The 70,216-nt window shown below is 47.5% G+C and overlaps 6 protein-coding genes across 6 annotated transcripts; 5 read left to right on the top strand and 1 right to left on the bottom strand.

Annotated features, from left to right (window-relative positions):
* The first annotated feature begins 31,792 nt into the window (after positions 1-31,792).
* On the top strand, positions 31,793-36,231 carry LOC128723465 (beta-1,4-glucuronyltransferase 1-like). The gene is made up of 8 exons (XM_053817210.1): positions 31,793-32,131; positions 34,349-34,677; positions 34,743-34,922; positions 35,002-35,164; positions 35,236-35,501; positions 35,574-35,749; positions 35,823-35,956; positions 36,034-36,231. The coding sequence occupies exons 1-8, from the start codon at positions 31,793-31,795 to the stop codon at positions 36,229-36,231; spliced, it is 1,785 nt and encodes a 594-aa protein (XP_053673185.1).
* A 3,601-nt stretch (positions 36,232-39,832) lies between these two features.
* Positions 39,833-41,958, top strand: LOC128727745 (beta-1,4-glucuronyltransferase 1-like). The gene is made up of 3 exons (XM_053821683.1): positions 39,833-40,062; positions 40,630-41,554; positions 41,620-41,958. Exons 1-3 carry the CDS (start codon positions 39,833-39,835, stop codon positions 41,812-41,814), a joined length of 1,350 nt encoding a protein of 449 aa, XP_053677658.1. The 3' UTR covers positions 41,815-41,958.
* A 108-nt stretch (positions 41,959-42,066) lies between these two features.
* Positions 42,067-43,769, bottom strand: LOC128725549 (protein obstructor-E). Its single transcript, XM_053819301.1, has 3 exons — positions 43,647-43,769; positions 42,748-42,824; positions 42,067-42,650 (listed from the first exon to the last, which is right to left on the bottom strand). Exons 1-3 carry the CDS (start codon positions 43,708-43,710, stop codon positions 42,135-42,137), a joined length of 657 nt encoding a protein of 218 aa, XP_053675276.1. The 5' UTR covers positions 43,711-43,769; the 3' UTR covers positions 42,067-42,134.
* A 1,150-nt stretch (positions 43,770-44,919) lies between these two features.
* LOC128725163 (zinc finger protein 26-like) lies at positions 44,920-47,211 on the top strand. The gene is made up of 2 exons (XM_053818886.1): positions 44,920-45,078; positions 45,153-47,211. The coding sequence occupies exons 1-2, from the start codon at positions 44,920-44,922 to the stop codon at positions 46,851-46,853; spliced, it is 1,860 nt and encodes a 619-aa protein (XP_053674861.1). The 3' UTR covers positions 46,854-47,211.
* A 689-nt stretch (positions 47,212-47,900) lies between these two features.
* LOC128726802 (1-acyl-sn-glycerol-3-phosphate acyltransferase beta-like) lies at positions 47,901-49,340 on the top strand. Its single transcript, XM_053820628.1, has 4 exons — positions 47,901-47,931; positions 47,988-48,192; positions 48,267-48,400; positions 48,784-49,340. The coding sequence occupies exons 1-4, from the start codon at positions 47,901-47,903 to the stop codon at positions 49,338-49,340; spliced, it is 927 nt and encodes a 308-aa protein (XP_053676603.1).
* A 2,169-nt stretch (positions 49,341-51,509) lies between these two features.
* Positions 51,510-68,929, top strand: LOC128727742 (uncharacterized). The gene is made up of 11 exons (XM_053821680.1): positions 51,510-51,947; positions 59,605-59,783; positions 59,849-59,982; positions 60,087-60,268; positions 60,360-60,663; positions 62,129-62,139; positions 67,220-67,398; positions 68,034-68,167; positions 68,241-68,422; positions 68,518-68,683; positions 68,769-68,929. Exons 1-11 carry the CDS (start codon positions 51,909-51,911, stop codon positions 68,927-68,929), a joined length of 1,671 nt encoding a protein of 556 aa, XP_053677655.1. The 5' UTR covers positions 51,510-51,908.
* The last annotated feature ends 1,287 nt before the right edge of the window (positions 68,930-70,216 follow it).

Genomic DNA, 70,216 nt, shown 5'->3' with positions numbered 1-70,216 from the left:
GGAAGACCCGATCCGCTCGCTTCGTTGGTCATGTCAGCTGAAAGTGATAGGGAAGTACATGCAGCTGGCAAAACGACCAAACAGGCCAGGGTTTTATGTTGTGGTCAGTTCCAAAAATACGCATCGAGCTAACGGACCTCGTGGACATGATTATGCTAATTTTGGCTGTAAACTGGTTCCATCACACGCACGCAACGTACGACCCGCATTGACGATGCGAAGGGATGAAGCATTGTAATCGAAACGGGTAAAACTTTGCAAAATCGATCGAATTTCTTTCAGGTGCTTTACCGACGTCTCCATGAGAGGGTGCATTCTACGCAAAAGCTCATTCTAGTGGTGTTGACGAGATATGTATGCACTTTTCCTCGATGATCGAGATGTTCCGACACCCGATCACGATAATGTGGCTCATAATTACGTGCACTTCATAAATCATCCTTCCGTCAATCATTCAATTTGCTGACCGACGGGCGGAAATGATGCTCGAGTGCGTGTTTCGCTGCACCGGAAGATGCACGTTAAAGCGCATATTCTGCATCAGGACGGGGTGGTTGATAGTAATGATTTATTGCGCGCAGTACTGGCTAGCATTGAGTTTCACTCAACTTTTTTTTTCCTCAACTCGTCACAACCGGTTAGACAACGCCGGTGGGTCGAGATCAGCCTTCTGCCGAGGAACGTGTGTTGGTGTCGTAACGGAAGTGCCCGGAATTCCGAACCGGATTCCATGCCCGATGGCGACTCCGAGTGGTTGAACGTGCATTTTTTTGTATTTAAATGTAAAAATTTAGGAAGACCCATGATTAATTACAATCTGTTTGTGGAGCGTACCTCATTTGATGGAGATGGAGCGATTGCATTCTTCCTTATCTGCTGCTCGTGTGCTGTACGTTCGCCATTTTCATCCTCCTTTGCCGTCGAAAGGGAAAGTAAAACGAACGATATGATGGAGAGTGTACCGCTCGCGCACATTATCATCCATCGTCGATCGGGCTCACCAGTCGTGCTGTGGTTTTCCGGGCCCGGAGCGGGTCTTTGCCGTTCGTTAGTCGGATAAATTTCATAATCGATGAGCGGCGCATGAAATGCCAAGCCACTAACGCAGCAGGTATGCAGCAGAAAGCCGTACAGAATATCGATCATATTTCATCGGTTCGATGAGGGCAACAAGCAGCGATTGTCGTCGTTAGCGCGATCCCTTTCCCGGACGGGTCTAATGGGCTTTTCCTTTCGCCCTGTTTTATTTCCATTTCCCGGCCGGCCCGTTCTCCGGGAAGACGGATGAAAACCCCATTGTAGTTTGGCGTTAGTCTAGCGGCATCTCGAACCGGCCGAGCAAATCGTGAGAATGAGGTGGGCGGTGAGATAAAGTTGCCTACTGTTACATAAATGCATAACGAGATAAAAGCAAAGATTAATAGATACACGCTGCACTCCACGCGAGGATGGATGTGCGAGCCGTTGCGAGGTGATTTGCATCGAGGCTAATGCGCGGTAGCACTTCGCTTAGGAGCTACATTTTAGAACGGCGCTCGCGTGCCCGCTATGGAAACGCAATTCGGAGCTTCCTCGCTTCCTCGCCGGTTATTGATTAAGCGGTAAAAGGGCTGGAGTGCCCCATCGGTCGGTGCCTTGGCAGCGTGGGTACGCCTTCCGTTCGATCGGACGATAAAACGGCCCGATTTGTCCGAGGAAATGAGGAAATGAGCGCTCCTTCCGGGGGTTGGGAAGCACCGTGAAGCAACTGATTGAAAGTAAAGTTTTCATTTCGTGGTTGGCGTTGTTCGCTTCCCTTGTTCTCTCTTTCTCTCTCTCTCTCTCGTCGGTTTCAAACTTGCCTGCTCCTGATTTCCCACCAGCGAAGGGCAAACGAGACCGGGACCGCCTCGGGAAACGAGCTCGCAACAATGTTGCAGTGCCGGTTGGAGAAGAAGTTCTAAGGAAATGGCGGAGTAGCCCCACGGCACACGTGTTTATTTAGCAGGTTTCCGGTTCAGCCATAGATCGGCTCGTCGAGGAGGGTCATGTCGTCATGTTTGCATGAGTTGTGTTTCAATCGGGCTTAGCAACACCTCGTCCTGGGCGACTAACTCGAAGTGGGTGACTTTTAATTGCTGGGAAAACAGGACGTTCGATTACGGCAAGGCGGAACGACAATCACACTCGCCCGGAGGTGATTTGTCATGTGCGTGTGTGTGTGTGGGCAATGCACCCTTAAGGTGGAAACACACGCGTACGCCCAATTGAAGGAAACTCGCTGCTAAATGGAGTGAACTTTATGGTCCTTTCCGGTCCATTGGACATAACATCAGTGCAGTTGAAACGGATCATAATCAACCAGCGAAAAGTGTGCATTTCTTTCCCATGGCGAAGGTTCACCGCCTCCAAGGACCGGTAATGTTTGGTGATAATTTTAGTATTTTTGGCACAAGATTTCCCACACGGCGTGCCACTTGGACCGTTACGATCGTGTTCAAAAGTGTTTTTTCCTACCTTCCATCTATCGCAAGGAATAGATTCCCATCTATTTCTCACGGCCCCCAACCGACGGAAAGGATCCGCAACGGTGAAAGGACGCGCGTTTGAGAACGGAAAAGGGCGAACGTTTGGCTAAATATTTATGACATGCAAATGAGGTGAAATATTTTCGGTGTCTGGCGTGTGTTTTTTTTCTTCGCCAACTTTTCGCCCCCTTCACTGGCCAAGATGCCTGGTGGCTTGGAATTGCTCCGTTCCTGATGTGGTTTTTATTTCCGCTGCGTCGTCTCGCAGCATTTCTCGCCCGCGCGTCTGGATGCGGAGAAAATGGCGAAATTTATTGTAACATTCCGCCAACAAAACTGGCCCTTCCCGTGGCAAAGCAGCACGCGGTCGAGGTTGGGCTGAAAAAGAAGCATAATTTACGGTTGTCGAAAGCACGGTGCAAGCCAGCGGGTGAGCCCTCTTGGCACAAGAGACGATCCGCGAGTGTATTATTATCGTTATTGTATGATTTGTGGTATTTGTTCAAGCCGGCAGGCCTCTCCATCGAGATAAACGATCGGCTGGACAGCGCAGATCACCTTTTTCCCTTCATTTATTTATCGTTTTCAAGCGGTGCACTTAGCGCCGAGGCGCATGAGCACCCGCTTGCCGCGACCAGAAGAAAGAGACCGTGCTTAAGAGGGCTAATCTTACGTCATTCGCTTGTTACAACCGCGGTTGAGGCCTCTTAATCTGTTTAGCTTCTTGAAGCTATCAATCATGACGATACGCTTGCTTCTCGCGCCTCGCGGGACTCCAAACGAGCGCCAAACAACCGGAGCATATAGCGATTGTACAACCGGTGGATAATTACGCCCAACAATGGGCATAACCGTAGGATACTTTGCATATTAATTGCCCGCCCCGGCGTGGGGTGTCCGAAATTATTTAAATCTTTGCCTCATCCTGCGCTGCGCTTAGTAAGGCACGACGGCGGCTGGCCGCTTTATGATCATGTTTGGCACTCACCCACAACATCGCCACACCACGAGAGAGTCATGATTCGCTTTGCTCGTGGTCCACTAAATAATGACTTCCTTCATTTCTTGACCGGGCACCCTCTTTTTTCTTTCCCGCCTGCTGACGCTGTGGTGGACATAATACTCGATTTGAATAGCTCGGTCTCGGGGCCTCCAGTTGGGGTCGGCGATTGGCGTAATTGTTATGGTATAATTGAATTGTGACTCCCTGCGGGTGTAATCGTCTGAGGGAGAGATGAACCGCATTTTTTTTCCGGCTCGCCAGTGTTTATCTGCGCGCATTCCACCGCGATCGTCCCGTGGCACGATGCGAACAGCCGAGGTTAGATTACTTAACCGCAAACTGGCGTTCGATATAACAAGCCCTCGCTTTTTTTTTGGTGAACAGGCGATCTTTCGCCCACTCCATGCCACTGTAACGGGGGTGGCGAATGTTTGCTTTCATTTCGACTGACAGCACTTTATTGGATCAACTTTTTTTTTGGGGGAATCGTCGATTATGCAACGAGCTGCTCCCGCTTGCTCCAGCTGCTAGGGGACGTGCATTCTGCTGCATTCGCGCTGTCAAATTTGTCTTGCAACCCTCGGGTTCGAGATCGAGTGGCTGTGAAAAATTAACCGATCCGCTTAACACTCCCAACCGCGCAAACCGATCCCGTGGTGGCATTTTTCGTGCAGAGCCCGGCGGATGGGTGGATTTTGTGCTCCTCTTTTTCATCATCCGTGCCGTTTTAGTCACTGCACTTCGCACGGTGAAAATCATGTTTCATCATAGAGAGCGAATGGCGGGCTTTGCCGGAGCTGGTTCGTGGTTTTACGGACGTGGAATCGAGCCGCTGAATCCGATTACTGCCGCTGGCAGTGATGGGGCATGATGTTGATGATGCCGTTTATGATGAAATGCAATTATTTATTCGATCTGGCTTCTGGTGCCGGCGCCCCAGCCGACGACGAGAGCTTAGAAAGCCGACTGAAGGTGACTTGGATAAGATTACAAGCGCCATTGTTCACGGGGCTCGTGCCGCCGCCGTTTCTAACGAGCGTAAAGTGATAACTTTTTGCCCAAGCACCACGAGAAGCCCCCTGTACGCGCGAGAGACCCCATCAAAGGGGGGGGATGATTTTCTAATGTAAGCTGATTAATTTGATTTGGGTTTTGTTTTATTTTTGCGCACGTCGAAGTGATTCGGCTTTCCCAGTGCCGTCAGTACCACCGAGCCCGTGGCGTGCGTTCGTTGCTCCATTTTGTGGGAGGTTTTTCTCGACGACCCACCCTCTAGCACTCTAGTGGTGGGCCGTAGAAAATGTAGCGCTATCGATTCTTGCTTCAGCCGCCGGGCCGCGTTGGCGTCGGTTTTCCACGACCACACACAGCCAAGGGTAGAATTTTGTGGAACTATTTTATGTGGCCTACGGGTTTTCCTTGCGCCCATGCTGGGCTCGCTCATAAGCGGCTCAAGTTCTGGTGTACGGGGGCGCGTGTGTGTGCTATATTGCTTTTTCATAACTTACCTTTTATTTCTCGCCACGTGCGCTCTCTTGCATGCGTCCATATGCATGGTGGGACGCATGCCGTGTGGGGAGGAAGGAAGTGGTGAAACTTTTTCTTAGCACCCCCACCACCGTGAGGTGACGTCGTCGGCCGAAGGAGCGAAATGCCAAAACGCGTCCGCTTCCTTCACCTTCTCATCGGCACGCAGCCAAACCAAACCGGCTACAAAATAATAATAAGGATATTAACGAGTAGGAAAAAAAAGCCTTCCCAGTAACACGGTCTGAGCGGGGGCGGGGAATCGCGGTGGGGTGAAGGAAACGCCGGAAAAATCCGGAACCTTTCCCGCGGCCACCCGATGCTCGGTGGCCACGGGAAATATGATTTATTACATTATTCAGGAGTTTATGTGTTCGCAGGACTTTTTAGCTGTGGTCTACAACTTGATCGGTTAGCGCTTGACGATAAGAGCAAGAGGTGAGGCCTGCACACCTTGATTCATTCTTCGCGTGCCCAACCGCCGTATGAATTTCGTCAGGAGGTATTTTCCGTCCCTTTTTTTGGGCCGCTCCTCTAGCTGGAGCGTTTAAACGGCAGGATTTGGTTGCTTTTTTTAAGAGTTTTAGACTCAACGGTGCACGGTGGACGCGCTGGAGGTGTGGGTGGGTATACCTAGATAAAGAAGGAAGTAACTTTCGGGGCGAAAAGTCAACCCTCGCACCCGGGTAAGGGTGTGGGTCGGAAAATGACTGGAAATGGGAAAATAGATTTCGCTCGAAAATTGGCTTTTCCTGTGTTTGATTCACGGAAACAGTAATGCACTCGGTGTCCACCCTCGTTTTCGTTACCTTGCTCAAAGGTTAAAACGAACAGCGAAAAAGGTACAAAATAGGAACGTGAAAAATCATCGTTGCGCTTGTTCTGGTGGAAAGTTTGCATGAGTGTGCAATAAGTAAAATTTAATCCTTATTCGACAGTTTCCCCTAGGGGACACCATGACATTTAGTCATGGTGGCACATAATTTTGTCGGTTGACCCGGTTTGGCAATCTTTTTTTTGTGTTATATAGTTACGAAAGTTAAAATTATAACATCTTGTTTTCTGAAGTGAACGGTTTTTAATGGCCGGTAAAACGACAATTAAGGCATGACTGATATCTCCTGTTGCGCTTATTTGGAGGGCTTATTGTCTAATCTTGCCATTTTGGAATGCTCCTATTTGGCTCGCGCATATTTGTCCGTCATAAATATGTATGGAAACGCATTCACGGCTCGGTTTGGGTGATTGGTACAATGCCACCGAGCCGAATTAGCAACTGCATTGTTTTGTTCCGTCGAAGGGTCGCACGGTCGAAGCTCAAGTATGCGCTCGCGATGATGACGATGATCATGCATACAGCTGAACGATGATAGAAGGGCCTGAGTATGATTAGCAATAACACCAACGTCATATTGTGCACGGCGTGTCGCAAATCAGCAGCTTCTCCACGACCACCGGGTGCAGCCCTTTTGCGGTGCAACAATTACCGAAGGGCTCGCTGACACTACCACTAAAGATGAAGGTGGCGAAAGATCGTACCTTGGGGAAGGTAGTTGAATTTATTATGATGTTGTTGTAGGTTACACCGATAGACGAAATCCACGAGGATGATAATCGTGAGTCGGACAGCTCGAGCGCATCATCCAGCTGAGCAAGATCGGTATGCCTAGTTCTCACCTGCCTGCGAGCGGAAAATCTCCAACCCCTTGTGGGCGGAGACTCGTGAAGGGAAGCTGCAAGGCGAACTATGCGGTTGGTACGGTTCGAGCATACCGTGGCCGACGCATTCTCATGCGCATTCCAGGAGCCATTCGCATAGCTTACGGAGCCCACGAGTGGAGCCATAATTAGCATACGGTGCTCAGAGGTGGTTTATGGGCATTAGCGCTGGCGTGTGCGAGCCGCCAAGATGCTGTGTAGGTTTTGGATAATGAGACGTTTTAAATTTATCACTGCGTCATGGTGGCTTCGTGCGAGCTTCATCGAGGGATCTATCGGGGGCGCATTACCTGCCGATGCATCATAATTGCGTCCTATGTAGCATTACTCGCCAAACCGCCGTTGCCATTTGATCGTTTCGGAAAATGTACCAACCTTACCGAAGGCACTGGAAAGTGCATGGAAATTGCGGTGACTCGGCGTGAAGTTACAGCGGAAGCTGAAGTTATGGAACATGGTTTAACTACATCACAGGCTCGCATTTCTGTGTAGGTGTTGAGTGATGATACTAGCTGCTGTAAACAGCTGGTAGTGCTGCTGTCATCAGCACCGTGTGATTGGTGATGACGATGGCGATGGAGACGATGATGTGCTACGAAATGCATCAACCCAAATTCGCCCTCGTCGGACGGACATAAAGGGCAGCATTCGATGCCGTACAATCTCTTGTGCGAGATGGTATAGAGCAAAAAAAAAGGGTGCTCTAATCAAGAGGCCTTCGAGTGGAAGCGATTTGGGGCATAAACTCTGAGAGCATGTAAAGAGGAGGGCAATGAAGCTTTTGAGGGCACGACAGATAGAGAGTGCATCATCATCAGGAATGTGTACTCTGTTTGTTGATCACCCATAGTAAGGGCGTTGCAGTTGCTGTTGATGTTGGGGTGCATTTCACAACACTTGTTTGTTGGCGTTAGTTACTTTAGATATAAACTGTTATGTGATGGAGTATCTAAAAATCAAATTTGGATAGAAAGGGGTGCGAGATCTAGCAGAATGTTTCCATCCACCTTTTCCATGCTTTGTTTTCATGCAAAAAAATGTATTTGTTTTTCTGCCTTTCATCTCCGGACGGACGTCATTCTTAAAGTGGCACAAAAGAGTCCGGCTCACAACTCTACAAACGGGTTTGGTTTGCGAACAGAACCACCGCAGATCATATTACCTACTTTCAAGCCTAAGGGAACTCCCCGGTGATTGTGGACACCACCCTACCTAGGCAATTTTAAATCTCTAATAACGCGCCGGTTTTACACTTTCTCCGTGGGGAAATTAAGATAGCAAGAGTGAATGGATTGTAGATTCCTCGGCCGTCGTGCCGGTCGTCTGACTCACCGATGCGTCAGCGGTGGTTGTGCTTGGTTTACGAAATGCAAGTCGCGCCGAGCTTATTTGCCGAAGAAATTGGCATTTGTTAGCGGTGCCCTACTCTCAAGCCTGTCTCCGGTGCAGTGATGAAGCCGTCCGGATTGATATTCTCATCGAAGTGACACGGTTTCCGCTGGGATTCGTTCCGTTCAAAATCCCGATGGTCGAACGGCGGTGATTATGATTGGCACGTTTCCGCATTCGATCGACTCTTCGTTCGGAATTCGTTCTGCATGATGTAATCTCGGATGCTTCGATAGTCCTTCGTCATGATTACATCCTCGTACCTCGTGATACTAGCAAGCAGGGGTAATTTTTTCCGTCATTTCCTGTACTAATATTTGATTTTCTACATTTTTTTTCTCGTTACAGGTAAGCCTGCAAGGTCTATTGCCACATCACTCTGTATGACGGCCTTATCGCTCTGCTGGAAGGTGAATCAATCATTTTATATAATTTTTAATTGAAACGTGAATCCCTCACAACTGATTGAACTCATCACACTGCTTCTCCTCTCGGGGTCGCTGGGGAATATAAATTCCATGGGCAAACTCGAACGGGGCTAGTAGAAGATGTATTATCATCCCCCACCAACCCAACGCCATTCCTTTCAACCCCCGTGGCGTACTTCGTATCTTTGGCGCCGAAGTGAACAAATGCGCTTCGTTCGGTGTTCCTATCTGTGAAGCTACGTGAAGCGGCGTGAAGAAGCGTCTGGCGAGTTCATGGTGGTGGGGTTGGCCGCGATTGGCACCTCGCGTGCTGACCTTGAACATTATTATATGTTGCCCGCTAGCAAGCGCGACTGCGATGCGTGGTTGCGATGGTTGATCACGTTTCGGATCTCGTTTCGTCCCGGCTATTCGGTGTGTGGCCTTGCCAGCAACGGTCGCCCTGATGGATAGGTCGGTACGACTCGAGGAGTATTTAGGAATTCGGCCCCAAACGTCTGAATAGCGATGGCAATAATTTAATAAATCGCTCGCGCATTTTAACCCCACATTATGCCCTACCGCATGGTAGGGCATTCCGAGCAATGGATGGGAAGCTTTTATACCCAACATTCATATTCATTTCCTCTCTGGTATCGACGACACACCGACGATGGCGTTCGAGAAGTTTCGTTGTTCGATATGCTGATTTTCGTAGAACTCATTTAGGTTTTTGCTATCCTTGTAACGAGTGGGGCTTTTTTTTGTACATCTGCTCTTCGCGCCGTCTGCTAGGAAACAAGAACTTTTCCTCATGCTACGGTTGGACGATTTTGCCGTTCCTCATGGCAACGATGTTGTGTCTGGATTTTCCCCGATTGAACCAATCACCGAACTGCGAGTCCTGGAAATCTATCGCTCAATTTAGACACGCTCAATCGTTTGCACATCGAAGTGGATGTGTTTCTTTTGCTGTCCGTTGTTGCCATCGCCAAAGCTAAGTAAAATAAATGGAACGTAAAACCGTTCAAAATGCACGGGGAGGAAGTTGAGAGTCGGAATCACCGCCCTAGAAGGAAAGAAGTTTACGCCCGAGGAATGGTAGATAAAAAAATGAGGAACACAAACTAAGCGCACTGGAAAAAAAAGGCAACATGAATTCCTCCGTTGCGGTATCAACCGTTGGATCGATATCCTCATCCAGCTCATCCAGCTCGTGGGTACGTGATTTTTGTTCCGTTTCTTGCTTTGTTTGAGTCCTGCTCCTTGGATTCCTGCCGCGATTGGACACGATGGGACGTTCGATCGTAAAGTGGAAATTTTCAATCAGTTTTCGCATCCTTTATCCGATTGCTTCGGACGTGTTTTCGCTGGCCAGGGTATTCGCGCTCTCTTCTATTGCTCGTTTTCTGCTACATTCAGCAACAGTTCCTCATTTATGGCTTGTTTTTTATTGATTCTCAAAGCTCGGAAACACTTTCGTTTGACCTCAAAGCAAACGCTCGGAAAGCGCTGCTGTACTCGAGTGTGCTACGTTGCATTTCGCTGCAATTCATCGCCAAATTTGGACGATCCATTGTGATGTCGCTGCATCCCCCGGAAAGTGGAATCTGAGTGGTATTGATTTAATTGCCTCGTAAACCCGGCCCCGCGATCCCGATCGCGCTAATGAACGGCTTGCGGCTCGAGTTTGCTTCGCATTCAAATCACCGATTGTCTGCTGATGCAAACCAACCAACAGCACACAGTGTATCAATGCCTCGGATCGGACGGGGTAGACGAGTGGGGCCTGTGGAAGGCAGGTTCCACCCCAAAACTGTGTCAAGTTCACGGAACGACGTGGGGTGCACTCATCGAGGAAGCGCTTTTGGCGTGAGACCATGGCGAGGATGCTACACAATCGCGACACCGTTTGCCACGAAGAGGTTAATATTCATGCAACAATTCGCACCAAACACAGCCACGATTCCGCCGCACAAGCACACCTAAACAATGCACCCACCACCCCGTCGATCGCTGCGAAACCACCTTGCTTTCGTCCGAAAACATCCGCGCGCAGAGGTGTATTGCGAATGCAGAAGGTTGCATTTTTAATTGCAATCAACTCAACCGAACGAAGGTGAAGCAGGTGAACGAGCGCGAACGAGAGGGCTCCACTACCTAGCTGTGTTTCGATGGAAATGGGTTACGAGGGAGGAAAACACATTGGAAAGCCTGCATGACGCAATGTGAACGGTGTCAGTTCGTTCGCTGTCTAGCGGCTAGCAATGGTGTTGTTCTAATTTTAATGCTGCCTCCTAAGGGCTTCTTAAGGCTTAAGAGAGGCACTATTGAGTAACCGATCGCCGCTTAGTTCCCGGAGCTGTTGTGGCCCTCTGGCCTCTGCCATTGTCAACTAATTAGAAATGTTTTGTTTCTGAATAACTGCAGCACAGGTGGCAAAAGTCGGATGGGAACGCGTCCTCTTTAGTTGCCTGTTTTTTTTTTTTGCTAACCTTTCGAGGTCCAAACGTGCTCTGCTGGCGATGTCCGTTTGATCCGATCGACCGGGGCTTTTCGTTGCGCTTCTCCGCTTTTCCGACGAACGATTGTCGAAGGGCAGGACAGCTTAATTTGCATTCCGAAGAAGGTGCATTGCGGAATTTTATGGTCAGGAATTTATTAGCCTGTTACGACTGCTAGCGGCATTACCCTGGGAGCTCAAGGTACATTTCCGAAGGCTGATCGAGCGATTGGTGTAGCGATTCGACACGCAGCACTATTAAAACGTCTCCTCTAGTTTCTATTCGGTGCCGAGCAGCGGATTTCACAATTCAAATTGCCGAAAGGGACAATTTGGGTTTGTGTAATTTGTACTGGGGCTTTTTTGTTCGCTTCACCAACATCTGTATTATGTTCGCTGAAGGTCAATAATGCTCATCATCACCAGATGTGACTTTCTTACGGTGTCTGAAACCGAACAAAAAAGGTCGACGCATAGGAAAATCACTTCATTCTCGTTACTGCAAATGGATGCCTCCATGTAACCGTAGTTAATAAATTTTGACTAATGGTAATTTAGTCGCAGTCGACAGACCGACGCTAATTAATGCCCCTAAATGTGCGCTCCATGGTGTTGATTGCGGGTCGGAGGGATGCATTCAGAACTGGACGCAGGAAAAGATCATGAAAAGGTAATGAAAGACAAAGCACGTACGCTGCTCTTTCTCTCTCTCTTTTTCTCCCCCCGCATATATGTGGACGTTGTGTTCTTCCTCGATGGCCTCAGACGGCTTAAATTTGCACATATATTTGAAGATATGGAAAATATGCTCATTTGCATAGCCATTATTTGAAGCAAAAGCCTACCGCATATCCATAGAATGCTCTCGCACCCCTGATGGCTGGCTTTAGTGGCCGATTCCATTGAAAGTTTATGAACAGTGTTCAAATATCCATTTATTTTACAAGGCTCCACTGCGTACCGCAAGGCGCTAGCAAGCGAGAAGGTGCTGGGATTTTGTTGGGCTTACGAAAATGCTGTAAGCCTTTTGGTGGAGCAGAGCTCATTCGCTTTCACGCCCCGGAAAACGCTAGCGTTGGCTTTTGTGCTACGATTTGAATAGTTTGCGTAAGTTTTGGGTCGTAGTCAAAGGAGCAACTTTCGCAGTTCCTCCTTCGGATCGAGCTTTATCGGCGTCGAGCACACCGGCTCAAGTGTCTGCGACTTGTCAGGATCAGGTCCATTTCCGTTTGCACTAAATGACGCTTGGCGATTGAAAGTTTGCCCTGCTAGAAAGAGATGGAGAGTTGTGGCAGCCAAGAGCAATATTAATTGTAAGTGATTCTAGTAAAAATCATGGGGATTAAGTTAACGATGGTGAGACCATCGTTTGAGCATCGTTGGAAGTTGCATTTATTTCACTCTCGGATGGATGTTAGAAGTTATCGGGCGAATGCGGCCTAGTTGAAGGGCACAAAATTTGTCATCTCACTCCCTTAACCGCCGACAAGTTACGAGTTCCTTACCGAGGGACCCTTGATCTTTCTGGACCAGCATCCCATCCCAGGGAGATGGTGCAGTATGTTATAGCGCTTGTTTTACGGCTCGTAAACAGGCGTTTCTAGCTCGCCATCGGTCGACCAGTCCTCGGTGCCAGTTGAGCAACGGAACCGGAACGAATTACGCCGTTCCAGCCGCTCCACCGAGGCTTGTTCTTGTGCGCCGGATTGAGAAATGTGTCGGAGTTCGCTGCATTATTTAACATAGGACACACCACAGCTCCAGACGTCCGGCCTTTTTGAACCTGGCATCCTGCACGCGCGCGCTTATGCACGGCCATGTGCTGTGCCGGGAATTACGACACCGTTTCAAGGGTCACTTGCAATCATCGTTTGAGGGAGTCGTTGAAGCACGATCACCGCAAAACTTTCTCTCCGCAATGGGGGACCTGGACGAGCGTCGTTGCATCGTCTGCATCGTCGTTCCCGTGACGAGATATGCCGCCCGATAGGTGATGGTTGAAAATCTCGGACTAGGAGGCTGTGCGGGAGTTCCCGACGACGAAGTTGAAAGATCGCAATCTAACGCGTCGCTTAACACAACCATCGTCATTAGTTACGGTTGGCCCTGGGAAGGAGCGTGAGCTATATCGGCTAGGGCTCCAAAACAGCTCACTCACCTATAGTTTGGAAGGCACATATCCCTTCCGTAGCCGGTTGGCTAGCTTGCGGAAAGACACTGCCGCCATTTCGTAACGATTTTAACGCTCACTTGCAGTCACGATGACATTTCCGTTGAGATGGGGGGTGAGATGATGAATATTTCTTTAGCGCCCTATCTATGTCGCCCGATTGAAGCCGTGATTTTGACTACAACGACCTTGATCTTTCGGTGCGGCTCGTAATTAATCAGGAAGCGTGTTCAAGCGCTTGTTTGCTGCTTCAAAACAGTTCAGGTGAACGGTTCTCACATAATTCTTCAAAATTGTCCACATGAATGTTGGTTCAGTTCGATTGTTTTGTTTAAGGAAGAACTAGTCGATTGTAACTCGTCGGTTCTCATAAGGCGATGTGTCGTCCTTGATCTATTAAACATCCGCTCTGTGCTTCCTGTGTTTCCACGACGCAAAGGAAATAAAAAATTTAGTCTACTCATAATGGTTTCATCGGGGTTTTTCTTAAAAACTACACTCTCAGTTGACAAATTTAGACGTGCGTAGATTCTTCCGTTACGTGCTTCTTTGGAAACGCGACGATAGCTTCGTGCAGTTTTAGTAGACCAGCGAAGGTATCGAAATTCCTTCTCTCAAAAAGTAAAGGGATAATTTACAAAGATAAACTCCTAAAAGCAGGAATGACCAAGCGATTCGTGTGCCATGATTTTTGGTCGCTGTAGGCTGGAAGTTACATGAATTGAGAAGATGACAAAACCGTCGGTGGTAAATTTTTTACACAAAGTTTCACCCAACCCAGTGAACCGGGCGTCCTCGAACGGGACGGGGCCGAATCTTCAGAAACCCGAAAAGGTTCATAAGGGTCTTATCACGTGGCGAACACTCAAGCAAAAAAGGGGTGGCAAGAACTGAAAATATAATGACGCCGCAAAAATTTCCTTAACCTCCCTTTCACCGATGATCCCAACGCGCGAGGGATGCTATTCTCGGACGCGGGAATAAAACTACCACAGAAGCTGCCGGGCACAAAACTCCGTCACAGCTTCCAGTCCCGGTGGCGTGTAAGATGGCGGCGTGTACACGGTCGAGTTGGGATGGCGCTTTCGTATAAATATTTCCCCTCGACTTTAGTCCCGACAAGTTCAGCGAAAATAAAAACAACCATCCAAACGATGTACTTAGATGTTAAGCTTTATCATTGTTAAACCATCTCTTAGAACGGTGGATCGTTATGCAACAGCCTCGCAGGAGGGTTTAGCTGCTGGTTCGTGCGTGGAAAACCTTCTTTGTTCCGCTTCGGGTAGCGTCCGATTAAAGCTACCCAGCAGCGAAATTTAATAACGTGATGCGCAATTGTCAAACCACTCGTGCACCAGAAGCAGGTCGAGGATTAATGTCCACTCGACTGTCGAGACCTCCGAGATGACATTCGACTCTTGGGCCTCTTCTCGGGGAATGCCATTTGCCAAATTATGCCAAGGGCTCTCGTGCTTCAGTGCTACCACTTTCCGTCCGCTTGTGTGTTTGATTTATTTTGCCCTTTTTTATTTTTGAATGAAACACTCCACATGGCCACACGGTGGTCGGCACATCACCAGTGGGCTGGATCAGGGTAATTAATATTGCCCCCTTTTGTGTTGACATGACCAGAAAAAAAGCTCCGACAATGTGTCTGAGTAGCTTTTGAATAACGGTAAAAGTGTGATGAATTCTTTGCATCTCATGATGGATGACCGCCCATCACCGGTCCGAGAAGCTCGCGCAAGAATTCGAAGGAGTGTTTGGGGGACTCCGAATGGGAAGGTCGAAAAAACGCTTCTACTCACGTGACAGGTTGATGGCCACGACCTCGTCTATGAGAAGCGTCTATCCATCGTCGATGAGGGTCCACATCTCCAAATAACTGCCCTCACGTGTTTCTCGAGAGCCTCCCGGTGGCAAATTAAAATACTTTCCCCGTAGGATTAAAACGAGCATGGGCTCTGGCTGGGTGAAGTCCGCCTTCTTCGGTTTCATTTGATGGCGTTTGACGGCGAAATGAGAAAAATAAAGCGACCCCCAGGAGGTGATGCCACACACTTCTCATCCTGGCACGGGTTGCCAGGAGTGAAAGCGGCGCGGCGCCAAATTAACCATTGTGTTCCGTTTGATTTTCCTGCCCTGATAATCGGGCTAACCTAGCCCAACAACAATAATGATGATGATGCGCCCCATTCGGGTCGTGCCGCCGGCCCCGTTAGGTATTTTCGCGGGAGTGAGCAAAAGGGCGCGCACCCAAAACTGCAAGCGGTTCTGCGAAAGCTTCCGAAATGGGGAAGGAAAAATGAAATGGATGCGAGTGTGGAGGAAGGAAAAAAAAAAGAAGCAAAAAAAGGTATCGAATCTTTTCCACCCTAGGCGCCAGCTGGTGGACGATGACCTAACTGACCGAGTTCGTAACGCAAACTCGCGCGTCGGTTGTGTCGGCGTTGGCATTAGAAAATTGCTCCACCCGAAAATGCGCTGTTTGCTTTGATGCTTACATTAATCGACCCCGCCAGCACGACAGCGTGTCGCCAGCCAGTTGGGGCCAGTTTGGGGTGGTTTTCAGGGGACGCTGTGTGGTGACTGTGTTTGCGAAGCCGATTTGGGAGATTTGGGCGGTAGGTTGCGTGACGAACCATCATTACCCACCGCGAAATAGGGCAATGTGCCGCACGGCTGCGGTCCGGTGGCAGGAAAGTAAAACAATCATTACACGGCACGACCATAGTTCGCCATTTCTTACACCATTCCGGCTGATGGTTCCTTCACCATCACCGTACGTCACTGCAACACCCGGTAATATCGATCGGTCGGATTGAACGGAGTGCAGTTGCTACCCGACCTGTCGCCTATGTGACTGACCTTCGAATTTTCCAAATGAACCTCGCGCACATTCAATGTTCCGGTGGTTGCTTAAACGTACTGCCGTGTGCTGACCTTTGGTAGGGTCCCGCGAGATCACGCTATCGCGCGTGTTTTCACTGGCCGGGAAATTCGACGCCAATGCTCCCGAACGCCGTTACTGCGGATGACGCTAATAGTTCCGTCCCTCAGGAGGTCCCAAGCTATCCCACCATGACTCAGGCATTTAGCGTTTCGCGTGCCAGACCACGTTCGTGTCAGCTTGCGCGGCTACCGATTGTTGCTACCGCCGCTAGCGTAATGTCAATTGATTGATGTCAGCTTGTCGCGATCCGCATCCGGGTCCGTGGGGCCACTTGAGAGCATAGATTGTTCCGTTCTTTGTTGGGGCGTAATTGTTGGGCTATTCTGGGAAATCGGAAGCACCGTTTGGAAGCGCACAATCAAGCCACTCTCGTCGGGAGGGTGGTTTATTTTCACGTTCATCGATCGATTGCGGTGAACCACCGTGTGACCGAAAATCCCCATCCAGTAGGGTGAACCAACGCTTGGTCCGGCCTGGCTTGATCGATAATTTGGTTACTTTGGTCCCGAATGGAAAGATGATTAGAATAATTGGGATTGTCCATTAAGGGGGCACAATGTGTGCAGCATGTCGTGCAGTTCCATTTCCGTCCCTGTACTGATGTTGTGCTATGGAGGTACTTGCCCGTCGGGTAACGAGAAGGAAATCCATTACAATAAAGGCAGGCCACTTTCGGTAATGGCGGATATGGAATGGGACGCCATTTTCCGGCGCTCGAAATTATTGATAGAATCCTTCAAAGCGATTGCACACTGTTGCATGATGGAATGTGTGGTCAGAGAGGGTTTTGCAGATGGGCATGTTCTCATGACGTGTGATTGCTCAATTTGGTACGGTTCTTAAGGATATTGTTTGTCGAAGGTTTGAGGCTTGTTATATTTGCCTCCGTTGACGTAAGGGTTTGATATATGTGCCAGGTCTTAACCAGGCTTCCTGCTTCCTGTTCACCTTGGCCTTTCTCAATGTCAGCCTCAACTTTGTCTGACTGCAGTAGGTGCAGTGACAACATCGCACACCACTCACGCCAATGGAGTTTGCTTAATCTCCCAACCTTTGGCGTGTTTTTGCCTCGTACGCCTCCTTCGGTTTGTTTGCTTTTGCTGCCACTAATTTTTTGGCCAGTGGGAACCAATTAAAGATACTGGCCTTCGATCGATCCGTTTCTCCATCCGATCGGGCGCGTGTGTGAAGGTTAATATCCGCTAAGCATCGTTAGCACTAATCTGCGGCAACGAGAAGCCTCTGGCTGTCTGCTTGAGGAGGTTATGTTTCCTTCCTCGATCGCTTACGGGCAATTTACGACCGGGGTGTACCTATGCCGAGGGCTCTTAATGAAGAGTCTCACCTGTACGGCTGCGTAACATAAACGCATCCTTGGTCAATACCCCGCTCGATGTCGTGGAATGAAGGGGCAAAAACAAAATAAATAAAAAAAGCATCCCTGTCGGAGCGAGGTAGGATGAAATCTGCCCTAGTAATTAATAGCTCCAGCAACGATCGGTTGGTGGTTGGCGATAAATCGTACAATCGAAGAGTTCAGAGCCGTTCTTGACCGTTCCCTTGCCCGTTGGTTGGTGACAGACGTGATGGTCATCGGAAAACGGGGATGCAGGTACGGAATACCGAGTCAGCCATAGATTCCTTCCCAATATCCAATATCCAATATCCGGCGATATCAGCACCCGGTGCCCTGAGGAGTCTAGATACCGAAGCAAATAGGATACCGTTTGCTCCGTATGTCCGGCGTTCTTCTGGAGCGTTGGTTTCGTTAGCTGCCTTTCTCGCCCAGAGTCATCGTCCTCGAAGCGAATGGTGTAAATGCATGCCGCGAGCCATGTTCCGATCGTTCCGTGGAACACCACACGCGGTCCATCGAAGGACGTTTCTCGGCCCAACTGCCGGAGCATGGTGGCAGTGATATTATTTTCTGTAACATTTTTTCCCCTCTCGTTCACATTCCTGAAGATGTATCGATTTCACCTGTACCGATGCCGAAGTAGCAACGATTACAAATCGTTCCCTGGTCGCCGTTTGTTGTGATAGTGGTTTTGCGGTGCCGAGTGGTTTTGCGGGCGGTTGGGTGGTGGGCGGAGTGAGGGAATGAGGGAGAATGTTTTTAATTCTTTGCGCTATTAATAGCCGTGCAATCTTGTGTCGTAATTCCACGTGTCTTTCGAGGAGCCAATTATAGCCAACACACGCAACGACACCCGACGCCCGAGGATTTCCAAGCGCTTAGAAAAGGGTGATTTCGAAGGAAAAGTTACCCCCGCGGTGTTGGTGGTGTGGTAGTTGCGGGGGTAAGTGTGTGGTAGAATTAATTATCAACGGACAGTTTTATGGCCAGGCGAACGAGCGGATGCAGCTGCGTCTTCCGCATGCTTCGCCGAGCATTTCCCGCTGTTTGATTCCTGCGTGTGTGCTGGTGTGCGAGAGAGTCTTCTTTCGTTCACCGCAAAGCCCCGAAGGCCGAAGATGATGAAGCGCATGTGAGAATGCCTAGAGATGGAGAACGAAGGGTTTCTCCGGGAAACATCATCCACATGGGCGAATCCATGATAAATTGTAGCCCCACACCGATCGGCGCTGTGTGTCCTTTTCTGTTTCCCCTGCGCGAATTGAATCTGATGTTTGCGATGGCACACGATACGGCAAACGGCAACGGAAAAAGAGGCATTGGCGCACACGGCGGTTATAAAGCATAAACATAAAACAATCCGAGAGGAATGATAAACGAACCCTGTGCAAGCGAACGTGTACGGGAATCGATCTTCATTTGATCTCGACCGTCTCGACCGTTTCATTGGGGGACGTGTTTTCCTTTTTCTTAGCTGATTCTCACCCGTTTGCAGCATCACGCGAAGAGTTGGATCTTATCTGCCCGCCGGTGGTGGGGTTATGGCGGCGCCACGCGGAGGATGCTTTAATCCCCATTTATAACACGGTTTAATTAGTGTCAAGTTTGGTGGTGCGCAATATTCTTACCACTGCGGCAGGACAAGAAGCAGTTTGTTATCTGACCGAAATCCATTAAGCTTCAAGATAACTTTTCAACCCGAAGGCTTGCACGGACGAATAGGGAGATACTTAGATCGAGCTTCGTTTTGAGATTTTTTTTAACGCACGCACACGTTAGAATGCGATGTGTGGACTTTGCGTACGATGCAACGAGCACAACGAACAGACCGAAAAGGGAAGACGCATGCTGCTGCTAATTACAACCAGGCGTAAATTGATACTGCCCAGCATTAATCATCCGCTATTAGTGGGTTAAGTATGGTGAAGAAATGCTTCATTACGAAGAAACGAAGCAGGGGTAGCAACGCTGTAGTGGTTCGCTTTTTTTTTCGCGCTCTTACCCTTTCATCGTTCATTGTTGCATGCTATGCTGGCGGAACAGATTCTTCGTAGAAACCGACCATGTCATTGCGGGTTTTTGCAACATATGCAGCGTGTCATTGCGGTGTCATTATGTTTTGTGGCAGTAAATGAGACGCTTTTGTGGGACAATGACGATCGTTTTTTATCATTCTCATCGCTTACGATCGCCTACGATAGTTGTCGATACAGCGGTGTTGAAATCATGTTTAGCATTAATTTCTAATTTACTTAATGGATGTTGTCGTTACTTGAAAAAAAAAGCGCTTCGGTAGAAGATTGAATCGGTCTATCTTAGAATAAATGTTTTTATTTTAACACTCCGTTGAGCAAATGTTAGCTCTCAACGCGATATGGAGGAATGCGCAGTCAAGCGCGCGTGAGCATGTGATATTTGTTGTTTTCTCACTTGGTTCCAAAAAATCGCATAATCTCGCGAACATAATGTAAGACGCGGCTAAGTAACGTTGACACGAAGCTGAGGTCGTTGGTCGTTGGTTCGTGGCCATGTGCTTCAACCGATAAAGAAGCACGCCAACGGCCGCTAATTAAGCTGTAAGACTCTATCGATGGGCTTTCGCATCCTCGCGTGTTTTTCCAACCCCGTTTGTCTGTTGTTTCAGCGCGCGGATCGACGGGTGGTTAATTTTTCTCCTTTCGGTTGAATTTTGTGCGAACGCGCAGCGATATTGCCTTCGTTCCCCATTGCGGGGCTCGCTCAAAATCGCGGGTCCTTTCCGGTCCATGGCAGGGTTAAGGTCGCACGGGAACGCAAAGGTTTCGCTAAACGCACGTTTGTGCTTCTCGCCAAGCCACAATTGCCCACTCGGGATCGTGCCGGCTCGCGACGGAACAAATCTATAAATATGCGCCACCGACCACATGTCTCTTCCAAGCCAGAACTCGAATGATGTGTACGAGGCGAGACGGTGAGACGGTGAGAATCGGCATCAGCATTGAAAAGAAATAAAAATTCAAACACACTCGACGACGCTTTGCTGTGATCACCGATCGCGCGCCCTGGGAACGGACCGAATTCTTCGTCTTTTTCGGGGGAAGGTCTCGTGGTGAAGCTGAAAAATTGGCCGCCTTAAAGGCAGTGCAGAAACCGACCCAAGACCATTAACCATTTCCCGGACCCAAACGCATGAGAACCTGGTGTGGCATTCATCTGGCTTGCGAGGCTTCCACTGCCAATCGGTTATTATGCGAAGTTCCCCGTCAACAATTTAGCTGACCGGAAAAGTGCACCTTTTGGTGCGGTCCCCATCGACGCGTGAGTGTGTATATTTTTTTTATTTAAAAGTCGACTTACTAGCGCCAAAGTTTAAGCGTATAATTAATCGTCCATTCCATCCGGAGGACTTGGGCTCACTGGCAAGGTCCGATGGTTTTGTTTAATAGTTCCTTTTTTTTCGCGTACAGATTTGTCTTTGATCTAGCATACGATATTTGACTGTGACCTTTAGGGCTAACGATGGACCGTAATAGGGAAAACGAACCCCAAAGAAATCCCTTCCAAGGGCAGCCAGCACGCTAATGGGGAGGATCACAGCGTCATTTGTGCGAGTTCCCCACCCCGGCTTGGGATGAGAAATTATCCGTCAAAAGTCAAAATGCGTCCGTTCGCGTCAGAGTGCCCGATCCACCGTGTGCATCATAAATATTATCTCATTTCCACTTTCCGTGAGACCCCCAAGCCGCCCGTCCTTATGCTCGTCCGGTGTGGATTGAAATTGATGGATCTAAGCACCAGCATCGTTGGCCGTCGAAGGGACGGCCTGTTCGGAAGTGCCTTGATGATTGATTGAAACCGAGAATGGCAACAGAGCGATCCGTGGCCTCATCCGGTCTCGCTCGATTAATGGTCCCTTGGGCGGAGGAAGGATTATTGAATCGCAATTTACCTTACCGCGGTGGCCACTGATTGGACAGCATGATCGTCGGCACCGACGAGTACGATAAAGGTCGTTTCTGCTAGCTCGGATTCGCTGCACTGCTATCTTCACGGACGATTTCCGCAACTGCACGGCAGACAGCATTTTGTTTGGAGTAGTTAATGAATGTTTAAGTATCTTATTTTATGCGTCGTTCTGTATGTGCTTGAATTAATTGAAATTTTTCAGCAGACAGCAAACACATTGATTGGTCTCCATGCAATTCAAATACAACGTGCCCCCAACAGGATGTCGTTTGCAAATCCCCAACACCCCACTCAAAAGTATGGTTTCGAATTAGTCATCCCGGCGAGCAAACAGGGGAAAGTTTGAAATATTGTTCTCTATTCCCCTCGAGGGAATGCGAATGAAATAGCTAGGGAGCATAGGACGGGCTAGGACTTTGAGGGATTTTCACCTCTTACGGCGGCATAATCCCATTTTATCAACGAACCGTGCAGGCTCACAAAAAGGGACCCACAACCCTTTGCTGCCGGGTGGTCGAGCGTTTGCTGCCGTACCGATAGCGATGCCCATGTGACCGTTTTCACATAATACAACCGTAATTAAGGATCAAACTGGCAGAGGGACGTACACGAGCGCAGTAAAATAGCATCGAACAAACACCATGCGTCTCCATTCGTCCTGTCATTTAACCGTCCCACCACGGTACGGTGTCTGCGGCTGGTTGGATTTTCGGACCAGACTGCTCGTCTGTTGGCCCTTCCATCGTTTTAGTGTGTTTTGTCAAATAGCCACTATTGCTCTTGTTTGTCGCCATCAAATGGGGCGCAAGGATCGAACGGTGGAAGGGATTCCCGGATTTCGCGCGCCGGATGAGATGAGGCTTTTTATGTGTAATTTACGAAGCAATTGCACACTTCCGTCCGGTATGGTTTGCTTCGATCTGCAGCCGACGTTGAACTCTCGCCAGGGGCGAACGCGTTCAGCAAACAGCAAAATTGCGCTCTCCCCCCGAACACCCCTACTGAGCACGTCCGTGTGGCTAAAAGGACGACTAACGATGGCGCAGCTTCACAAATGGTCCGCCACCTGGCTTGACTCGCACCAACCACCGACATAGGGCAGGGATTTTCCATCCATTGCACGCTGGATTGGCTCCGAGAGCGACATTTTTAATTCAAATATTTGCAACCCTCGCTGGGAGCTGGATGGAAAATGGCAAACCGGGCAGGACTCGCCACGGCCAGCCGGTCGATTGGTCTGGTGCTAACAAACTTAAATTAAAGTGGCATTCGTGCGGGATTCTTCTTGAGCCCATTTGCCATGTCCTTCCGCATGGTTCTGCAAGTGCTGCGGCGTGCATTAAAGCGCTCTTTGGTGGTCGGTGCTATTTGATCAATCGGTCGGTGGGAGATGGTTTCGGATGCGTGTGCCATGTTGAACATGCTTCCCTGCGTCGTTTTCCCTCTCGAGGGTTGAAGGGCGCATACACAACGCACACACTCACGCCAGGAGCGTGGAAGAAACGCGACATGGAGGCGAATAATTTACCACTCGATGCACGGAGCACACAATGGAGCGTTGTTTGCTATGTTAAACAGTGGCAGTTTATTTGAACTCATCACTGCGAGCAGCGGCAGTGGTGGTGCTGTTCATGAATGTTTAATTTTAATGGTGTCTGGATCGGGATGATTTATTTGTCTGCTTCACGAGGGGGAAAAATCTTGTTTTCAAGAGCAGCAGATGCGTGTAGGTAGCTACGCATTCATCAATAATCGAAAGAATGCCGCACTGAATGCCACCTCCCCGATAATTTCATCAATAATTAAGCTTTATTTTTATCACCGCTTATCTGATATCGATTGATTGATTGTTTCGAGTGTACCAACTACTCACCGTCGAGTGTTTGTTGGTTATTCCCTTATAAAGATAAGCCTTATTTAATTGACTGCAAATTAAATCACTCCATCGCGGCGCACGATCGGTAAACAAGGGAGCCTAATAAAAAGATTCCCAGCTTTGTGTTTAAATGGCTTATACGTCGCGGAATGATCGCGAACTCTTCCACGTGGGAGTGCATCGCCTGTCGACTTGCGGCGTGTTCAATGCACTTTTACGCAATCACGGATTTTACGCGCTACTTGTGATCAAGTCGAGCAGCTGGATCTCTCTGGAACCAGTTAAATCCGAGAGCGGCAGCGTTTCGAATAAACACGCGCATCGAATCGAAGAAAGGCGTGCAATCGATGGAAATTACCATACAAATGAACATAAGTCGTTTACCGGCTTTACGTTGAGTGAGACAACGCCCTTTGAGTCCGGTGGGTGAGTGTCGTCTTGGATCCGCATCCCTTTCATCGTGGACGAGAACCGAACGACTGCAGGCCACAACGAAAGCTACCAAACTCGTTGCTGGCGACATCTCTGGCGAGCTCTGGACCTAGTGAGCCTGCACACGGACGACGGAACCACAGTAATTCGAGAATAAAACCCAACAAATTGCTGGCAGCTTTTCCATCCAAGGCTTTGCTACACGCGATCGCATTTCACGGCCCTTCGGTCGGTGTGGATTTGCGTCGCAATTCCCATAATTTTCAATCGCTAATGGTTGTCCGGTGGATAAACGACTCTGCTGCCAACTCCCTGGTCGACATGTAATCGTCGGTACAGGTTGTTGTAAACCGCCGTGACCACGAACAATCGACGCGAGGTATGAACGCATGGAAACGGGATCCGGGAATGCATTTTATGACGTGATCTCGATCGTATGTTAGCTGGAACTGCATGCGCGTGATACGCGAGGTCCTCAACCGCCCCAATCTCAATCGCCACGCAAGGTCATGCTGAAGGTTCCTTCGAGACGCTAATCCTCAACACGGTGTGGCTTTACTGCGCTCTGCTTTCATCTTAAACTCGACAGAGAGATGACCAAAAGGTTGCTTTGTAAAGGACGAACTCAACAAATGCACCTCGTTAAGCTGCCGTGTTGACGGCCATTTGCCCGGTTTCGGCGAGTTTGTCGGCGGTAATCGAATTAGCGTTATGGAATTTTCTGACACCAACATGACGTCGGTACATTGTTGGCCCATTGGTAGGGCGCAAAAAGTTACCAACCCTGGCGTTCTCCGCTGCCAACGTGTTACGTACGCGTTCGCCAGTGGTATGGGTGTGTTTCACATTCGCTGCACCTTTGCACCAGGCTCAAGGGAATCCGGACAGGAGAGAAAACTATCCTACCCCTTTGTGGATGACAGCTCTGAAGGAATGACGGAACACACGTACGAAGGACGAAAGGTACGCGTGCCAGCGCGCGAGCGATTTACATAATTAATTATTGATTTAATATGAAATGTAGTCGTGCTAAAAGCCGCTCGACGGCTCGCACCTGGTATGTGGCACGCTCCTTTATGGTTGGTCAGTATTTTTCACCCATTCTAGGGGTGCTATTTTCCCACCGGGACGCCCATCCTTGCACTCGAGTGTAGGAGAAGGCCCCGGAAGTAATGCACCTGTCGTGGGTGTGGTGAGTATTTAAATTAACAACTAATATGCATATTCCTTCTGGTCCTTAGGCACGCACTTTGATGTGTGCATTTCTTCGACACGCATCCACCCAAGCTCATGTTGCATGTACCTAAACTGGCGCCCTTTTCTAAAAACAGGTCTCATTATTTGACCTGGTTCTACGTTCGTTTCCGGTTGCCATTGGAAGGTGTATTAAGTGTTGGACTTTACGATACAGCCAAAGCAATTAAGTTACTCCTTCCATTCGCGATTTAATTTCGATTCACGCAGTTAATGCCCCTTTGGATGCTAATATCTAGCACGAGCCCACAGTGCTCTTAAGCTTGTAATGTTTAGAGCGGTATTACTTCGAAACACTTATCGTAAATCCTTAACAAATCGTCGCCACTGCTCTTGTTCACTTTCATCGTACGCCCATGTACCGTAGTAGTCGCTCGTGACTCATGGCGTAATGAAAATGTGTAGTTTCCTGCGTGCATTCCGTACGGCGTCCGCGAAAAACCGGTCCTTGACCATCTGCCGCCCCCAACACCTCGGTCGGCATGCAATCGCCGTTAAGCAGCATATTAATGAGCCGCGAACTTATTTATAGCCACCCTTTCGATCGGTTCAGCCCTTACACGCCGTGATTGAAGCCAACCCTTCCTGAGGGCGCACAACACCGAAGGCGTGTTTGTTGGTTGCGTAAAACAGGTTGCTTGGGCCGCGTGGCGTGATCGTGTGTCGTCGATGCGATGCGGTGCCGATTGGCACTTATCTATTTAATTAACTTTCCTCCGGGATTGGTTTCGATCATTTCGTACTGCCCGCCGTGGTATGGGTCTCGTAAAAAATAATGTAAGGACAAGCGTTTTTACAGCGAACGAAAGGGTGTTCCTGTTCTCAGTGTCGCTTAATCGCCCCCGGCGGCTTGGGGTTCCAAAGTGTTGGACGTGCTAATTGGTTTCCTGTTTCAGGTTACATCATAACCACGCCGTTGTCCCGCAAATGGGAAAAGCAACGTTCGTGTGTCTCATATATCGATTAATCTTTCTTACACCGAACAGAGTCGCCACATGGATAGATGAACAATCGCGCATAATAAGCTTCATCGTGGACACAGCCCAGAAGCTGGGCACGAGTCATAGCAAGTCATTTAGATTAATGCATTTCATTAAGCTGATTTCTAATAAGCCCACAATCCATCGGAGAGTGGCATTCGTTTCGTCACCTGCTTGCACGTGTGCTGACGTTTTCTTACCTCTTCGCGGAATAGCCTGCTTACCTACCTTTTTGATAAATGAAAAATAAATTATAATAAATCTCTGCTCCCCGCTCTCAGCTGCATTGTGCATTATTATTGTGAGCACGCTTTTGTGTAGCGCACGGCCTGTGTCACATTAGCACGAACGGCTTGCCATTTTGCTGCACATTTATCATTTAATTGAGTTAATTTATCGCCGGCACCCAACCACCGTCTCATCGAATCGAATCAAATTTTCCCATTATTTCCGCGGGAGTGTGTGCGCGTCCGCGGATCGTGCAAATCTCTTCCGCTGTGGAATCGAATTTATCCAGCAAATTGAGCAGCTCTAAAATGTGTGCGCCCGTGAGCAACGGAGCACGGGAGACGTGCAGGTGTGCGTCGGTTAATTAAACGTTCAATTATGCAAAGATATCTCGAGCTCTTCCAGGCGCGTCGGCAGCGTAGGGTGAGCCCTCGATTGGAGGGCTTCAATTACGCGAATCCACGCACATCGGGCTGCCATTATCGAATTTCAACCATTTAGCGAATTGGTGGCTGAACGGCATTTTGTTAGTCTTTCGTTTCGATTGCGCGAGACGCAGCAGCAAAACACACATGCGTATGTGTGCGGTGCAAATTATTAATGTTTCAGGTCTTTTTTTATTCGTACAAGTTTTTCCGCTCAATTTCCCGCGAAGGGCTATAAAATATGAACGTCGTGAAATGAATTAAAAACTCCACAACACGAGAGCGAACTGCGATCCGCCTGTCAACCGTTCTTTCTAATCCGATCTCGTTTCCGTTGCGTTTTTCTTCCGTTCCACTCGCGAACAGATTGGCTAGGTTCGCTCACCGTTCGCTCACCGGAAGCGAGTTCGATTGCAATCGGACGCCACCCGGAACAGGAGTCAGTTGCAGACGACAAATGGATTGTAATTGCTGTCAACGCCATCATTGCCTGCAGCAGCATCACCATCATCACCTCCACCATCAGCATCGCGGACGCACCGCTTATCAGCAGCATCGTTATCAGCCCGTTCAGCCACTCTGCCGCTGTCAGCACCTGTGTCGCCGGGACTAAGGACGACTGTGCTGCGATCGATGTCCTTTCTCGCCGATCCGTGCCGAACTGATGCGCCCCCGAGGGGCCCTGGCGGGAATCGAATGCACCAACAGCGGCGGATGCATTAGAAGTAAGAAGAAAAAAAGGTACGTACTGGTTTCAAGGATCAGATCTGATGGCTTACTCCAGAGCCGGAGGCACTCTGCGCCGTTTAGTGGATACAAGTGGATTGTTATTTTAAGCATTATTTGCGAAAGGTTGTCTCAACACGACATCACTATCCATCGGCGCCGGTGGAAGATGCCACCATCGTGGTGGTGCAAAACGTTATTGATCGTAATCCACCACCCGGCCATGTTCCAGCGGTTCCAGTGGATAGTATCGGTAGCTTTTTATCGAACGCTTTGCTGGCAAACATTCAATCAGCCTGAGTGCCGCACAAATATTAGATGCGCCCGCGAAAGCAAACGATGCAATAAGACCGTGGGGTGGATAATGGTGATGTGGTTGATAATATGCGGCTGGGTCATGATTGGCGTCCTCGCCACTAAGGATCAAAGAACAAACGAGCGAACCGTTTGCTAAACCCGCCTCATTGCCACTTGACATCGATCGGTTTGGCTGGAAGGCGGTTCCAGTTCCCGTCGGGTTGTGGCTGATGGACGTGTGGTACAAGTGCAAACATTTGCTCATTCCGCGAAAACCGCCTGCTCAGCGATACTCACGGTCGGTTAGTTATATGGGATTAAATTTGAAAAGAATATTCCTTCCAGGGAGTGGGAAAACCCTGGCGTATTGCCGATGTGAGCAGTTGTTGTTTGATACAGGATATGAAAGTAAACTTCCGTCATGATGACTTTACGTTTCGAAATTTGATACCATTCATACAGCGGATGAATTTGTCCCGTTAATGCTTCGTGCTAGTAGCCTCGAAACATGCAGCTAATTGATTGAAAGCCATTTTAGCATGAGCCCTACTTTTACGGTCCACCCAGGCTCGCTATTCCACGCGACTCTCATCGAATCGTTTGCGATGCGTCCGAGGGCAAACTTCGAAACGAGCCGGAAAAAATACTCCGCTCCGCTGGCTGTCAATAGTTGAAAGTTAAGTTTGATCCTTTTTTGCCTTCCGCCCGTGCCCGCTTGGCTCTGACAGATGTCAAAAGATGAAAAGCTGCGAACGAAAATGCTGCAGGAAAACCCGGGCCGAGCAGAAACTTTCCACCGACGAGACCCTCGTCAACGATCGATTGTAAAAAGGCGACCACCAACGGGGCGTAACAGTGATTAATTGTGAGGTTTTGTGCGGGAAAACGAACGGACCGATCCTGGCGAGTGGACGAAATTTTTCCGTGTCCTAATCACGCACACACACTCGTTGGGATGCCTTGGTAAAGTAGATCATTGGACAGATTTGTCGTGGATGCGCATCGTCACGGGCTCTTTTCGTGAAGCTAATGCACCAGCGCACCCCCGTTAAAGGACGATTAACGGATTCGCCTTTGACAAGTCATCACCACGCGAGGAGTTGCCACAAATCTCTGGCGCCATTTACTTTTCACCACACCACCTGTTGGAGGGATTTGTAACGCTTCTGTGTGGGGGTCACTTTTTTGCTCGCTTTTTGTCCCTTTTTTCCTCGAGAGGACCATCATAAATCCAACCGACGCTTGCTCCGGCGGGATCTCTGGTGAAAGGTGGCTTTCTTCGAAGGGGCCAGTGAAGTTGCTTCGGCACGTCATAAAATCACAGACGTGCACATCCTACTAACAGCGCCTTGGACGCGCTCGTTTCACAAGCCGTGACCGTGAAGTATAAGCCGTGGAACGATTCACCAACCAGCAGTTCGTATGTGCGGTCGGACCGGCTGAAACTGGCAATTCATTGACCCTGACCATGGTTCGCAATGGGGACCAGTTCGCTCCAGTGTGGTTGCGGAGTGGAAAGGCCTATTGGTGGGAAATTTATTACGATAAAAGTTCGCGCACCGCTGCACTCACATGATCCCACCCTGAGGAGATTGAGCACGGTACGAAGAAGAACACAACTGAAACGCCGGCCCTTGGACGCAGTCACACAGAACAGTGGAACGTAACACTGGCACCGTTGTCTGGTGCCCCGATCGACAGCAATCTATCATTCTCGTCTAGTGCGAATTTCCCCCCCGTGGTATCTAGCACGCTCGGGTAGGCTAGCCGTCTCGGGCGCGTGTGAAAATGTCGCTTGTACGCCGTAGCCAACCAAATTGGCGTCCTGCAAAGTAATGCAAGACGGTCTAGGGCACCAGACAGCGACACCCTGCGACGACCCAATTTAAAGAACAATTTCGAGTCAGATTGCATCTGCTTGTCGCGCAATTATGCAACGCCTGTACGCAAGGTGCATCGCAAGTGTGCGATTCCTGAGCAACCGCGATGTGGTAGCGACGCGCCGTTCGTTGCGGCGGAATTTAAATGTTACTTAATTCGTCATCCCACCGCCGTGTGTTCTGGTTCGCTTTTGCGTGGGATCACGCCTCTCCGGAGTTCGTTCTGAGCTACCGGCACCGGCAAACTGGCGCACTTCCGCAGTTTGGAAAAGTTTGCGGCAAACTCGGCACCACCGTTTCGCAGCTTCTACACCGCCAAGCGCGTTCTGCGGGGTTTGAAAACCGTCCGCCACTAGCCGTGTTCCGTTGTGGCCGTTGAAACGACGCAGCGAAGCGTTGCGAGGAAGCTGCGTTCGGTGGAAAAAGCCGCGCGCCCCGGAAAGTCACGTCCGGTGGCGGCAAACGGCTACGGGGATGATGGTCGAAAGCCGTTTAATTGGTATTTTCTTCGGAATTTTCGCACATTAGCCGTGTTGTGGGGCTCGAGGGGCCTTTAATGGTGTGAGAGTTGCGCTTCGCAGCACCGGATAAGTGAGGACGGGACTCCGGGCTGGGCTCATAATTTCGGCCTCATTAGCTCCGTCAATGGGCTGCGGAAATTCTTGCAAAAGTTCAGGATGTTCAGTGCATCTAAGCTTAGCGAGTAGTTTGCTAGCTAAAAGGCGTTTCTCTGCTGCTCGTAGTTTTTCTAGCTGAACAGCTCTGAACATGGGTCTATTTCCGAAGAGGTCTTTTTTTTCTTTGTTATATGCTCTATGTGTCTGTGGTTTCGGTGATATCACGTCGATCCAGAACCTCCTTCAATGACCTCCATCGCCATTAGCTAAAAACCTTGAGCAAACATCATTATGATACAGTGTATGGTATCACTTTACACTCCCCAGGAGGAGCACGAGCTAAACGACGTTTTGTTGTTTTACAGCCCAAAGCCTTTTTCTGCGTCTCTCGTTTGGCGATGTGTGTTGGTTGCACCTTCAACCTTAACCTGAACGTCGCCTCAAACGATGACATCATCCTTGACGGTGATTATGTTCTGTATCATCCTGCTCCCTTGTGTGAAGCCACCGGCCAGGAAGAAGGCTTCTCAAGGTGAGAAGGCTCACACGGGAGCCTGAGTCACATCGGCACGCCGAGCGACTCATCCGACCCGGACGAGAAGAACACAAGGCAAAAAGGGCCTGCGAATGAATGGCGATTAGTCGAATTGACAGCATAGTGCCCGGTGATCGAGAAGATCACGAGATGTGATGCCGATTGGAGCGGCCTTCTCCTCCTGGTGGTGGGAATTCTCTAAATCCACGCGCTGACATCACTGGATGTGAATTCGTTCCGTTTTATGGTGGGCCTTTTGATGGCTCACCGGGCAAACTACCCTCCACGGCGCACAATTGCACATTCACTAGCGCGATCGCGCGAGGATGAACGATCGATTGATGATGAATCAATTGCGCGATTCTGACGCTTGAAAAAGCGCCACAGTTGAGAGAAGAAAGAAGAGAAAAAAAAACGTAAAATGGTTGACTCCACGTTGCGCAGAGTGAGGTTGATGTGCGGCAATAATAATAGTCGTGTTCCGTATCCCTTCAGCCTCTCTGCGCGTCCCTCTTGTACCCCGAGTACGTGGTGTACTAAATTTGTCTCTCGTTGTCGTGTTTCATGTTCGTTTCCTATTCTTCCATCGCAGATTCATCCGCGGAAACTGGAATACTGCGCCGCGTACCGCACCAGAAATCGGAACGGGATATTAAAGACGATGACATAGATTTTTTGCGACCGGCGAAGCTATTGACGAGGTGTGTGAGACATTTTGCGATTCCCTTCGGACGCTGCGGAACCGGTAGTCGGTGAATTGAGGTGAAGCTAGCCATTTGAAGCCATAGCTCAAACGCCACAAAACCTTCACGTCAACCCTACGTCATCGCCATACGCTTCGCCACACTCGCTTACGAACGCCCTCTGCCAGATTGTCGGACCAAAAGGAAAAATTCCCAAAAATTAGCAACCACCCCAAAGCATTGTTGCGTCGGTATTCGTCAGCTCCTCGGCGTATCGGCAACTTTGGCACGGCAAATAGGCCACATCACACCGACCCACTTGAGAAGCGCAACGTTGAACGCAAACGGCCCCAAGCTGAAGCTCCCCAACGTCATCAGAATGCGTCGTAACTGGCTCCTGCGCTGCAGCATCCTGATCAACGTGGCGGTGGTGCTGTACATCGGCAGCCATCTGCTGATCGGCAGCGGCAACTTTGCCCTCGGTCCGGCCTACATCATATCGGACGAGGTGCTAAAGCAACCGGCTGCCGAGCAGTTCAAACCGTACCTGCCGGCCCAGCAGCGGTTGCTTGAGGCCGAGCAGCAACTGTTCGAGCAACAGCAACAACAGCTCTTTCTACAACAACAGCAACAGCAGCAGCAGCAGCAGCAGCAACAGCAACAACAATCACCTCAACAAGGACACAGTAGTTTAGTGTTAAAAATTCAAGAAAATGGGGTAAGTTTTTTGGGCATGTTGCATGATTAAGGGGATGAAACCAGCGTCGAAAAAGATTTGATCCACGTAAGAACACTGTCCATGTCCAGCACAATGCCCTCGCAATTAGTTGGCAGCTTAATGAAGTTTCATGTTTTACTCTCGAGCAAAACCAACTCATACCTGCTACGTCAGTATACCACCGGCAGGCCGGAACACCGAGGCCCTTCCTTTATGCCGTTTTATTCGCTTGTTCGCATGCTCGTCTCGAAGTACATTAAACATTAGCCCACGTGGTGTTTTGGGGCAGTTTAATGTCGAAATTTGTCAGCGCCAGTCGAATTTGTAGCAACCCGAAATTGCACCCCCAATCGTACCGGACCGGAGGCGACACACGGACCTGCACTCGTCGCAGCAAGTACGATCGTAAATGGCAAGAATGACTAATGGTGTCGACGTCGCGACGTGAGGTGGTTGCCTTGCGGTGTCCTCTAAGAAATGCACCGCTCACGGTACTGCAATGCTACGGTACTGGTGGGTTTTCGACGCACATTTGCCTAGCGCGCGGCTTAAAATAGCCCGGCGGTTTTTTGGGAGATTTAGAAAGTCTAGGTTCTTTAAGGTAATGAATATTCAAACGGCTGAGGGCGCATTTCAACTGCGCGTTGTCGATGAGGAGGAGTTTTTCGTTGCTCGTTCTTTCACGTCGGAATGTTCCAGTTCCACGCCGCTGACTGACTGGTGATGAGGAGAAGCCTCATTTTTTTGTTTTATGATTATTTTATTCCTTACTCACGACACGACGCGACTGAGGCTGTTGGACGGTTGGAGCGGTTGCGTCGTTGTTGCTGCATTCGACAGTTGAGAAGAAACTGGAAGAAAAAGCCTTCCAATAGCCCGAAACCTCTCCTGTGCGAGGCTTCTAGAACGTGAACTCATCCATCTCGCGCGCCGTATCGATCGGTGCCAATTAGCATAAATAAAAAAGCAGAAGATTTTGGTCACTCGGAAGCCGTAAATCGAACAACGCCGAGAGGGCAATCTGATCGATGAGACAAAATGACGATGAAAAAAAAAACGTCCCGTCCGGTCGACTGGTCCCCGGCTTTACCGTAGCTCATCCACGCTGCTTGACCAATTAGTGCTACAGAAACGCGTTGCCCGAGGCGTTCCGTTTTCCCGCATCTTCGCGGAAGTGTTTCGGATCCACTTTTGCGCCAATTCCGTCTATTTTTGGAGCGATAACGGTGGCCTTCGTAGGCACCGCCATGTGCCAGCTGGTGCCGCGGGTGGTTCCTTGATCCTTTTCCGGTGCCCAAGAGTGTCACCGCTCAAGCTGTGCTTTTCGCGTTTTGGCAGACACACGACGATGCGGAAATCGCTTTATGGCTTTCTTGTTTGCCATACTTACCGGGTACACCCGCGTGTGCCGGTTTTCGATCGCCGTTGGACGACTTTTCGAACACGGTGTCCACGTTCAGCGTTCGGCAGGATGCTGTTGCTGCTGAGCCTCAGTTGTGTCTGGCCTGTGGCGAGGCGACGAGATGATAAATATTTGCGCCGCCGCTACGCAAGATCCGGCGACATCGAATTCGCAAACGCTATCAATTATGCAGTGGAAACCCCTTGGGGGAGGTAGGAAAATGGGGCAATCGGAGAACGGATTGCATAGCGGGTGGTTTTGTACACTCGGAATGAAGTTGCCAATGCAACGGCGAGGCGTGCGTTCCCGGCGAATACAAATAACCGTGGCATGACCGAAGCAATGAAAGCTTTTCCTTAACGGTTCTCGCGCGAAATGAAGTGAAGCATTAATGCGTTTGTTTGCGAGGGCATGTGGGGCGTTGGGGTTGACCTTAAACTCTTAAGCCGGTCTTTCCCGGCTGTTGTGCGGTATCTTCCCCGCTGCAGGATGAATTTGTCATGTAGCAAGACATCATTTATGAGCCGTCTTTTGTGTCGTTTGTCGACCGAAAATCGCGTATTCCTCTGAGCATTCGCGAAATGGGGCGTTGAACGGCACATTACCTTCGCCAGGCGTAGGTCCGGCGTCAGGGTAGAACAGGATCTTGAGTTCGGTTGGCATTTGGCCCGGACTGTGGACGTGATTTCGTGATTTAAGGTTTCACGCTGGTTTTGCAAAATTGGGTCAACGACGCTTGGGGGTTGGCGAGCGAGTTTTGCATACGCTGAATGACATGATTGATGCCACCCGTGGTACGCCGGTGTTATTTGCAGATCGGTGTGCAGGAAGTGTTTCAACAGTCGCAACCCCAGCGACAGCTGGTTGCAAGAGGTGCCCACCAACAGCAGCAACAGCAGCAGCAGGAGCAGTTGATGCAGGAAGCACGAGATGTAGATAACAGTAATCTTAATGTAGACGATAGTCGTTTCGATGTGCCAACGGAGAAGAGCACCGTCCGGAAGATGGTCGTCGGTGGGGATGTGCTCTATCAGGACGGCCAGCAACTCGCCGGCGTGGGACCGGGTGGTGGAGCAACGGGTGTGCTAAATGGTAGCGATATCTTCTCCACTACCGCATCCATGGACGTGGATGCCAAGCTGAGGTGAGTATCAGCGGTGCTGTGGAAGACGATAAACCGATTCTAATGCCATTTTGGCCAACTTTCAGATCACTGCTCAATTGCCATGACCGCGACTACGAACCGTACATCGGCCAGCGGGGTGACTTCTGGGTGTTGCGGAACTACATCCGCGCCGAACACGGTGACTTGCGGTGCCACGAAACAATCACCTATACAACACACGCAGATTACACGTTTCTGGATAATTTAGTACCACTTCTGGAGAGGTACGCTATCTCGTGCGAACGTCGCGACCACGAAATAAGTCTCAATTTGGTCTCGTTTTTTTCCTCCCAAAATTTGCAGGTGGAACGCTCCAGTTAGCCTTGCGCTTCATGCACCGGGCACGGATTTTGTGCCCACGATCAATTCAATAAAATATCTAAGAGACTGCATACCAGAGAGTCATTTAGTGCGACAGTTTGTCACATTTCATATTTATTTTAGTAGTAAACATATTCCAAAATTTGTGAGTATAGCCAAACCCACAAGCACCATCCCAGTGGAGTGTGTCTAATTTCTTTTGCGCATTCTTTGTAGGTTCCTAAACACAATCAAGTATTAGATACGTCGTACAACTGCTCACTGGCGATACCATATTTCAACGTGTCGGTGGCGCAGCTATACAAGACGCAGAAAAAGCTGCTCTATCCCGTCAACGTCGGTCGCAACATTGCACGAGACGCGGCGATGACACATTTCCTCCTAGCTAGCGATATCGAATTGTATCCTAATCCGGGTCTAGTTCATAAGTTTCTGGAGATGATCGCACGGAACGAGCCTGTGTTGCAGCGCAAGAATCCACGGTAGACATCCTTTCTGCGGTACGAGCACGTGGCTTGGTGTTTATGCATCCTTTTTTTACTTCTTTCTTACAGAGTCTTTCCTCTGCCAATATTCGAGGTAGATAACAGTTCACCGGTGCCACGGGATAAGGCCGAGCTGCAAGAACTACTGCGGTCCGGCAAAGCGATTCCTTTCCACAAACGTGTCTGCTCCAGTTGTCACGGTGTGCCGAAGTCCAAAGAGTGGATCGCTGCCAATGAAACCGACGGTAAGAGATCATTTTCAGGTGCTGCGGTGTTGTCAGATACCTATTTTTCATATTTCCGTTGCTCTCGTTGTAGATTTGGGCGTGTTTCATATCGGCAAACGAATTGGCTATTTCGTTCATTGGGAACCGATCTACATCGGAACACATGCCGATCCGCACTATGACGAGCGGTTAAGCTGGGAAGGAAAAAGTGATAAAATGACGCAGGTGAGTAGAAGGAGTCGTTCTTCAGTTCCAAAGACATCGAATCAACTCATGCGTTTGATTTTTTACTCCTTTTTCAGGGCTATGCACTGTGCGTCCTCGATTACGATTTCCACATTCTCGATAACGCTTTCCTGGTGCACAAACCGGGCATCAAGGTCCTGAAAAAGGACCCGAAGCGAGCGATGCTGGCGGCGAAAACGAACCAGCTGATCAAGAAGATCATCTACCCGGAGCTGCAGGTCATGTACGGAACGCGCAAGGGCTGTGCTGTATAGTTGAAGGGGAAACAACATTAGTATAAGGCCAACGACGTCGGTGGCAATGGTAGTACTAATGCTGATGGTGATGGTGGTAATGGTGCTAATGTCGGTGGTGGTGGTAGGGGTATAATTGGTAGACGTTCGCGGACCATGATCTCATCGTCCTTCGGTTCTGCGGCCGGATGGTCTTCATTTTCTGTCATGTCGGCCCTGCCTGCGGTTCCCTATAGGCCGCACGTGGGCAACCGGCGCAAGAAAGGTAAACCAAAGGGCTACATTCGACGCAGGCGACGATGATGAGCGCATGGTCCCTGTCCTTGCTGCCATTGCAGGGGAAGTCTACAGGGTATAAGGAACCATTTTATGATAAGCAAGTGTGCAGGTAGGTCATACTCTCGTGCTTACGGATACGTACGTCAGCGGGATGACGCGATTAATGTATGATTTAGGATCTATCCAACAGTGGAACAGTCCCCGAAGATCCAAAGACATTGTGCATTGGGTAGCGGGGACGATCGCGATAGCGAACCGTTTCCAAAAACGTGATATTACCTGAGAACACTTGAGTTACTTTTTTAGTTTGAGGAGCGAGAAGAAAGGTTAGCAAATAACATTGCCAAGTGATAACGAAATGTTTGAGAAGATCTGTTTTTGTGTGTGCATGGAATTACGAAAGGCTAAGGCAATCCATTTTCATAGTAAGTGTCGTATCTAGAAACTCTCGTCCCCTTGGTCGCATAGGAGTTTCCAAACGCGTAGTCATACGACGGTTTAATGTTTTGATGAGGACACGGTCAATAGTGTACACATTTGAAATGTGTTCTTTGTCGCTATTTGCGGAGTTGGAATATACTCTTTATCGGCACAGCAATATTGATTTTATGATGAATTTTTATTTTCTTTTTTAATTTCGGTCTGATATTTGCCACTCATTTGCAGCTAAGCTGAAGCGTCTTTTACACCAATATTATGATTCTGAAATAGGCTTAGAACAGAAAGTTTGAAGAAAGAAACTTAGAATCAGTAAGTGTCGTCGAATGACACGGAATCATTCACAGTGCGTAATATAGCATACAATTAATTGATAGATATTTTACAAAGTGGCACGTTTTAAATTGTAGAGAAATCGATAAATCATGAATGTTAACAAATATTACAGAAAGACCAAGCACTGATCTGATAAGTTTTCCAGAAAACATGAAATTAAATGCTCTACACATGCCCATGGAAACACTTTTAATTGAATGGAGTCTTACAATTTGAAACTCAATTGAATTGTGAGAGATAACTGCTGTGTAGAAGGTTCGAATCTCGTTGGCTCAATCTGGAAATGTGTTTCTTGACAGCCTTTCTCCAAATAAAATGATGTAGTAAGATTATTATTTTAAAATCACGCAGTTTAAACCATGTATACAATTCCTATCTTCCCTAACAATTGTCCATGCTCTCAGCATATTTTACGCCTAATAGTTTGGCCCCGACACGATTTTAATTTTCATTCAAAAGCCCGCGTATCATTTTTATTTATTATTCCGATTTGTTTAACAGCTTGTAGAAACATTTGAAATACTCTTTCCATAATTCAAGTAACCCATAAAGAAACATATGTTTATTTTTTTTTTTCATTGTACACTATACATTTTATAATACACACGGGCATAAATGTTCTGCTGTTTTTTGCTGATAGCAAAGGTTTGTGCAAATAAACAAAAACTAGTAACATATCGAAACCTAAAAAGTAGCATACAACAGTTGCTATTATCTTTCATACTTTTCTCGATAAAAGCAAATATCAATCTTCTATTGTAATCCTTAGCGTACTGTTCTACTAATTCTATTCATTTGCATTACTCGCTCAATAGCTATTCTTCATTTAGCTTAACATACCAACCAGGTACGGTCACTAGAGTACGGCCGTAATAAAATTTAATGAAACCAAGCGGACAAAGTAATCGTAAATCTCACTATTGTAGGTGTTTACTTTACGTCTCCATAGTAAGTGCCTTACTCGTATGGTAGAATATAAAGCACATGCAAAATCATACACAAAATCGAACGAACAAATCAAGCCTGGCATAATGCATAATTGGGCCGATTCTCGACAGATTTAAAAACTGTCCGAAGCAAAAGAGTTGATGGAGTACTAGCATACACAAAATATACACTAGAAATCTCACTAAAGGCAATGCATATGAAGCAAGATCAAATCGACTCGGGCAATAAGATAGATACTATCAATTCTCAACGAAACGATGACCTAGAATCTTTACACCTATCCTTCATTATACGAAAAACTACATGAACGACGAATGCTCGATACCATGAACAAGATGTATGGGTTACTTTTATCATTAGCGTATCATTACAGTGTTTCTCTATCGTAATTTACGTTAGCTTGTGTACATATATATAGCCCTAGATATTAATTTATTCATTAGCAATCATGCACTTGAGCGCGTGGTGGGAATTCCATCCTATTTGAGCGCATATTTGCATAGAAAAGCAAGTTCGTTCATTAGTTCGTTTCATCTATTTCCATACGAAAGCTATCCCAAACAATCATGTACGTAACAGAGACGGTAGTGGCACGAAAGTCAAAGAGTATACTTTCATTTATATTGTGTGTGATTTGAAATTGACAAAAATTGTACATATAGTTCGTTTCAACCTAATGTTGGCAAATATAGTTTTCTTTTTTTTTGGCGTTTTGTGCTACGACTTTATGTTCGCTTTCCACACATCACCAGCGCACGATGGATGTATTACGAACTGGAAAAGTGGGTTGATGCCTTGCACGACATGGGCACACTCGTAAATGGAGCATAGATTGTACAGGTGTAAAACAAAGCAGAAAAAACGATAGGCACACATGCAGAATCCTCGGGAGTAATAAATGTATTTCCATAGAAGTGTTCCTTTTTTAAAGAAATCGCTCACGTGTTTGACGAAGCTTAACGGAGGTTTACCAATGATGACCATCGATCGCGATCTTCGAAGAAGCACGTTTCATTTCTGTAGACGCTATTCATGACTCACAGTTTTGCATGATCCGTGAAAAAATATGGCTTCGAAAGCTGCCGATTCATCGTAAAGAAGGTGGGTTAAACTGCCGAATTCAGAATGAATGCGCCCTTATCTTATCACTGTACGATGTGATATCGTCGAGAAATGTTATGCCGAGTCAGTCGCCAGACCTACCGTACTCAGTTGTCCGCGCGGTACCGTTCGAACTGGGACGTGGCCAAGTGAACAGCCTCAACGGAGTAGAGCACACCACACGGCCGTTGCACTTAGGTTGTCTGCTCTTGGAGGTGCTAATTTCCCAAGGTTTACATATAGTGCTCGTTAAATCGACGTGATCGACACGTTAGAACACACGTTTTGTCGGCAAACTGTTGAACGCATTAGCTGTGAGAGTTTCACTGCGCATTACGATTGAACGATTTCGATCGTCAGACGATCAAATCACGCGCTCTGAGAGCCGTTTGTGATCGATTGTGCGATCGAGTATGTTAGAGGCACAGGCCGCTTGAACGACGCCTCGTTCTCTCGCATAAAGTGTTCCAAAGCATCGATCGCGGAGTCCTTGAAGCACTGGACCTGAACTTACGGTCAGATGACAGCATTAAGCCACAGAGTAAACTACAAACCACTGCTTGTGGACGATGCCACCATGGTGGCCCGGCGCTCGACCGTGCTCCGGACGGTGCTGTTGCTGGTGATCCTGTTCTTCATACTATTTTGCCTCATGGGATACTACTATCAGCCGAAAGTCGGAACGGATTACACTCGAAATCAGTATCTAGAGGAGGGGGTAACGCACGAGGCACTACTGCGTCGACTAAAGTAAGTACTTCCTGCGGAATTAATGCGACCGATAGGCTGTTAACGAAACATGTAAACGTGTGTTGGAACAACCCTTGTGATGGGGAAGATTATTTTCTGTTTGCGCGTCATAGCTATCGTTATCAGCTCAGGTTGATTGTTTGAGTGATTGCATGAGGGAGAACATGCAACTGTTTCTTTTCTGCTTTTGAAAAAAAACAACAGTAAAACATCTTTAAGTGAATATCATTAAAAAATAAAACAGGGAAATTTTAGCCGTCATGGCCGAGTATATATGATTTATAAAAATGCGTTTGGTGGAGGCGCAAAACGAAACATATTTTAGTTTTGTTATCTTGTAAGAGAGAAGTCTTTGGAAAAATTCGTTTGGTAGAGGCGCAAAACAAAACATTCTTTTAGTTTTGTTATCTTGGAAGAGAGTAGTCTTTGTTCCCCCCACCTTATTGAATCAATTTGATTACGGGTTTCCATTCCGCCTTGAATCAGATCGGCTCAAATCAATGACTCGGTTATTTCAATTAGCACCACTTATGTCTGTTTCTTACCGATTCTTTGCACTATTTCAAGAACCATACTGAACTGCAACAAGCAATCAAACGCATACCAGCTGGAAAGGCACGGTGAGCATTACGTCTTGCGCAATTTTATCACCACGGAACGGCCAGTTGAGTGTTACGAAACTATCACATACACCACGCACGGGGATCATACGTTCCTGGACAACGTGGTTCCACTGTTGGAGCGATGGCTTGCACCTGTTAGTATCGCGGTCTACGCACCTGGCAAAGATCTGGACCGTGCGGTGGAACTAATACGCTACCTAGTAGATTGCCACGAGCGCCGTTCACTCGTTAAAGAGTATGTGAGCTTTCATCTATACTTTGGTCGAGAACACCTTCCCGAAAATCCGATCCATCACTACCGGAAGCTGTTGGCGACCCCGCTGGACTGTGCTAATACGAATCTAACTAATGTGTCAGGCGGGTTTGTGGACACGTATCGTATGGAGCATAACTTAACGTATCCGGTGAACGTGGCACGGAACATAGCCCGTAGTTCCGCACAGACGCACTTCGTTCTCGCGAGTGACATCGAGCTCTACCCCAATCCTGACTTTATACCTATGTTCCTGCGGATGATCGCACATCCATTCTACCAGTACACTCTGCACAGTCCGAGCGTCTACGTTCTGCCAGTGTTCGAGGTTGCCGAAGGAAGGGACATCCCTGTTGATAAAGCTCATTTGCTGAAAGCACTAGAGCAAGGAGAAGCGATAAAGTTTCACGAGAAAATCTGCTCTAACTGCCATACGGTGCCCGGGTATGCGGAGTGGCTAGACGTGGTGAAGTACGATTACACGATGGACATTCAGGTGACGTCGAAGCGAGAAGGAGCCTTCTCGTCCTGGGAGCCGATTTATGTCGGCACACAGCGCGAACCGCAGTACGAAGAACGATTAAGCTGGGAAGGAAAAGCTGATAAAATGACTCAGGTGAGTGTGCGCTTAATTGCTATAAATGATTGCGGGGTCATGTCACGTATCTTGTCCTGTTTTAGGGATTTATTATGTGCATTTTGGGATATGATTATCATGTGCTGGACAATGGATTCTTAGTGCACCGTCCAGGTATAAAGACGATGGCGCAAGCAAACAGGCCATCGCAGCAATCGAAACAACGTGCCTTTATGCACAGTACTATCGAGGGCGAGATTGTCGCACTTTACGGCAAGCGTGAAGGATGCAGGATCTAAATGCACCCAACATTCGTCATCCTATGCTGGTACACCATCATTCTATTCTAGTCAAATGAACGAACACGACAATATTGGGTCGTTGTTGGTTTTATTCACATGCCTTAGTGTGCCATGTTGTAGCATCACTTTTTTTATATTTTTATTTCGATACTAGCGTATATTTGTGCCGCACGCAAACGCTTCTGCTATCTAGCACAAGCCCCCCCCCCCCCCCCTCCCCGACACGAGCGGGCCCATTAAATAGCACAAATTGATTCGAGTATTTTAGTGAATTAATTGAGGATATGGAACGTATTGAGAATATTAGGAACGAGATCCTAAGCACACCCGGTGACGTTCGCGAGACCGTCGCACGCGTTGATGAGCTCGTTAAAGGCCTGTTCCGGGCCGCAGAAGTTCACTCTCGGCCTGTCGTCAACGCACAGGAAGTATTTCTGACAATCGTTGGGTGCACGGAAGAACCGCACCGGTTGAATCAGTCCTTGTGCCTGGGGAGGGCACTTAAAGCCTAGATACGCCTCAGCATCACAATCCTCCACTAGGTCGGCCCAATCGCACTGATATGTGGCCGAATTGAAGGCGAGCCCCGTGGGACAATCAAGCACGAAAGCTGTTCCACCGGCACAGTTCTTGAACTGTCCACAATTGGCCCGATCGCCCACCTTGTAGTAGCCGAACTGATGTGGACATTCTTCCGTCGGGATCGGTGGTTGGGTTCTCGAGCGGCTTCCGCAGTCTACGTCGATCGGATATTGGCAAGGATAAGTGAACAATGATGCCTTGTCGTTGAACAGCAATCCATCCGGGCAAAGCTGTCGTTTAGGTTCACCATCCTAGAGAGAGTATGAAACACGTGGCAGATGATTTGAATATTTAAAATCAAGCGTCTGCACGACATCCAACCGCCTAGCCGTCAGAATAAATACTTACAACACATTCAGTATAAGCGTCGCACTGATCGGACACGGGATAACGACCATTTCGCTCCGGACAGGACTGACCATGTGCTGTGAAGAAAAAACGGAACAGGTTGAGGTTGAATTAATCATGCGCAGGAAAGAAAAAAAAGGAGATACTTTGAACTTTACAAAGGTGTCGAAAATATGTTGAGTTTATACTACCATGCCTGATCAGCATTCGTTTTAGTTGATTTGGTTGTTTCTGGTTATGATAATTATGACTAGCATGAATTATTCGTAGGTCTTCGATCGACTTCCAATAGCGCTAAGTCACACGACTGATACAATCAAATCAACCGATGGTAAACATGCAAGAATGAGGATATGATCCACCGCTAATCAGTGACTCGTGCGTCAAAATATCCAAAAAATGGCTCAAAATAATCAACCTTGAAAGGCATTTATTTGCCATGCGACCCGCGGATGAAACCAACCGCGTGAGACATCTTCCCGCTTCAAGGTAAACCGGTATGATCAAACAAAATCATCCCACCATCTGAACTTTTCGTTTCCTACCATCGAGCAACGTGTTCACGTCAGCGCACCATGCATCAAATGCCGAATGAATAAAGCACACTGAAGCAACTTTACAAAAGTTCAAACCTTGCCCAACTGATCGAACCTCTAGAACGGCATTGTGCGATTGCACCAGCATTGAATATGCATCTCTTCCCACAATTTTCCCTTGGCTCGAGCCCGACACCACCCACTGTAGGCGTGAATCGGTGTAATCGAAATAACACTTTCGCTTTTCATGCATTTCCAATGCTCACACGTCCTTGACACGGATGAAAAGTCACGAGTTTCACGCCTCGCGTTTCTGGAACGGTTTCCATCACGGGATCGGCGTTGGCGTAAGAATAGAATTACCGTAAAAGAATAGCGCTGACGCACAGATCACGATCGCAACGGCGATCTTTCCATTCAGCTGCATGATTATAAAACAGATGGGCTTCGTAATCACTATCTAACAAAGCGTTTAAAATGCGTTCCGTTACCGTTGGCGGATGAATTCAAACTGAATCGAACAGCATCGGCATCTTCGCGATGATCTCCGTTTGTAGGAAGTTTTAGGTGGGGCCGCGAATTCAAGGAACGGCACGAGCTCATCACATATTCAGCGACATTTTTTTTGGTCCTCGCGTTGAAACGTGTTCTCAGGTGGGGGTTTGGATGCTGCGTTTCGTTTTGTACGTCGTAGCCAGTGGTCTCTCGTTGTGCGGGTGATAAATAGCTGATGGCGGGGCAGAATTTCAAAATGTGTTAGGTGCTCGTTAACCGCATGGCACTGCACGTGCACTTCCATTCAAAAGTCGCAGAACCACCTTATGACGATGCCGGTTTTATGCATTTGTGCATCCGTTGAGAGGTGGTAAGGTGTGAGGTTTGTTTGCCCGAGCCTCTGGTCAATCCGTTGCATGGCCTTGGCATTATCGGAACAAACGGTTTCAAGATGCGTAACATGCTTTTTTAGTTTATTTGGGCTTTGAGCGATAATGATTTGTGATGGCAATATATCCACTTCATTATATTTTTTTTAATCTTTTCATTTTTGGAAAAGCAAGCGAATTTAAAAAGTTCAATAAATAATTTTAAAGATATATCTTACATAAAATTACATACATAAGATACATAAAATAAGGCAAAATAATAGTTAATACATTTAAATTCCTATTCAATTAAAAACAAAAAAAGCATTATTAATTTAAGGTACATATTTGATTCGTTTTACATTTTTTTATAACGTAAGATATTTATATTGTTTATATATAATAAGTAATTCAATTTTTCTCAACGATATTTTCATGCATAAACAATAAGACTGTACAGCAGCCCTTAATACGAGTTGTCAAATTGTATGAGACAGTTGTGGTGAGTACCAATTGCCGGTGGTGAAAAAGAGTGGTGATAGTATGACAGATGCGTATTTGTAAGCAATCAATGTTTGTTTGTGAAGTTTAGTGGCTTTTCTTAAATCTCTCGTGTGAAATTTCTTTTACTCGTTTGTTTTTAATGTTGTCCGGGCATGTACACAACACAAAGTGATGAATAATTTGTCGCTTGCATAGTGAGTGGCATAGATGCAACCGAGAACGCTGCAGATGTGTAACTGGGTGTGGATACGCTAGGGTGTGAACAAGGCATGGATGTCGAAAGTGAACCTGTACCTGTGGCCGTGCGTCAACTTTGCCGGCTGTGTTTGAGCCAAGAAACAGAGTTGGTTGATATTTTCAGCGTCCAGCAAGTGGCAGGTAATGCGGAATCACTAACTGAACGAATACATGGCTGCCTTCAGCTGGAGGTAAGTGAATCGTTGTAAACATGAAATATGTTTTACTCGAGCAGAAGCGTTTACTTACCGAGATACATTTGTAGGTTAACCAGAACGACAATCTGCCGAAATGGATATGCCGACAATGTATGGACAAAATCGACGATTTCGCCAGTTTCCGCGAGCGTTGCAAACAGAACGAACGCACGTTATTACGGGGAGAGGGCATTGGCCCAGCGAACGTAGAGATGCCGTGCTATAACGAAGAGGATGAACAAACGGACGAGGAAGAAACTGAGATGATCGTAATTGATCCGTCAAAGGAGTATGAAAGTTCGAACGATAGTCTTCCAAACGATAGCTACGGTGAAAAGAATGGCGATCTCTACTTTCCGGGAATGGACGGTATGAACGAAGCAGAAAATCTACCCAGCAATGCGGATGATGAAGAAGCGGAAGGCACGGATGCTGACGAGGGAGAAGAAGAAGAGGAGGAGGAAGATGAAGATGACCTTAAATGTGATACTTTAGTGGAAGGAGCCAGGAACGGTTTGTCGCACGCCGGAAATACCAGCTCGACGCCTCAGAAACCGACCATTTACACGTGCAAGTACTGTGACGTTGCATTTGCTGCATCTTCCGCTTGTCAGCTGCATGAGATGCAGGATCACGATTTGCTGGCACCGTACGGTTGCATGTATTGCCCCTATAAAACTGCGATCCGCATGTCCTTGATAGCGCACATACGTGAATCCCATAGCATAATGCGACCATATATATGCGTTCAGTGCAATAAGGGATTCCTGCGGCGGTCTGATCTCAAGAAGCACACCTTCGTCCACACGGGTGTGCGTCCGTACGCGTGCGAACAATGCGGCAAGAGCTTTTCGCGAAACACCAATCTTAAGAAGCATGAACGCACTCACTCTGGCCTGAAACCACATAGCTGCGAGTTATGTTCACGATCGTTCGCGAACAAGGCGGACCTGGTACGCCATCGGAATCTGCACGTGGAACATGAGAGGAATCAGTTTGCTTGCATACGATGCGGCACCACGTACACTCAAAAGGACAAGCTTTACGATCACGAGCAGTATTGTCTTGGTAGGCAGTCAATGCATGGCCCGTTTTCCGAACGTAAGTCTGATGTTCCCGCAGCACCGCTATTGTATTCACCAACTGCAGGACCGTTTTTGGTCGAAGATATCCCCGACAGTGAAGCAAAAGTCATCAAAGCTGCTAGTGTCGCACCCGCACTGCCACCTTCGCATGTTCCAGAAGCACCGCCTTCAAATAAGGTCTACAATTGCACGAAATGTCCGAAAAGGTTTCTCAGCAAAGCCAGTCTTCGCGCACACCAGAGCACGCACTCTTCCGAAGACACACGTAGGTACGAATGTCCGCAGTGTAGGAAGACGTTCGTAGGAAAACGGGAACTTGAGCAGCATCTGTTGACACACCCAGAAATAAAACCGTTCGGTTGTGCCACGTGTGGCAAGCGGTTTTCCCGTAAGGATAAGCTTCAACGGCACCAGCGCATCCATCAGCGTGATAGACACTACTCTTGTCCAAACTGTGCTGCAAAATTCGTAAGAAGAGATGCCTTGACATCGCACCTGAAGATTCACTGTACGGGAACAACTGCCAGGAATATTGATACGGCGCCAACCATGACACCCGGAATGTTTTCAGCGATGGATCAGGGACAAGGCATGGGAATACCGATGGCACTGCATCAACGTGCTCTGATGTATTCTGTGATTGGGGACGATGCGGGCGTTGTCGATCCAGCATTTCGAATGTGATTCTCCCCGGAAGAGACGAGCTTGGTGCAGTAAAGCTCGGAAATGATGGAACAAAGGTAAATGCTATTTTAATTGGATGGAGCACAAACATGAGATGTTCTTCTTTATGTGTCATTTTGTAAGAAATAGAGTAAGTGCGTTTACAATAAGTTTTATGTACGTTTGGTGATCAAACAAAACTAGTTATGGTTCTGGTTCAGCAGTACCGATGAGAAACTTTTCTCCCAGATTAAAACTCATTGTCTACGTGTCTGTCGTTATGCATGCAGAAGAAATAGTAGTTTTATGATTTTCTTGAATAGAAGTTCTACGGAACGTGCATAGATTAAAGATCCCATAAGATGGTAAATGGAAGAAATTTGCACATAGTTTAAATACTGCATAAGAAGCTTAAGGGAAGAAGATTGCACTAGTGACTATAGATAAATTTAATGTTAATTTTTAAACTTCTAAGCCATTTGGTATGGATCCATATTCCACAATGGTAGTAACCTACTTTTATGCATTGATTCGCAATTTCGAACCATAGTGCAATAGGTTGATTCCGTTTCAGATCTTACCATATTGGTGTACATGTACATGTATGAATCGATCCTTCTTAGAGCTGCAGAACAATATCTAGCATAATTAAACAATGTAAAACTCTATTTACACCACAGAAGTGTTTCAAAATACATTCTTAAACACAGCGGAATATCTGGTATTTGTGATTGTATAACTCTCGCGCATTAGCTTGCCGGGCGATAAAGAGGGCAAGGGAATCGCTTACCATCATGCGACGTACTTTGAAAAGAGGGGCTCGTTGATTTCTACCACTAGCTTGTTGTGCATCGATTCGCACCGAATAGTAGCGTTATCAGGCGGAGCGCGCCCGTTTTTGGCCAAAGCAGTTATCAACCTAACCGATCGTTCGATTTCGGGTATCGCATCCGAAATGCTGGACCCTTCCCAAAGGTCGACTAGTCAACGTGTCGTTGGCGTTCAGTCGATGGTGGTGTTTTCTGGACAACACGTCTGAGATCGTGGACCATTCACGCGGCTTTCATTATGGCTGAGTGTTTCATGTGCAGCTGTCTGGGTAAGTAAGGAATATGCAGATCAGATGCAGTTGATAAATTTAGCTTTATATTCCAGGATGGGTGGTTAAATATTACCTCTATGCATTTGCTGCCTGTATTGGCATCTTCCTGCTGCTGACAGTTTTATCTAAGATTGGTCAGCGGGGCAACAAAATCAAGTACTATAGCAAATATGGCATGATATACTTTGCAACGCAATCATTCACAACGCTGTTCGCGCCCTTCTCTCTACTGCGACCCTGCAACATCGATAACTGCCGGTAAGGATCCTTCCAATCAACTGGAAACTAGCACACTACCTTTACTAATTGTAGTTTTTTTTATCGATTTCCAGAATCATCGCAGCGGTAATCGCTCGCTGTTCAAAGCTTCTGGGCATCACGTGGGAATTGCGAAATGCACAGATTCTGCGTCAGGCAAAGGGTGCAATCGTTCTCACGAACCACCAATCGTCGATGGATATTCTAGGTTAGTGAGAAAAACTTCTCGCTCAGAAAGGGTAATCTATTCTTGTCAAATCGGCCGCGTTGGGGTACAGCACCCGATGTTGATAGGGAAGTTTATCAGCGAGTTCGTTGGAATAGAAATTGCACCGTGTTGATAACGTGATTGAAGACCGGTTCAACGAGCTAGCACGGCGTTACACTTTGGACACTGGCGCATGTTTCTCTTCATGCTTGATTCAGAGTTGCCCGGCTAAAGCTGATATCACAAGTCAATTTCTTTTTGCCATGAGCGCTCAAATCGATATGTAATTAATGGTTAAAAGCTTATACCCAAAATATCCTAGATAGCGTCACGTTCCCAAGGCGCAGTAGTATCGTGTAACGTCGCCTGCTTTTCGTTCACAGGAATGATGATCCTCTGGGGAACGCTCCGGAAGGTTGTACCAATCGCGAAGTTGGAGCTTCTTTTCCTCTTTCCCTTCGGTCCATCCGCATGGCTAGGTGGTGTGCAGTACATTAATCGCAAAAATCGGCCTTCAGCGATGAAGGTGTTCGACCGGTGCAAGCGCATGATGACGGAGGACGACGTCAAGATGTACATCTACCCGGAGGGCACCCGATACGCCGAACGAGGCATGCTGCCCTTTAAGAAGGGTGCCTTCCACACGGCCATTGAGGCACAGGTGCCAATCGTGCCAGTTGTCTTCTCCCACATGTACTTCATCCAGTCAAAGAAGCACATCTTTGACGACGGGCACGTCATCGTAGATACTCTCGAGCCAATTCCCACCGCGGGTCTGACAAAGGCCGACCTTGATCAGCTAATCGAACGAACGCGAAACGCCATGCTCGCTCGGTATGACGAGCTGAATCGGGAAATCGACGCCGGACTAAAGAACCCACGATGGGTGAAAGAGGACCGACCCAGGTTTAAGGTGTACGAAGGTAAGAAAACAAACTGACGTGGTTCCTGATAGAAAATAAAACCCTCCCCTGGTACTAACATGTGCGTGAGTCAATGTTTAATTAATCCACGTATTAGGTCAATGTTTTATGGGTCGAACTTCGTCCTTTAACCTACATTCCTGTCCAAATGACTGGGTCCCTATTAGCATAAGGTTTGATTGACCGTAGTAACAACGAAGTATACGCGCATTGGAAACACAAACAAATCAAAGCGTTTATGCTACTGCGTTTCGTGCTGAACCGCTGCACAATTACTCCCGGCTAGAGAGGCAATTGGTCAATCATAAGGAACACTGTTGATCGTTCAGCTGCGATGAGCACTAGTGTGCATTCTTGAATCGTTGTTGGTTTTATCGCCGCATAGTCACCGCCAACGGATGCGAGGAATTAGCATGCAAAGTGGGCATTTCGTCCGATGGTAGCGTGTTTTTAATGACTCCCGAATGGAGCGGAATGTTTACAGCAATCAGATCTAATTTGGGTGTATTCTATTGAAGCACAATCAAACAAAACTCGCCACGCCACATAAGCGCGCCGTATCCCCCAAACGATTACGGTTCGATATTGTTTTTTGTGTCTGCAATTTACGTAAACATGAACCGTTGACGTAACGACCGCACCAGTGGATCTGGAGAAACCAAGCGATCATAGGGAAGTTTCGTGTTTTTTTGCGCTCGCGTATACCAAGAAGTACCCTTGAACCTTTCGCGTTTGAAATGACCAGCTTGCGGTAACGAGATGTTGCGCAGGTGATGGTGCTTGAGATGGGATGGTACAACGTCCACTGCCTGTTCCGACAATCGCGTCTGGGGCGTTATCTCTTCTACGATTTCAGACGGGGACTGCAAGCGTAAAACACCCAACGCAGCCAAACGATAAACCGACTCATGTGTACCCGGCCACCGGCATGCGTTATCTGCCGCGTTTTGGGAAACGTTTAAATTTAAACCCAATTTCAAACCCACCCGAACATCTGCGCGCAGGTCACAACCACGAATAATCCGCTGCGATAAGGATTCTGCCCCACAATCCCACAGGACTCTCCAGTCCTTTGGTGAACGTCGCAGGCCCTTGCAGAGAGCGTCAACTTCCCGGTTCGAAATGGCGCGAAGCATGGTTCAATCCCACGTTGAGGGTTGGCACCACGTGGAGTGGGGGAAGAAACCTTGACGCAACGGCACGCACGCGCACCAAAGCGCGGACATACAGAACCGTGGGGAGTTCGCTAGAGACTTCAGTCATCGCGCTGCCGTCGGGTGAAGGAGTATCTCTGTTCGCGATTACTAGCGCTTTTGTTTCGCATCGCCGTCATCGTAGCTGCCGGTTCAGGGGCATACATACACACACACACACACACACGCGCCGGGGGTCCAATCATTTCCGCGAGGAGCGTTAGCAATTCCGTGCTCGTTGTCGTTCTTTTGCTGTTGGGGTTGGGTTCTAGCGCTCGCGGGCGTTGTGGGTGCGAGCGTGGAACGATAAAAAGCGAGCTTCTCTCCGACCGGTTGGAAGGCACGTCGTTTGCATATGTGACAATATGTCGTCGAGAGGGTGCCGTGTATAGGGGTTGCAACTGGGGGTGGTCAAGCCAGACGATATACTTACTTGCTGCCTGTCTGTGAGCTGTGAGCTGCGAGCAGTTACGGAGTCGCGTTTGTTTAGTTTCGCCGTTTATTTACGCGAGCACTTGCACCCGGCCGCGCTCGTTCAAAGTGCTAATTTCTGTGCGTGTGTACCTGTGAGTGTTTGGTCACTATTTGGAGTAGAAAACGATCACGCGGGAGGGTCGAGGAACCTCGAGTTTCAGTCGTTTTTGAAGGAGAGCAAAAAAACTACCCCAAGTGACAAGGACCGTTCTAACTCGGCTTCTAGTGGGCTGTGAAAAATCGATTGGAATTAATGCTTGCTTGGTGTGCGGTGCGTGCGTGGCTGTGTGCGTACGTGTATGCCAAAATTTGACACAAGCCGGCTTGCCAACGAAAGGAAGCAACCCCACGGAAACGTAAGGAAACAATAGCGTGCACATACATCGCTAAAGGACCGCGAAAATGCATCCCAACCCCAAGTGATTGTGTGTTCGTTAGTGACGATTTCTGTGTGCGTTTTTTTTATATTTAAAGTGAACCCCGCGTACGGAACGCAAGTGCACGAACGAGAATTGATTGCATTTCAGTGCCAACCACAAACCCCGGACCGGAAGCAATCCTCGCAGGCTTGATTCCACCACCCTTACCAGGGCCCTAGCTCGCGCGTTCGGTCAGGTGCACGCTGCAAAACCGCACATGCAGTGAAGGGTAGCGATAACGGCTATTCAGGTCACCTTAAAAATTTGCGAGGCAGAACGTAACGAAATCAAAAGTGCATTTTGTGAACGGACCGCGACGGCGTGGTGAGTGGCTCGAAGCGGAAACATAAACCATTTAGCTAATCGGCATAGGCTGAGCGTAGCTGCAGGAAGCTGCAGCCATTGCTTGGAAGCCATTGCGGAGTGTTGCTTGGCGACCAAAGGGTTCTTCGAGCCGGTGACCCTTGCGAGAGTGTAATCGAAGGAGGCGCACGACACGATGGCGACGCTAATGGAGGGAATAATTATAACGATGATGGTAAGTGGATTGAATTGAATTATGTTGCATGTTGTCGAAGGCCAAAGTGTTCCCAATGGAAAAGGAAGGTATTCATTCTCCATCTGTGGGATCCCACGATTTGCGAAGGGCACGAAGGGGAGATGGTTTTGATGAGAGTGTGAAATCATTCAAGGATTCATGATGGATGCAACTCCTGGTGCGCTATTCTTTATTCAGATACAAAACTCACTGAAAAGCGAAGAAAATTTGCTACATATCGATAGCTAATAGCCGTGGCTACATTTTTCTTTCACCGTCCCCTAACGCTCGTCTACGTTGGCTATCATAATTACACACCCTATCATTAGTTGGTAATGGCTCAAAACGGATTCGTTCAACCGTGAACTAACGCGGGGAGGTGCTGTGTGGAGTACTTTTCAAACAGCGCACTTTCCAGGTACGGTTTTTAAACCTAAAATTCCTCAAATAATCTATGATTTAACCAACAAAAAAAAGACATTATCATCGAATGATCACCGGCGAACGATCTAAAACCGTCCATCCGCGCTATGTGTGCGGTTGGTGCGAGAGTTTGCGGGTGCGCTATAATTAGAACGGGCAATGGCCGGCATTTTGTCAACAGGCACCTTCACAACCGAGTGGGAAGATGTCAACAACCGACCCCTATCCCTCACCCAATCGGTGTCACTCTGCGGGAAAAGTGGAAAACCTGTGGTAACGGCCGCTTCTTTGTGCATGTTTTGTTCCGTCCCCGTCCGTTATCCTGAACGGCATGTGTGCCGGAAATGGCGCTATTTTCGTAGTCCTCATTGAGCGAGAGAGATCCTGCTTGCTACCTTTGGTGGGGATTTTAGGGCTAGGGTACGTTGCACTGTGGACTGGTGGAGGCAACGAGGACGATTTGATAAATATAGCCGGGCTGAATCATTAGCAATCCCGTCCCAACCGGCTGGTTGTCGATGCCTTCTGTAGCCACGTTCTGCTTGTCGATGCCAAAGAACGGCTCATAAATTATCGATTTGTACAATGAGTAGGATGAGGGACTTCAGCGTCAAACCGTCACTCGAACCTCGAAGGATATTGTGGTTCATTGTTCGTAACATACAAAGTATGCCCGTGCGCATTATGCGGCTCATATGAATATTGGAACGCAAACATCCTTTGGCGTTAGCTGAGAAACAGGGTGCAAATGGGTGAAGGTGCATGAGCACGTCCGTGTCGTTTGGACCAGCATGGTCGACCCGGGTGAAAATGTAAAAATCATACAAAAATAAGTACCTTCTGTCATTATAGAAACGACAAAGGATAATCACTTCTGATCGATATCGATCGAAACGTGAATGGTAACAATAGGGGCGTAACAGTGATGGATCTGAAATCAAAGCAATAAATAGTGCTTGCTGCGAAATAAAATCAATGAATTTTTTATACGATTTATAACGTACGATTTACCATGTTAATCCTGGTTCGTATCAAATGCATCCTTAAGCACAAGGAATGCTGAATAGGACATTTTCACCATCTAGAAGGCAATGCATGTTTTTGTGTGGTAGACTTTGTCCTTTTCACAAATCGCACCTTACCTTCTGAAAACGTTCCATATCGACGAAACAAAACTTTCCCGCCATTATGCCAATGGGCTGCTGCGCACGTCGCAGTACCATTTGCAGTGCTCTACGGGCGTCACGATCCATATCCGGCCAACCGCATGCATATACCGCTTTGGAGAGCTCTTCAGCCTAACAGAGAAGATGACACGTTTATGCATAATCAATTTTGTAGTCATAAAAACGCTCAAACTAACTGCCCAGCAGGCACCTCAACAGATAGTCGCATTCCAAAGTAGCACTCGCCAAACGTTTCAATTGTGATGACGAAGAATAGAATGGCAAGATTTAAACACTTCAAGTTCAGTTCGTTCTGGAATAACGAGAGAAAACTTGTCCATCGTTATTGGTTCCGTTGGAGGTAGCCAATACCGGAGAAGTGTGATCCAGTACGTACCGAAACGGAAAAATAAAGCATCATCAAACTCCAAACGCAAATACAAAACACTAACTGCATCAACAAAACTGGTTGAAGGACAAAAACAAGCAACTCGATGCAGTTTAGCGATCGTTGGTGGACTTGAATAATGTCGAGCAGTTCCTCTCGGACGCTTTTTCGCGGCATTTTATGCAAGTTGTCAATCTTCATCGTAACAATCCGCAGCAGGGCTTCGCAGTACCGTACACAGCTGAAGATTGTCAGAACCTTAATGTGCACGGTGCATGCCGTGGTGAACATCATAGGCAGCATCACGATGGTAAAGATGATGTAGTGAAAGATGTTTGTACGATGTTGAAGACCGTAGAATTCTTGTTCCATATGAAGACTAAACTCTACAGTGGGGTGTTTGCAGTCGGTTGCATTCCCACAAGTTTCGTTTTTGTGGCGGACATCACTCCAAGGTAGAAAGTACGACCACATGCTGGTAATGACGGGTGCCACGCAGAAGAATATGACTAGGAACGACATTATCATACAATACCGGATAGTGAATCGATGGATAAGTCGATTCAAATCTAAAAGATAGCTTTTAACGGACGTCAACGGATGATCCCGGTACACTAAGGATGTGCAAATTTCAATATTTCACTCGTCACCGTAAAATGTCGCACTGAATACTTACAATATTTTACCAGAGAATTCGTTTTATCAATATACTTTTGAAAGGCTTCATAACGCATCCACAACAACATCGTTCCACAGAAAACGTTGCTCACAAAAACAAGCTCGCCCATGGAGTGAATGAACGTGCCCATATCAGGATATCTGGATAGAAGCTTCGGTATTGCTAGCGTTACCCAATAGCAAAGAAAAAACACTGCATAGCGACCGCGCTTCGAATCATTCCAAAGACCAATCTGCTCCTGTAGGAACAGAATCAATGGCAGAACAGCTCGTTCGTCCAGAGCTTTCATTATAAGGGTATAAGAAAAAGCTACTATTCCTTGTCCACGATCTTAACGACTGTACGTATTGACGATGAGCTAATGATATTAACAATAGTCCGTTTTTGCCTGCTCTATGCGTAACAGGGTTTCAATTTAAGGTAGAATTGTAAGCTATTATTATTATTGATATCATTTTTTATTGACGGACGTATGCTTAATAATTTGTGATTTAACGGTGGGAGTAGACGATACTGGGGATCAATTGATTTCTGATGAATAATAAAGATTTCATTTTTCGTGGGGGTTTCTGTCGGCTGGTAATTTTTTCATAAGATCGCTACCTCGCACTATCGATTATACACCCTATAATACATCTTTCAGTACGATGAACAACGAGTATGACATGTTGACCATCTGAAAATGTACAGAGGAATTACTACTTAAAATAGATAAATAATAAATCATATGGTCTCTTGCTTACCGCGCCAAACTGTTCCATATCAACGAAGCAAAACTTGGCTGCCGTTAAACCTACTCGGCACTGGGCACGCGTGATCATAAATGATATATTTTTCTGCATTTTGCATTCCATCTCGGTCCAGTCGGAATCATACAAGGCTCGTCCAACGTTAATGCTCTGTCAAAGAAAGGCATCAGAGGTGCAATTATTAACCAGGAAAGTTGTTGCAATCGTTTGTTTTCGACCTCGTCAGAGAGCTTGGTGCCGAGATAACAGTAGCCAAACGTTTCAATAGACACGAAAAGAAACAGCATTACCATTGTGATGATTTTAACGCTGATGCCCTACAATTAAAAGCACATGCTTAGCTAAACCCACGATGTTTGCAGAATACATATTCTGACTTACGGCTACCGAAAAGTACAACATCATTGTACACCAGATCAAGATGCACAGAGCGAACTGAGTGAGCAGGGTAGGTTGAAGAACCAACTCCAGTAACTCGGCGGAGCGTAGCGCTCGCTGGTGTAGCTCATGTACCTCGAACATTTCTTCGACTCTTTCCTGAATATCGGAGATTGTTTTGAGGTGCTCTACCTTCAGCAACACGATTTGCAGAATCGCCTGGCAGTACTTGATCGTGTTAAAGACGGCAACCACTTTGACGGTGCCGGTATACGCGCATAAGTACATGAGCGGGAACATAAAGATGGTGCAGACACTATATCCGAGTAGCGATTTGCGATTGTCAAGTCCATAAAAGCCTTGCTCGAGATAGAGGTTAAACTCGAATTCCGAAGTGTTGTCCTGTGCTTGGGTGGCATTGTAGGCAGCAAAGTTTCCCCAGAGAGGTGCGATGCAATACACCGTACAGAAGCAAAACATGTAGACACAGTAGAACAGGGTGTACTTATGCAGACGAAGATTAAATTGCGTTAAATTATTCTTCACGTAAATCGGCTGATAATCCCGGTATACTATTAATCAGATGCAGCAGAACGTATATAAAATTCTTGTGTGACAAATGCTCCAATATGCTTCTTACCGATAGTAACAAACGAACGCAACTCAGCTACCAGCTCCTCGAAGTGATCATATCTCAGAAAGAACATGAGCATTCCGCCAAACACGTTAGTTTCTAGAATCAACTCGGCATAGCCTCGAATGGCAGACTCCAGGGAGGGGTAGCCAAAGCATACCTTCGGTACGAGAATCCCGAAGCAGAAAAATGCAAACACTATAACGTATTTATAACGATAGCGATGGTCACCCCATGCACCAATAACATGCAGCAAACGCAACACCAACGGCATTACTGCCTTTTCGTCGTTCAGTTCAAACATCATGGTATGAATAAGAGCGACGCACTAGTTTTACAGATCTATGCACACAATGAATGACCAGCAGGGAAAATCTGTTCAACTGTGTTCCATCGTAAGAATCGTTTGGTTTTTATGACATCCTGTAATTCGGAACAAAAAAGGATATACCCAGCGCACGGTAAAGAAGGTCTTGTTTTTGCGGATAATATGTAATTTGTTTGACATTCGAGAATAAGTGAGTTCCATTTGATGTTTTATCAGTGTGTTTCAAGCGATTCGCGTTCTTTCCGAGGATATATGGCGCTCGATGTTGCAACGGGTGCATGCTAGGGACAACAATGTTCTACAGCTGCAGTTAGCATCATTTGACGAAAAGCTATCCCATGAAATGTGACATGTTTATGACTGACACGTAAAATACTGTTCCGCATATGAATGTTTAATTTAGCTGGAATGCGTGTACAACCATGTATGTGAAAGCAGCTGGTGATGGATCCTGGCTCACCAGAACATTCTATATCATGTCCTTAAGCACAACGAGAATCGAGTAAGACATCTTTGCAGCCTACGGGAAGTAATTTCAAATTATGAGCAATTGAAATATTGCATGTAATTCATTACAAAAGAGTTTCTCACTTTGGCAAACTGTTCGAAGTTTACGGCTATTACGCCACCAGCCGTTAAACGCAGCGGTTTCTGACTCCGCATAATGACCATTCGGATCATCTTCTGAACGTCGATAGTTTGGCTTTCCCACTTGAACTGATACGACTCGCGTGCAATGTAGAATCCGGCGACAGCGAGCTCCGTGCCCAGGTAGCAATAGGCAAACATCTCAAACGTTATGTTCAACAAAACCAGCACTAAATTAAACGCATTTATATCGACACCGACAATCATGATGTAAAGTACAGCTATACACCATGTCAGCATACACAGAGCGAACTGAAGTGCCATCACGGGCTGTAATGTCAGCTCAAGAAGCGTGATACAGCTGGAACGGTAAATTGTAAACCTTTGCAAGGGAATAGATCCTTTTTGGCTTGGGCAATCCACTTACCGCAGGGCGCCATGATGCATTTGGACGATTTTCTTCAATTCTTGCTTAGTATCTGCTGAAGGAATGCGATCCATCTCGTTGATAGCCATAGCTACCAATCGCAAAAGTGTGGTACAATATTTGATCGAGGCTATAATGGATATCAACTTCGCCATGTTACCATAACCAGCAATAAAAATTATGATCATTGCTATTACACTGAAGATCACATAATCTTGCACTGACTGGTAGTTGTCCAGCCAGTAGAACTTTTCCTCTAGGGATTGGTAGAATTGACCCACAATTATTGACCCATTATTAGTTGTGTTGGCGCTTTTGAATATTTGATATGACATGAAACAGGGTGAAATATAATAAAAACTCCCTGACCCGATTACGTAGTAGCAGAAGAGTGTAGAATATTTATGTATTTTTTGGTTAAGCTCGATCAAGCATCGTTCTAAGGGTAGTGATTTTTCAGAGCTTGATTTGTATACTAGAAAAAGAAAACAAAACGTCACATGATTCGCCAGACATCGCTGTTAGTCGGAAGATATACTCACCTACGTCTACCAAGGAGTCGATGGTTTTAAGAAGTTCCCGAAAGTGCTGATACTGCATCGTTAAGCCGAGATAACCTAAATAGACATTGGTCAAAAATATCATTTCACCCACACCTCGTACTAAGCACTGAGTGTCCGGATACGTAAAGAAAATCTTAGGAATGAACAAACCGACAGCATAGACAACTAGGATGAATAAGTTTGTCCATCCACTTGTCCGCTGCGTATCCTGTGTGAAACCAGTTGCCGTTAAAATACGCCTCGCCAGAGGCATTACTGCTTTGGGATCTTGAGGAGACAATCGGAACATTGAGGCCATCACGAAAACTTTAAGAGTAAAGCTTCGCAAGTTGTGACACAAACCTTTTAAAGTCTCACAAGGTTTCTTAACGGCGCGTAAATTGTCACAAAAAATTCTAATGGTTTGCTATCAATGAGTAATGTCCTTCTAAAGAAATCATTCAGAACCGCTTAGTTTGTAATGGGCGCGATTTCCATTTGCAGTAAAAAAAGGCCGACCATTTCCTTACATCATGCAGAGATTCACAGAACATGAGGTTTCTTCTGCACACCTGTAAAGTAAATGATAAAAATGCTGAAGAAGTTGGCCTACGTAATGAACTGACCTTCGGTGGTGCTGACAAAGAATCGAATTTATGCGGGTGTTTTATTGTTTCGTAATCTTTCATGTATGGTAACGGTTTCAAACGAAAGTCCTTTAATTTATCGTAACTGTGCTGTATCGATCTACCTCGTTTGGCGGCCGGGATTTTAGGTGCAAACGATTACTGTTGCGTCAGTGACGCTATCGATTCACCTTACTCGCGTTATCCGATTAAGGATGAAGCTAAAATCATTCTCCGGTATCGGAAATCGAGCATTAGATATGATGAATAGCAAAGTCGCTCGTTGCTCAAGGCCTTAAGTAATCAAGGGAACGGGAAAAGTATTTTTAAGCTTTTTGATTTTTCGGCCATGATCTGATTTACTGGTATCATTGCGTGATCTGTCGTGCATGTGCGAAAAGGTTTCCAACACACTTCTCTTTGACGGCGGCATCAACTATACGCGCGTCGTGTAGTGCATTTCTTATCTGTGCAGAGGTCAAGCTTTTTATCAGCTGTCTGCCGTTGACCAGCTTTTCATCGTTCTTGGAGCTTCCAGTGGCCTTGGAATGTTATCAACAATTAGCTCCACACAACTTTTGCCATGATTGATCAACGAGAGGGGCTCTACTGCATCAATGGGAGTATGGTCTTGAAATAGACGAGATTGTTGGGAATAAATAGAAACGTTAGTTCCCAAAATAGCATCATTACTCTAATGGTGTCTTATCGTTCGTTCGTTTATTTCAGAATGTCTTCCTCAATAGCCTCACACTGCAGGTGCTGGTGGCGCTTGTCGTCGGTAGCTTGCTATCAAGCACGTTCAAGTACCACGCAAAACTGTTTATCATCGTTCTGATGTCGTTCCTGGTGCTGGTTGTCCCGATACCGCTGTTTCTCTTCAAACCACGCTGGCCTCTAAACGCCCTGTAAGACCTACCACGACCGACGGGCTATGCTGCTAAGATGTTTATCGTAATGCTCTTTATTTCAGCATTCCGGGCATTGTGGCATGTGCATTTATCAGAGTATTTGGCGTGGAATACGAAATCCGCGGGCAGGAGAACATTAACGTACGTAACGGTGGCGTCGTGTTGCTCAACCATCAAAGTGCAATTGATATAGTGAGTAAGTATGCTTCCTGAGGGAGAAATTCAGCTTCCGCTAGCCTTGCAACAAGGTTCCTCTACTGACCCACGAGGACAATAACTAACGATTTTCCTACTCTGCAGTGCTGTCGCGATTGCTTCGAGAGTTTCGTAACATAGTGCCGGTGGTAAAGAAGGAACTGTTCTACGCGCTCCCGTTCGGTATCGCGTCCTATCTCGTGGGAGTAGTGTTTATCGATCGCAAGAACACCGCTTCTGCGAAGGACGTCATGAAGCGAGAAGCCGTGGCCATTACCAAAGACCATGTGAGTGTTGAATGAGTGATGAGCGATGGCTGCGGATGACGGTTAGTATCTGCAATTGGCATTATTGGATTTCATTTTTTTCTTATTGTAGCTCAAACTCGCCATTTTCCCCGAGGGAACTCGACATGACAACGATACGCTTCTGCCGTTCAAGAAGGGTTCGTTCCACGTGGCAGTCGATTCGCAGTCCATCATTCAGCCGGTGGTGGTATCGAAGTACCACTTTTTGGACCACAAGCAAAAACGTTTCGGCCGGGGGCGAGTCATCATCAATATCCTGCCCGAGATCCCGACAAAGGGCATGACGAAAGCGGACGTGAACGGGCTTACTGAGCGGTGCCAGAAGCTGATGCAATCGGAATTCGATGTCCTCAGTGCAGAAGCGAAGCAGTACTGCCATATCTGAGAGGTAACGGATGTAGTAGACCAAAGCGTGCAAACAGCCAGCAGTAGTAGAAAGCAATAAACACAATTTTGCAGGGACCAGGAACAGTTCTGTGTAGTTAAATTGCACGTTCGGCTGAGTTGAAGATACAGAGCGGAATTTAGCCAAATCACTAGTCAACGCAGATCAACGCCAGGGATGAGAAAGGGTTATAAAATAAAGGAGGGAGCGATAGGCGAAGAGACAATCTGTGATCATTTGATGACCACTATGTGTACCCGTGTAGATCGCGGAAAACGCAATATGGCGACAAATGGTGACGGTGGTGCATTGAGAGTCTGCATTTCATTCTTCGTCAATAACAATCGGCGCATGATGTAGCACTATTACATGGTGCCCGAGGGATCTGTGACAGGGACATCATCGTGAGGAGTTGCTCGTACCTGGTACCTGAGTAATTTCCATGCACGGTACGATAGGAAATTCCAATCGATGCCATCTTAAAGATGGCCATACAGGGCGAAATTAAGCGAAGGCGCTATAATCTGCTCAAAAAAATGGTTAAAACATTTTGAAACAAAAAGGAAAAAGCATACTGGTTGAGTTAGCGGAGCATACTCATTCGGTTGTTGTCGGTATTCAAAAAAAATCTAATAGTCCTAGAGGAAAAACTGTAACGTAACGCTTTTCTAAAAGACACAAAAAGTATAGACGTAGTCAGAAAGGGCTGTAAAAATGCATGTAAATCAATAGAGCACAGTCACAGAAGTAGTAACGGGATTGATTTCGTCTATGTTTTTGACAAAGTGTGGTGGTTGGAAATCAACTAATTCTTTACTTTCTAGTGATGGACAGACGAAGTTCCAATTCAGGTATAACCACAAATGAAAGGAAGCCTATAATGTCTAGGACAACGTTGTTTTGGTCGAAATAAAACTGTGGTTAATTTTAGGAACTCACTCCCATTTACGTACAGCTGCTGCATGTACCCCAAGCTAACGTGCTGACCTTAGTCCGGATGTTAGGACTCCCTGTGGGTTGGCGGAGCGACACCAAACCTCCTCTAAATCGGTCTGTTGCGTGTTTTCATGTGCACAGTGGGATGGGTTATATCTGATAAAAATATGCTAATTAAGGTCATATACACACACAGCTCCCACCATCGCACTATCCTTTCCTCCCTTGAGGGATGGGTGAGTGGAATAAATCTTTACCATGGATTTATTTTTACGTAAACGCCTTTGGACCTGCTTTCCCTATCTGCAAGTGGGTGTTTAAAGGGCTGTTCAAAGCGAAAGAAATTATCAACATTGTTCAACGGATCCGTCCCGAAATGCGTAGATATGCATGTTTTCAGCTTCAAAGAGTTAAGATTAGTTTAAGTTTTTAGTTTGAAAACGTTCTACGAGTCTTTCGTTGGATGGTGGAAGAAATTCGAAAAACTGCTCGACTGCTCGAAATAGTCCATTCCACAGATGCACAGTGGGTAAAGAATATCTGTACATGGTCACTATATCGGAAGAAATCATATGAATATAGTACTAAATGTTTTTATTATCAGCCTACAAAATTGTTAGAAAAGTGGGTTTGAAAAGAAAAGATAATCTGGAGCTTTGAGAGCGCCATTTGAATAATATTAAGGATTTGCGAGAACATTCGATATTTCGATTCGATGGAGACAGTTAAATGAGTATCAAAATTAAACCATGACACACTGGTCGGTTTTAAGGATTACTCGTTTACCCACCAACGAACGCCTCACGAGGCCACTGTGCCGATTCGGAAGTGGTGCGCGCGCGCTCGCAGCATGATGGAGCCCCGTCGATGTTGGAGCCGCCGTCGGAAAAGCTCGCGACCGCCCTCGTGTTTATTTCCGTTCGAAACCCGCTCAGGAACGGCCGCGCCATCCGCGGCGGCTACTTTTGGTTGAGTGTGAATTCCGCACAAGTTGCCATCGACTCGAACTGACTGCTGCTTGACCAGGGTGAGTTCGACGGCTACCCGCAACGTGTGGGTAACTTTCCCAGTGGGGGCGAGGGCTATTTCCGTCCATTCGTGGTATTTCCGGTTGCTCGTGGTGTGGTGAAATCGCGACCTCCTCAAAAATCCTCAGTGCAGTCGAGATATCGTCGTTTGCTCTGCTAGTTTACCGCACAACGCATCCGAGCAGAGCGTTGCATCAGAGTTACCGCTGCTGCATGGTGCGTGAGTCAGTCAGTGTGTGTTTGTGTGTGCGCGAGTGTGTGGGGGATAGCTCCCAATGCGGCTTCCGGCGCTGAAGTAAACGACAGCATCCTCCCTCGTATCCTTCGTGCAAGAAGCAGCTCATCCTTTCGTCGCAGTGAAAGCAGGTGCGTTGTGTGCGGGCAGACTCTCACACACAGAGAGCACACGTACACATCGCACGGTGTGACCGTTCGTCGTCGTGCCGAGCGCCCGAACCGGCGGGTTTTCCTCGGGCGAGACGGAAGCGGAAGTGGGACACCGGGAGTCCTTTTTTGACGTTTCCTGCCCTGAGCCCGTGTGTGTTTGTGTGCGAGTGGAACGGTGGAGCGTGTTTTGAAGCATGGTTTTCCTCGTGTTGTTATTTACCAACACCAACAACAGCGGCGAGTCCTTGCGGTGGCCAATAAACCGGAAGGGGATCCTCACGAGCAGCCCCCGGCAACGGCTGGCCAGACATCCGGAATCGTCGCTAGACACGAGTCCTTACTCACTCTGGCATGTGTGTGTGTGCGTGTGTGTGAATGTGTGTGTTTGCAGGGGGAAAAAGGGTCAACTAGCAACATTGCATGGCACCAAACCCGCCACCAAGGCTGGCAAGAGTTTTAGTTTTATTTTCGGCCCAAAAGCAGCACGATTGGCTAGTTTTCCCTTTTTGTCCCTCAACGGCCCTCTCCCCATGGGGCTCATATTAAATCACTTCGTCCGCACCTGTTCGATTCCGTCCCAGGCGTCAATGGCCTCATTTCGATCGGGTCAGCAGAAATTACTCCACGCGTTGACCCGCTGCTAGCTGCCGTTCTTTTCTTTCGGTCGGGCTCGGGACGCCTAAAATAAACACAATACATTCCCGGTCGCCCTTACCAGCAGAGGATGCAGTTGTGCAACCGATTGGGAGGCGGTAAAAAAAAACGATGGACTATCGCCGGAGCGGAATTTTGTCAACCAAGGCAGCGGCGTCTGTGTGTGTGTGTCTTTGGCGTGGGGAATTGAAGTAAATTTAGAACAATTTATCCGGTTCCGACGGGGTCTTGGGACGGTGAAAGGGCCGAACATCTGGAACATGCCACGAGGAAACCACTCGGGCAGTAGTTCGGTGGTTGGCTGATTAATTTCTCGCGTGCCCTCGCGTGCCCCTGTGTACGTGTGCTTGTGTGAGCTGACTGTGTGCTTTGATGTCTCTCCGTAGAGTATCATCTGTGCTGGACCATCCAAGCAGCTGGAACAAGGCACCATCGGCGTGTCTGGAGACGTAACAAACCGACGAAGGCCACCCGCGTTAAGGTACGTACCGAATTGCTCACAAAACGGCTGTAAATCACGTGTAACGAGTGTACGGTTAGCTGTTATCGGAGGTTTTAGAGCCCTTTACATTGTGCGTTACAGAACATGGCTGTCTGCCTATGACTACTAGATGCTAGATGCGCAGGTTAAAGTAATCCATTTTTTGGTCACACTTTCTGAATTCTCATAATGCCTGCCCGTCTCAAATAGTGTCGACGATGCACTCAAAAAGCGCACTCGTAAGCACACGCGGTTCGTTCGGTGCATCAGCAGAGTGCAGCCCTTGGATTGGATGGGGTGATAATTGCACCATGCTCGTCGATGTTGACTTGCCGGTTCCGACCGATCGCGGTCGCGTCTGGTCAATTGACGATCACGTGTTATGCTGCTCGTTGCTCGTTGTACACCCCTTCGGAAAAGGTGATGATGGCCGTGTGCCGTGTGCCGTGTGGGGATTCACACGGACACCCACACACATACGCACGTACGCTACAATCTGAGATGATGCACCGTTCGTGGTGCATGGGATTGTTGAAGGGTTTACTAGAACGTACGATCAATGACGTAGTGGGCTCGTTCAGTGGTAAAGAAAGCACGCCAGGACACGCAAGGACGTGAACCAAAAAAAAACCCCAAAGCCCCCAAAAATAATAGTACGCATTGCATCGGTGCTTGAATCGATAAATATTGATAAAACTCGAGTTCGGCCCACGCCCGTTCCCACGTGGGTGGGTATATAATAATATGCGCACGAGCACACCTCACACCGACCACCCCCTGGCATCGTCTTTGCGGTATTGGTAGCGTTGGAATGTTTACAAACAATTACCGGAAGCGTGAAACCACCGGTGTCCGGGGTTACACGCGGCTTGGGCCGGAAATCTTCCCGCAACCGGCGGCCCCAGAATCGATGGTACATTTCCAAATTAACCACCCGGTGGGTCGTTCAATTATTTACCGGCAAGGGTTCGTTCGCCCAGGGTCGAAGCCTTGGTGGTCTAGCCCTCGTAGAATGGTGTCCCATTTGTGGATGATAATTACGGGCGTCCCAACTTTCACTTTTCTGTGTTCCTGTAAGGTGCCGGTGTTGGTGTACGCAAGGCAACCGTCTAATGGGTTCTTATCAGTGTCGAGTTCTGTCGGAAGTTGGTGGCGAATGCAGTCTAGTTTTTGTAGTTGGCCCGTTTGCATCGAGTGGAGTTGATTATTCGCAACCGATCCAGGCTAATTGGGACCGAAAATGCAACCCTTAGTCGAAGAGGACTACGCAACCAGCAAGGTGCGTTTTGTGAATTTATGAACGAGTCCTTCGTTTGTGTGTGAAAAGTGCATGGTGCTGTAGAATGTTGAGTAGTTGGATATGGGTTTTCGAAATGGAAAATCAGTTGCCGTGAAAAAGACCGTGAAACCCGCGACAAATTTGCAACGACCAACGTAATTCACGTTCAAATGGCGGACCTTGGCTCGCGATTATCGCCACCAATGGTGGCGATCAAACGCACGATAAGGCGAAAGCAATTTTCATCGATAATGTCTTGATTAGATGGTCGCGGGTTCGCATGTTGTCTCCGCGATCAATCTCCATCTCCGGTGTGCGTGTGTGAGAGTGAACATTATGAACTTTGACCTTCCGCCTTGGCGGTGGCCTTCGATGGCCTTCGGTTAAGCTTCATTCAGTTCCAGTCCGTGGGTCAGCTCAGAAAAGGGCCGGTCAAAGTCAGGTGTGCTTCCTTCGGGAACGCTAGCTCTAATCCTCGATAATTGGAGATCGAAGGTGGATAGCTACTTACCACTACGTTAACGAATGATCCCCGTAGGAAAAGCTTGGACTTCCTTCGACGAAGGGCTTAGCTTATCAGCCGCAACTTACGCAACCTCCTGGTTCCATATCAGGTTTTTGCAACCAGGCTCAGCTGGAAGGCGATTGTATCCTAGCGAAATTTATCACCAGCCGCCTTTCTTCGGTCAGTGCGGATTCTTTTATCGCAAACCCCCCGTCAACCGGCCCGAGGTCCAGAGCCTTCCCTTGGCGAAATTACCTTTTATCGGATTAATCGGATTAGGCGCTAGACGCGGTGCTCTCGGGATCTGGCGGCAAATGTGCAAAGGCTGAATGGAGATGCGCATTTATGCTGTTTATGTCCGAGCGTGCTGTCACGTGTTGGGTCTCTGTGCCGCGGGAATTTGTCGACCTGACGTGAAGTTGCATTACCGATCGTGTGTTCCGCAAGTGGAGTCAATTTGGTGGTCCCGTTTACGTTCAGCAGTTGTGTGCATGACAACACCTACCGTGAGTTGCGCCTGGAGAGTTCGAAAGGCCCATTGTTGGCTGATTGTTGTACCGGCGGCAAACGTGGCCAATGGGCGTCAATATAAGCTCAGATAGACGATTGTCACTTTAAAATGTGTTCGGTCAAAGACCTTCATCCCTGAGATGGATGTTTGATCAGATGATTCGAGGGCGTATGATGGTGTAATTCACGCTCAAAAGTGAACTTTGCTGGACACAAGCTCTTGGTCTCGATGCCAATGCATCGAGCTGGACACCGAAGTAAACAGAGTGCTTATCAAAGTCCCCCGAAACTAATGAATCGGTTGGGGCGATTTATACTCGCAGCGCTATCGCCACACCTGTTTGTAGCTAAGGCTCGTAGGGTGATAAGAAACGCACTTTCTAATCATCGACGATAGTCGAAATATCGCCGTTTATCACCGAAAGAGCCACGCGGTTCGATCTGGCACCGTGTGAACAGTTCCCTTTTAACGGAAGCGCAGTTTAGAGGGTTGCTTTTCTTCAGCAACACGTGCTGTTTACCGAACCCGCGTTAATGAGTGAAGCTCGAACGCTGCCTTTTTTTCCTCTGCAGCATGACCACTGTTTGTAAGTGTAATTAGTACCCGTTCATTGAGCGCGATGCTCTTGACGGATGGAGTTTGACGTAATTGATTTACTTTTGACGGGTGTGCGCATTCGCTTCGCAAGCATTAAACACCGGCGACGCTCATTAACTACCGGGACTAATTTTATTTCGCCCTCTAACCGTTTCTTCCTTCCACAGATGACCACGTCGAACGGTGAGCTGCTCGGTTTGGCCTTCATGGCGTTCTTCATCATTACGCTGTCGTCGACGGCGCGGTATTACTTCAAATTCTTCTGCTTCATCGCTTTTTCGGTGGTGTGCGCCGTGGGTCCAGTTCCACTAATGCTGCTCCGGCCCCGGGACTACCGGAACGCGCTGTAAGTAAACGTACCGGGTTGGTTGGAAATGGTCCTGAGAGCTTTCCGTTGAGGAGCTGAAATGCCTTACACTCCTTCGTTTTTCCTGGACGATTTTTCCATCATTAGCCGTAGCAGTCCCAGAAGGACAAAATGTAGGGCACGGCTGTAGGGATGACTTTTCGTTCCATAAGCCATCGCGAGGTGGAGGCGTTTATTTTTTGTTTGCTAGGCACCTTGAACGTGCGTTGACTTCGATGATTCCATCGCACGTACGATTTTCTGCCTGTGCTGGGAGTTGACTCACCGTAGCTGAGGTGGATCTCGCAACGGTCGAAAAGTATGCCGGGAGACCCCTTTTTTGAGTAGCGATTATGTTAATTATTCATGGCGGTGTTACCGGGGAAGGATTATTCATTTTTTCAACGTGCCTCTGACTAGCAGAATCTGAAAGTCTTTTTGTATAGATTAATGTAATGAAGTAACTGGCCACGCGAGTAACAAAATATTACCGTTACCTGATGATTGATAGGTGTAGGTGGTTGTAGTGACGCAACAGGACCAAAAGGACCAAAAGGACCAAAGGTTCAACAACCCTTAGAAACCTTTGAAATATTCTGAATGTGCTAATAATTTCTGTTGGATTCTCTTTTCAGTATTCCAGCGTACTTATGCATAGGTTTCGGGAAGATGCTCGGTGCATCGTTTACGGTGCGTGGTAAGGAACATATTCAACGGAACCACGGTGGAGTCGTGCTAATGAACCATCAAAGCGCCCTAGACCTAATCGGTAAAATTGGAGCTTAGACGATACCGTTCTAAAACTGACACACATTGATGGTTTTTCCCATTCGTGTTTCCAGTCCTGGCTGAGCTTTGGCCCATTATGGGAAGGTCAACCGTAGTGGCCAAGAAGGAGGTCCTGTACATGTTCCCGTTCGGAGTAGCCTGTTGGCTGTGGGGCACTCTGTTCATCGATCGCCAGAACCGTGATTCAGCAAAGTGCGCCATCAACAAGGAAGCGAAAGCCATCAATGAGAAACAGGTACGTTTTGTGGTGTGCCCGGCATTTAGACCCACCCTGCATAATGCATACCTCGAACGATGGTACAATGCTTTCTTCTGGCTCGTTTCTGACAGGCTAAGCTGCTCTTCTTTCCCGAGGGCACACGAGGAAACGGCGACAAGCTGCTGCCCTTTAAGAAGGGATCATTCCACGTAGCCGTCGAATCGCAGGCCTTCATTCAACCAGTGGTCATATCAAAGTATCATTTCCTTAAATCGAAGGCTAAAATTTTCAACCGAGGTTAGATGCTTCGTTCAACCGTCGGCATGTTTCCGATGGCTATACTGGAGTGATTCTGGTAACCCTTTTTTCTTCGTATTTGTAGGACAAAATATCATCAAAATTCTTCCTGAAGTTTCGTGTGCCGGGTTGACCAAGGACGACATTCCATTACTGATGGAAAGGGTACAGAAGATGATGCAAAGGGAGTATGAGCTGCTGTCCGAGGAGTCACTAGCGATCAATAATATTAGTGAGGTGCATTAGGGAAATTCCGAGTGGTCCTCCATTCCAGCTCGCTCTATAGAACGTCAAGGCATCCTCGTGGCTCTGAACAAGGTATCACCGGGTGCTTGCCGTCGTCCGTTCAAAGATGAGGAAACGATGTCAGAATGCGAAAATTCATTCGCTTGTTTAACTCCTTTACCTTCTCTTTGGATAAGCTATTTATAAATCGGACGACAATATCGTCCGCAGCGTGAGAAGTACGCATGACCTCATCGACAACAAAACCTCCACCAACAGAGAGCTTAGTAGCGCGGTTCATGATAGCTTTTATTTTACAACAATTTCACGGAACGAAAGCTAGAAATTTCAGTCTCTTCCAAATTTGTCATCTAATCTTCTGCCGATCATTTTTTTAAAATGACATTAGAATACGACACGCACAATAGGTACGAGCAATGGGTCTCAACAATTGCAATAAACCCGTAAAAGTTGGTCCTTTTTTCTAACTTCCCACTCAGAGTATATACTGTTCCTGTAGCATAAGTGTATGAGCAATGCGTTAATATGAGCAACGAAATGGAGAGAACGGGATCGGATAAGTTTGGAGTCGATATGAATGATCAATTGCGAGGGATAATAGAAAACAAATCAGGCTTGTAAATAGCGTACATAGTACATATTTTAGCACGATAAGAATTTTATCCGAGAGCATATAGCGCGATAGTAAATAGTGGCATGGGAAGGAGCTGTTAGTGAATGATCGAAGCGTGTAAAGGCACAAACGGTAGAAGGATACACGTTCGTATCCTTAGTGAGAGTTACCTCCCTTAAAAACTCGATGCGATGCGTTACAAAGGCGACAAGAAAACGTAACACCGTGTACGTGAAATGTGATAATACATTAAAACGAAGCAAAGTACTAACAGAGCATGTTGTGTGAAGAAATGTCTGCACCGAAAAAGTTTGGCTTGGGTTGCGCATGGTCACAGCCTCGACCGCGGTAGGGGTTGAAGTTCGTGCCCTCTGTGACACCAGCAAGCCCCCGTGGAAGGATGATTCCTTGCCAAAAAGAGGAGAAAGGACGTAATACTGATACGAAAGAAGGGCGGTTTATTGCTCTCAGAGGAATAACTATAGACGGGGACCAGCATGCATGAGGGAGAAGCATGCGCTGGGGAGTTTTAGGAAATAAAGGAATGGTAAAAAAAAGGACAGGTAAGTAAGGCGAGAGCAAAGACAGCTCCCTACTGGGGTGGAATAACAACGAAAAATCAATTCCTCTAAAAAATGTACAAGAATTTTAGTATATCTTCTTTGAGCTAGATA

Source organism: Anopheles nili, chromosome 3, assembly GCF_943737925.1.
Source record: "Anopheles nili chromosome 3, idAnoNiliSN_F5_01, whole genome shotgun sequence".
Taxonomy (NCBI): domain Eukaryota; kingdom Metazoa; phylum Arthropoda; class Insecta; order Diptera; family Culicidae; genus Anopheles; species Anopheles nili.
Note: the sequence above shows the minus strand (reverse complement) of the source record. Positions and strands in the feature narration are given on the sequence as shown.

Bases quoted from the DNA above. Each gene is read 5' to 3' on its own strand.
- LOC128723465 (XM_053817210.1), top strand. From the start codon at position 31,793: ATGCGTCGTAACTGGCTCCTGCGCTGCAGCATCCTGATCAACGTGGCG. The intron at 34,678-34,742 runs GTGAGTATCAGC...GCCAACTTTCAG, and splicing joins GACGTGGATGCCAAGCTGAG to ATCACTGCTCAATTGCCATG. The intron at 34,923-35,001 runs GTACGCTATCTC...CAAAATTTGCAG, and splicing joins TTAGTACCACTTCTGGAGAG to GTGGAACGCTCCAGTTAGCC.
- LOC128727745 (XM_053821683.1), top strand. From the start codon at position 39,833: ATGACAGCATTAAGCCACAGAGTAAACTACAAACCACTGCTTGTGGAC. The intron at 40,063-40,629 runs GTAAGTACTTCC...CACTATTTCAAG, and splicing joins GCACTACTGCGTCGACTAAA to AACCATACTGAACTGCAACA. The intron at 41,555-41,619 runs GTGAGTGTGCGC...GTCCTGTTTTAG, and splicing joins AAGCTGATAAAATGACTCAG to GGATTTATTATGTGCATTTT.
- LOC128725549 (XM_053819301.1), bottom strand. From the start codon at position 43,710: ATGCAGCTGAATGGAAAGATCGCCGTTGCGATCGTGATCTGTGCGTCA. The intron at 42,825-43,646 runs GTAATTCTATTC...TTTTCTTCACAG, and splicing joins GTCAGCGCTATTCTTTTACG to CACATGGTCAGTCCTGTCCG. The intron at 42,651-42,747 runs GTAAGTATTTAT...TACTCTCTCTAG, and splicing joins ACGCTTATACTGAATGTGTT to GATGGTGAACCTAAACGACA.
- LOC128725163 (XM_053818886.1), top strand. From the start codon at position 44,920: ATGGATGTCGAAAGTGAACCTGTACCTGTGGCCGTGCGTCAACTTTGC. The intron at 45,079-45,152 runs GTAAGTGAATCG...ATACATTTGTAG, and splicing joins ATGGCTGCCTTCAGCTGGAG to GTTAACCAGAACGACAATCT.
- LOC128726802 (XM_053820628.1), top strand. From the start codon at position 47,901: ATGGCTGAGTGTTTCATGTGCAGCTGTCTGG. The intron at 48,193-48,266 runs GTAAGGATCCTT...ATCGATTTCCAG, and splicing joins TGCAACATCGATAACTGCCG to AATCATCGCAGCGGTAATCG. The intron at 48,401-48,783 runs GTTAGTGAGAAA...TTTCGTTCACAG, and splicing joins ATCGTCGATGGATATTCTAG to GAATGATGATCCTCTGGGGA.
- LOC128727742 (XM_053821680.1), top strand. From the start codon at position 51,909: ATGGCGACGCTAATGGAGGGAATAATTATAACGATGATG. The intron at 67,399-68,033 runs GTAAGTAAACGT...TTCTCTTTTCAG, and splicing joins CGGGACTACCGGAACGCGCT to TATTCCAGCGTACTTATGCA. The intron at 68,684-68,768 runs GTTAGATGCTTC...TCGTATTTGTAG, and splicing joins GGCTAAAATTTTCAACCGAG to GACAAAATATCATCAAAATT.